General features: G+C 37.1%; 1 protein-coding gene across 3 annotated transcripts; it reads right to left on the reverse strand.

Moving 5' to 3' along the window:
- Positions 1 to 17,372: 17,372 nt before the first annotated feature.
- Positions 17,373 to 60,276, reverse strand: LRRC49 (leucine rich repeat containing 49; the record flags this gene model as incomplete). Of its 3 annotated transcripts, none has more annotated exons than XM_080351145.1 (17): positions 17,373 to 17,579; positions 19,621 to 19,774; positions 20,432 to 20,541; positions 24,374 to 24,559; positions 25,764 to 26,001; positions 28,041 to 28,192; positions 31,440 to 31,523; positions 39,161 to 39,308; positions 45,660 to 45,721; positions 47,829 to 47,972; positions 53,446 to 53,512; positions 55,056 to 55,259; positions 56,301 to 56,400; positions 57,984 to 58,106; positions 58,698 to 58,785; positions 59,372 to 59,434; positions 60,223 to 60,276. In XM_080351145.1, 17 exons carry the CDS (start codon positions 60,274 to 60,276, stop codon positions 17,373 to 17,375), a joined length of 2,184 nt encoding a protein of 727 aa, XP_080207271.1. The 3 variants fall into 3 exon arrangements, with proteins under 3 accessions (XP_080207271.1, XP_080207270.1, XP_080207272.1); XM_080351144.1 differs by having other exon boundaries at positions 57,909 to 58,106; XM_080351146.1 differs by lacking the exon at positions 57,984 to 58,106.
- Positions 60,277 to 62,445: the final 2,169 nt, after the last annotated feature.

Consider the following 62,445-nt stretch of genomic DNA (forward strand, 5'->3'; position numbering starts at 1 on the left):
GAAATACATGGAAAAGACATTACTATTAGAGTATTAAACACACCACAGTGTCTGTGCATATATACTTACGCTTTTAAAGAGAAAAGCTAAAAGAGTACTTTAAGAAGGAGAAAACATTTCTAACTTTTAAAAATCAATCAAATTCTATTTCTTACACGATTCCTCTACAATCCACTTTTCTTCTTTCACCCCTCCTTTATTTCATAAACAAACAAACAAAGCAAAAGACAAAGACAAAAACCCAAAGAACTTTCTGAAGGTTCCTGAGGCACAAAGTAAGCAAATAGAACATAATTTTTCTCCAAACCCCGCAAGGTATTTGGCTGAGCAAGCGAATCTTTGTTCTCTGTAAGTGACAGCAAACACATGAGCAATTTGTGAAGGGAGGGAGTAATAAAATAAATATGTTAACCTACTATAGTGAATTTCATGTCCTGTAAGGGAGAAAAATGCAACAGGGTTTACCTGCAACATTCTATTGCAGAGGAAAAGAAAACTCAGCAGACAAAAAGGAAATATTTTTAAATCCACAGAACTGGCTTCAGAATTTCAGGACTGCCTTTGTATTTTCTTTATTTGTTTATTTGTTCTCACTTCCAATATCCAGTCTTACAGCCTTTACAAGGACAAATTTAGTCTTTCACCTTTGGGACAGGGCTCTTATGAAGACTACAGGTTCTCATGTACACATGTAGCTACAGGTTTTAAAGTCACTGTGCTGCTACTTTACCTTTTCCAGATATCCAGGAACTGGTACAAATTACTCAGTTACTAGTTATCCAAATGGACACTAAATTAATCTCATTCCTTTTTTGAAGCTTCCTGGAAAACTGTACATACTTATTTAACACTTCTTGAAACTTTGCTCAGAACAAAGAATTTGGAATCAGCTGAAAATCAATAGCAAACTGAGGGAGACCCTGCAAAGCAAATAATCTCAAGATAAGAAGTGCAAGGTGCTGCCTCTTCTCTCAGTTGCCAGGCTCAGACAAGTGCTGACTGACAACTGCAGTGTTCAGGGGTACAGACTGAAGTTTTTTGCCTGCCAAGTTCCTGTCCTCATTAGCTGTTCCCTGGAAAATGTTGCTTCAAATCTGATGAACTTTAAAAAAAAAAAAAAAGAGATTGACAAATCACATTGAGGTAAAAAGAAGGAATTATAAACCAAAGAAAGAATTGTATAATGGTAGAAGTTTAAACACGAAAGTCTTCATATTGTCTGCAGGAAAACGGTCATGGCTTCAAAGCAGCATATTACAGTTGTTCTATTGTGTGGTCTCATGTCCCATGGCAAAACTAGCGTTCCTCTTTATTTCACCAGATGCTCTGGTTTTCCGAGTTTGTTCCACTGTCCTAAAAGGCTTTTCATCTGTCTGTTTAATAACGCTGTCTTGGGTTATTAAACTCTGCAACTGCATGGCTCCTAGTTCTAAACAAAACGTCTTTCTCAAGCCCTGTCAGTAAGTGTAAGGAAATGAACTGCACTCCAACACCACCAAAGAAGAGAATATGTTCTCACTCTCGTGGCTTCAAATTTGAAAAGGAGTAGAAGAGATCTATCCTACTGCCTCTACCTGGAAAGAGGGGAGAAAGCAACCCTGATCTCACTGAGGGGGAAGATCAGGTGCCACGACAGGCTGAGCTACAAGAACTTACTGCAGTATTTAAGTTAATGCTTCAAAAACTTTCACATAAATCCTTTATTGAAGTGCAACCAAAGGACAGACAGAGATGTGAAGTCAATATTTATGGCAATGCTTCACTTACTACATGGTTTTGTGGAAGACAACAGTAACAAAAAATAGGGCAAAGTTTATTATTTAAAATTGAATTCTACAGTAATTTTAGAAGTGTATTCAAGAACAATTTTATTAACATCTGAAGAATAAACTACTTAATGGAGTACATTTACCATCAGAACTCTCTCTTTCACAATATCCCTAGAGCTGTCAGAGACAGCTCCTTACAAAAAATATAAAACAGCATTTAATGAGTCTTTGGAAGGGTTATTTATTAACCTTAAATAATCAATGGAAGAAAACAGCTCCTGCAGCTCTGCATTAAGAGAATCGTGTGGCTAGTATTTCCACTTATCAATGAAACAAGTAAACTAGGACGTTCATAGTACATCTGTAGAAAAATGCCAAACACAGCCAGCTCTGGCTGCTTCATAAAATCACAAGATAAAGTTCTAGTGCTTCCACCTAATAAAATCTTGGTGAAGTCTGCTGAACCTTCAAGTGTCCTATCAAGATCTTTGGTATGAGATAAATTGTTCAGTATTACAACCCACTACTTTACTACAGATTCAGTTTGTCTTGGAATGTACATCACTGGGAAACACACAACTGCCCTTCCTGTGTTGGCAACTACTTCCTAACATCAAGATCGAGCGTATACAAACACATGCACGCAAACGCTTGCAGAAACATGCACGTGCAGACACACACAACGTGTGTATTAATCTATCAGCTCAGCTTCTGAAAAAAGGATGACAGAAGGAGTGTAAAGACAAGCTCTTGGTCACCTTGTCAACCTCTAGGCTAAAGTCTATTCTTTCCAGATTAAAAATTTTCACCTTTTTTTTTTTTTTTTTTAATGTAGATGGTTTATTGGCACAGAAGAAAAAATATTTAAAAGTGGGTTTGTGTTTGCATTTGTTTGTTTTAAATACCTGGTCTAAATGTCTACCATTATGAAATACAATCCTTCATTTGAATTTTTTGGGTATGGATTGTTTTATGGTTCCGACAACAGAGCTCTCTCATTCTTACAAAGACAAGTCTGAACACAGGACTGATCCAAAGGTGACTTCAGTGGGATTGCATTCATCAAACACATAGAGCTGCTGCAAGATTGCAGGTAGCCCCATCTTCCATGGTGGAAGCATAGCAGCTGGTGCAGTAGATAAGACAGACTAAATTATTTCTTTCAGATCTTTCAGCTTGTTCGGCTTCTGATGAATATTATAGGCTGAGAAAGGTGGGTGGAGTGGGACAAAACTGTATGCACAAAATGAAACACTTAATAAAACAGAGAATGAGATTCAGTGAAGTAGGTTTATGCACTTTAACATATTTGCTTCTAGAAAAAGAAAACATAAAAAAGCACACAAATATGAGAAGATAAGTAGTTTGCACAGGTTTGAAAATTAGCCACAGACCACCTCATGGGTAGGTACAGCGTTAGCATGGTAAGTAGCGTATACAGAATAGAACTTAAAAATAATAAATAATATTTTAAGCAATCATCTAAAGTTCCACATAATTCTGCAGAATACAAAATGAGCAATTTTAGAGAAATATGGAATTAAGTTACTTGCTGGACTTAATCCATGAGCATCTTCAGAACAGTTAGGATTCCCATCACTAGCAAAATACTATTATCCAAAACTCTACGGATGACTGTCAAAGAAACAACTTTTTTGTTTGTTTTTTAATGCTTATAACAGAATGATGTTTTTGTGTCTTAGTAACAAAACATCAACTCTGTACTAGGTGGCCACATTTTAAGAAAGTATCTAACCCCCATTCTACAGTTAAAATCTCCTGCTGACCTACAAACTCTGCTTCAGGTAAGCAGCTTTATGGAGAAAGCATCTGACATGTGCAGACAACACAGTATGGGCCTAATATGCCAAATGCCTTGTTTTTAAAAAGAAAAGCAAACAAACAAAACCCAATACCAACAGAAAATAACACTTTCAAGGTAGGAAAACTGCATATTGCAAAAAACTGATCAACTGCAGTGAGTCATCCAGTGAGTCATTAACTCAATGAAGTTAAAGAATCACCTGTAGCACTGACCCAAACAAGGTGATATGGATGTAATTTTTCCCTCATAAAGCAGCTTGTTTTCACTTTCCTCACCTCCCATATCCACAGATTGGTACATATAGTCCTGTTCGATCAGGTTCAAAACAGAGTTTATTAGAAGAAAAAGGATTTAAGACAGTGATAGGCACCAGGGTAAAAAAACTCAAACCAACAAACGCAGAAGTGTTCAGGACTTCAGGAAGGAGTGTCTCACTTCAGTTTGGGAAGTGTTTTAATGCTTTCCTGTTTGATAATAGTGAGAGCAGGAATGTAGATGAAGGGTGATAGAAATTCTACTTACGGGATAAACCACACCTCAGAGCTGCCAAAAATCTATCAGCCCTGCTCCTTGGTTCTCATCCTGTCAGACTTCTCCTTTTTAACTCCAATAACCAGAAGCAACTCCCAAATGGCACTAGTTTGGTCCATCAAAATGAGATGCCTCCCACCAGACATCATGCAGACCTGTGGCCTCTTGAATTTTCACCCTTTTTAAGGAATGAAATACTTAATATACGTGATTAGACACCATTGCTGAATATTTGAGCTAACACCCAATAGATGGCAAAGCAGTAGTTCACACCTCCCACTGTTGTTGTTACAAGCTCTGTGCAAACTTCTGTCTGCACCACCTGCATCCAGCTTCACATTTTTGAGGTTTTCTTCGCTACTGAAACAGCTAAAGCCTGACTTTCTTTAAAGAAAGAATATCAAAGCTACATCCGTGCGGAACATCATGGAAGCCTCAAAGATTTATTTATGTAGGAACATCCTGGCCCTTTTCAATTCCATATATATCAAGCAGGCACAGACAGAAAGGAGTTCTATGCAGTACTGTCTATGCTTAAATTCTTATGAAAAGAGTATTTTTAGTATTTGCACCTCCACTAATAATAAAAGCAGGAGCACTATCAGTGTTATATTTTTATGATGAAGCATCCAAGAAGGCCTGGATGTTGCTGCAGAGTCAGCCAAATTTCAGCAATGCAAAAACCAGCTGCATACTCCTGCAGTACAGCTGTAAGGACAAAGTCTTCTAGAATCAAGAGCAGCTGTAAGACACTTAAAGTAACTACATGTAATCCTAATTCCATTCCCTGTTGCATGCAGGTATATTAGAGGAATGAGGATTAATGTTGCTACATGTTAGAGATCCATTTTAGCTGCAGCTCCAGAAAAGAATAGCTAACAGAGCTCAAATCCAATGAAGCAGCATTTAAATACTTACTTAGTGTTGGAAACTTCCCAAATTCTCGAGACAAAACTCTTGTAACATATTGCAAGGACAACCCCATACTTCAGGACGAAAATATACATTTCTTACTAGCTTGGTTAAACAAGACTAAAGATTTTTGTCTTTGTATCAAGACTGTTGGCCAGACTACACTGAAATATGAGTAGATGTTGATGGGAATATAAAGGAATCAATCAAAAAAAAATGCCAAGAAAAAAAAAAAGGCCAAGAAAAAAAAAAAGGCCAGAAAAACGTTCAAACCTGTTTGATCTGTAGCCTAAAGCTCAGGTCCTGCCAGAAAAAATACTACCTCTTTTTTGTTGTTTTTTTAAATATATTTAGGAGGGGTATAATGGAGTAACAGCACCATTTTCTGTAAATGGTGTAAATGGTCTGTTTATGAGACATTCCAGGCCAACTTGAAGATCCTGTGGATGTTTGTCTCTCTCTGATTTTTCCAAGCCACAAAAACATGCAGGAGTCTTCTCAGACCAGAGGCCTTTGATTTGCAGAGGTTCCAAAAGCATCTCTTGCTTAAAGTCACCAACACAATAATCTCAGAGAGAACCCTGAAATAACAGACCATCCTCCCAAATCCCACATATGAGGAAGACACTGAGCATTGGACTGCTGGCAGGTTAGGAAATAATCTCTCGGACAACATTAAAAGATGAGTGGTCCTATTCTGCCCTTAGACACTAATTTGAGCCAGGTCAAACTATAAACTTCTCCCTAGCAAAGGGGAATAGGTGTCTGGGTTGGACCCTTCCCTGCAGCATATCTGGAAAGGGAACAGTAGAGTAAATTTACATGTGCATGAGCTTTGCCCATAGAATGTTTTCTGCGCGTGTCTGAATAGCACCAAGGAAAGATGTCTGTTGACAATCAGCTGCTGTCACCCTCACTTCTCATCCACTTAGAGTGCTTTTCAAATTAGGACTGGCGCCACTTTATCCTAGATGTCATCTTTTCTCTGCAGAAATTATCTGCCACCTTCCCAGCAAAGGCAGCAGATGGGAATGAACTGCTGCCCCAATAATCTAGCTTGAATTTGTCTTGAGTTTATCTGCTCTAACACAGAGTAGATCTATAAAAATGTTTTTCAAACCATTTATTAAGCCTTTACCAGCAGTGAGCAAATTAACTGCTCCCTCTAGAAAACAGGAAGATAGCTGGTGCCACAGACTGGCAGAAAGTCTGCATGCTTACTGGATTTCGTAAGAAAATGCTGCCTGGGAATGTCTCTGGAGGAACACCAGAAAAGAGACATCATGTAGTAAGGATTATCAACACTGCTCGTAGATATCTGTAAAGGGCCTACCCTTTCTAAATTAAGATAGGTATTCCTCTGATGCAGCTATTTTCTCATTTTATAAAGCGATCACTAGGAGTTCCTAGAGTAAATAAAGTAGTAGAAAATACTCAACAGTGCGTCAGGTCAGTGATTTAGCTCAAGACAGAGGCATCCTGTTTTAACACAGACTGCAGAAAGCCGCCTTCTGGAATGAACTGGGAGAGCAACCAAGGAGAACAGTTAAAGAATGTTATGAGAAAAAGATGAACGTTTACTGAGGTTGGTGTGCACGTATTTCTCACTGAAAACCACAAACCTGCCAAGCTGTACATGCCTGAAATGAAAAGCTGCGATCCTGGCTCCCAGCTCCCTCCTTGTGTCCAGCCCCATTTCACTCAACTGCAGTGCCACCGGTCGCCTCTGCTCCACAGCACCGGGCACTAGAGGCAGCTGGGTTGCTCCATTCCCCATGTTGTTGTAAAAAGCCTATTTCCCAACTTCAGATTGCCATTACAGTCCCTCCCAATCTCGTGCCCCGCACTCCTCCGCTTTTGTCACCCGTCCACTCTTCCTTCCCTTCTCAACAGTCTCAGAGAGGTGAAAATACAAAGACGTAAATTACAGATTTTCAGCTGGTTTACTTCTGATCTCCATTCCAGACACAAAAATAACCAGTTTCCTCACCTATGTCCAATCAGAAGTGAGCCTAAACTTCTCAATGCAGCTGGAAGAACCCATGGTCTTTCCAAGCTCCTCCTAAGAACAGAGTGATATAATTTGCTACTAATGCAAGCACTCATTTCTCAGATCTGAACATAGATGCAGATTTTCCTAGAATCCCAGTAATCTAAAACTAAACCAAAACCAACCAACCAACCCACAACAAAACCATTTATTGGCCCACAGTAAACAAGCTGCATGTAGCTGCTTGCTTTCACTGTGTACAGGCAATTGGTATTCCTCATTTCCAAAAGATCACCCTGGAGTTTACCCCTAGCTCAAATCCTCATGCCAGTATAATAATTCCCACCAAGAATTTGTCGTACCTTCAAGCTCTAATTCTCTCTGATGGGAAGACTGATGTCATCACACAATGCTAAAATGAAGGAAAGACAAACGGCATCTGTCATGATACTGCTTTAGTCCACGATCAAAACGAGATAAACAGTTAAACTCACCAACTTAATCTCTAGAACATTCTGTAAATCCTTCTGAAAAAAATATACTTTAGCATTCAGTAGCCTTGAGCACATCACAAAACCATCTTTTGAATGGTTCAGAAAATAAGCCTTTTAAAGCTTTGTCTAAAAGAGCTGACAAAATTCCAGCCAAAAGTTTGAAATTATTTTTAATTGAGCTGCTAAAGACAATTTCCAGGAATCTATTGGAAGTTTTGCAAGATTTTTAGCTGTATCACAAATTGCCATTAAAACACTGCAGGACCAAAAGCAAACAACCTGGCAAGCCTGTTCTCGATTTCCAAATGCTTCTGATTACGAATCACTGAATTGATTGCATTGTGAAACAAATGTGTATGAAAGAACCAACAGCAAAAGACAGATTCCTCTAAATCAGCGAGTATTTCAAAGAGATGTTAAATATTTAGCACATAAGATCAGACAAAAATAACTACTTTCAGTGCATTTTATTTATGACAAATTCCACCTGTTCTATAGGTAAAATGAACAATTAAGAAAACAAAACAAAAGAAAAAGAGTGGCATGATCTCTCCATAGAACATAAGGCAGACTAATTGAAAAAATAAAAGTAAAAAATCCAGGCAATACTTGCCCTCAGACTGTTAGAGGTGAAAGTGCTAGTTAATCAAGTCTGTTAGTGGCAGCCAAGTACTGGATTCTCTCATCTGCTGATTCAATTGAAATAAAAGCAATAAAAAAATTTTTTAAAAGCGCCAGGAAAGGAACAATCCCATAGAATCTCGCACTCCATGTGCTAGAACTATTCTGCTCCCCACTGACAGGTGCCCCTACCCAGCATTCTTCCCCGTGGCCTCTCCACACAACACAGTTATGCCCCTTCAGCTTTACACCCGGCACTAATGAAGCAACAGTCTCTCTGTAGCTGTTCCCCACTGCAGAGGTGGGGAAAAGCAAAAAGTTGCCTGTGCCTGCCTCCTGTCAGACCAAGCACTGAAGCTAAAAGCAATGCTGACAATAGTTTCCTTAAATAATAACAGAATACACTGGAGCTTGGAAACAGAGGGTGGGGAAAGTGAGAGCCTCCGAAGGGGAGTAGGGGTGGGGAAATATAGAAGGATTTGGCTTCCCACAACAGTTCTCACACCTCTAAAAATACACAAGGCTGCCTCACTCTCTGTAGCTGCCCAACACTTAACATACACTGCAGATGAGATATACAGCACCTGGCTACCTTAACACCTTTGGCAGCTCATCACCAGATATCTAATGCAACCAAGTGTTTTTATTTCACTTTTTCTGCTGTTAGAATGTAGGCCATCAGGGGCTGATCATCTCCAAGGTACTGCTTTTTATCCTATGGCCTCCTTTGAATACTATTTTGGATGAGTTTTACTTGACAAGTGTATTTTATAAGAAGGTGTCTCTGGAATACAGAATGAGAGCCAGTCAGCAGTGAGGCTGAACAGATGTCTTAACTTAAATATTCTTCAATATGAGAAGCTTTATAATTGACACTCATCTGTTACACTGAAAGACCTCAAACACATTCTTATATCACATACTGAGATATACATCACTAAAATGCTAGTTTGTCCCTGCAATGTGACAAAGCTTGCTGAAGTGAGGTGTCAATAGAAGATGTGAAAATAAATGAGTAATCTTAGATGGGCAACACGTTGGTCAAATTTGGAAACTGCCCTGAGCACGCCTAGATCTATTAAAAAAACTTCCTGACACAGCCTCTAATTAATCCCTGAAAGTAAGCCTACAGCCAGCACCATCAAGCAAGGGAACAAGTTCAGTCCCAACACAGAAGACCAAGCAGATAATCAACTTAACTTTCTCAGACCACCTGTGGCTCCTTTTTTTATTTTCTCTCCAAGCAGCAATGAGATCAAGATTCATGCAATTAAAAAACAAAAAAACCCAAACCATAAAAGCAAAGCTAAAGGGTCCTTAGCAACTCTGAAGTAATTTTTGAGCAGTGTAACTCACATTTTCTTTAAAGATACAGACCACTTACTTTTTCAATAAAACTGAAAATACTGCAAATGGTTCTCTGCAGAGTACATGAAGAATCTGTTCAACACCTTGAATACCCACACTACCTACAAATAACCCACTTTCTTTGTAGTTGCCCAGTACGTAATAATCACCGTATATGAGAGCAGCTGCCTTGCAACTAGCCAGCTCACCACTAGAGAAAAGGTCTCATCTAACTGAACAGAGATAAACTCATGTCAAAATAACACATATAGCATGTGTATTTCTAACTTACCACCAAGCGCACTGAACATACTTTGCAACACACTTTACTACTCGCATACGTATACTGCTGTAACGACCTCACTGAAGCAGTTAACTACCATCTAATAATGTCCACCCTAATTCAGCGTCTCCCCCACTATCCATGTGGCCGCGCTACTCTCCTTCTTTGGCAATACTCAAAAGAGCAAAGGAAAGAAGCTGACTGCCAAACCTCAAAGCCTTTTCAAATGAGACAAAAAGCACCTACTGTTCTAGATTGCACTGCAGGCTAGCATGACTTGGGGTATGGGTCGCTCATTTGGGCTATCTAGGACACTCGGATTTTACCCCAAATCCAAGCAGAGCACATGTTTGTTCAGAACAAAGCAGGCTGCTTCTGTGGGTTCTGACTGGCATGGTTTTAATTGCATTAGAAGGAGGCAGACAACAGGTGGGAAGGACAGAACTTGTCTGCACAAATTCAATCTCTTGCAGACGTCAACATCTGGATGACTGCCTAGACTACCCTAAAAGGGGAGAAAAAAAGAGAAAAGGCAATTCCACTGCACTGAAAAGATAGACATCTAAAACAAATCAGATGTTTCACATTGTAAAAGTGTCTATCTTCCTCTAGCCAGCACAGAACCTACAGGACTAACTGAAACATAGATGTCATCACTTCAGATATAAAAAGAAATTGGTTAAAGTAATTCTCACCTCCACATAGGCCATATGTGAAATCCCAGTCACTGAAATCACTGGGAATCTTGCAACAACTTCAGTAGCATCAGTTTTAGCTCACTAGTTACCTAGTTTAAATTTTGCTTTTTTGATTATGCATCCTAATAAAGAGCATAAATAAATGCAACTACCTCTTAGAATCTTTAGCAGCATGTTGATTTGCATTTAAATCTTATTACATCTGCAGAGGAGACATCTGATAACACTGAAATAATGCAACATAAATAAAGCTTTGTAAACAATCCTGTGGATCATGAGAACTGTTAATCATCTAGAAATTCAATATAGAAACAAAATAGAGTTTAGACTCAGTTCTACAGCAAAGTGTAGCCTACACTATGTTACACTGGGGACACAGGGCTGTGAAAGGGGTAGAGAACTACATCACTCACTTTTTAATTAGGAAAAGTAAAGCAAATCAAATCCCTAGCATCTACAATTTCATGAAACAAGCTCTCCATTTCCATTTTTAGTCACACCTTTGGTTTGCATGCTTGTGGTATCAGATGTCTACAAATGGCTAAAAATATTCTTATAAAGCAATCCTATTTTGCATTTCATCAAAGATAAAACAGTATGTTGGGGAGACATTCATTATTGTAGTAACTTAAATTCCTGATGTTAAGTACTGCTCATAGTTTACACTAATTAATGAAAATAGTCGATCAATAAGAATGTCTTTAAATGCTCATACCACTTTGAATAAACTAAATATTACTGGTTATATCAAGCTTTGGATAGGACAGTCATTCCAATTAAAGCTACACTAACAGGCTTTAAAATAAAAAAGGACCTGATCCAAAGACTTAAAGTAATTAATGTACTTAATTAACATGCTGCCTTTAACCTTGCATCTCTTGTTTAAGGCCAAAAATCAAACATATTTTTGGCTATAATGAGTCCTAGTCTTGGAAAGTCCTATTGTCTGTGCCAAGTTAGAAACTGAAAGCAAGCTGTAACTGTGCTCTTAGTTTCTTTCACCACTCTTCAGAATAATTTCTTTACTTTATTAGAAAACATAGGCCACTGAAGCCTAATGCAAATAGGCAGCAAATGCAATACATATCCATACAGAACACAAACCACTGCACATACCCACGGAATCATAAAATACCAAGTTGGAAGGGACCACAAGTATCATCTGGCCCAACCTGTCTTGGCAAAAGCAGAGTTTAGACAAGATGGCCCAGGCCCCTGTCCAGCTGAATCTTAAAAGCATCCGGTGTTGGGGAATCCACCACCTCCCCAGAGAGATTATTCCAATGGCTGATTATTCTCATTGTGAAAAATTTCCCTCTCGTGTTGAACTGGAGTTTCCTCAGGAGTAACTTGTTCCCATTGCCTCTTGTTTTTTTCCACGTGACTCCTTGTAAAAAGGGCGTCTCCATCATCTTTGTAGCGACCCTTTAAATATTGGCACGCAGTGATGACAATATCATTTCTAAGTGTAATATAGTAGCTAATCAATGAACTCAGCTTTTTTTTATTACTCTAAAGTCATGGCTTCTCTACATATTGTTATGATTTCTTTCATCAAGTGTGAATTACATTAATACCACCATTACTTGGACAAGTAAGAAAGATGTCTAGACTATGTGAGCATGTAACACAAACATAACATTCGCAGGCACAATTTCTTCACCACTGTAGTCTGAATTAACTTTACAATCTCTTGCTTAATGATATATTATAAATAGATGGAAACCATATGTCATTCCAGGCTATCTTCTCCCATGCTTAAGTGTTAAGTGCTCAATATTATACACTGAAAGGTCTTTCATTACCTTGATTCTTGAAAGGTATCATTCTCACTGCTTTGAAACCACTAGTGCTGTTTATGTTATCCATGTCTAGTATTCCAGAAAGAATGAGCTTGTTTATGATCTGCTCGATGTTCATGTTCCAGATTTGTTCGGTGTAAAATGAAATACCGCTAACAGCAGCATTCAGCCTCTGGGGTACCCATATTAGTCAAAAGTGAAAGTCTGAAACTAGAAAGCATCCCGATTATGGATGTAGCAATATACTAGATGCCAAGCACTATATAACAAGAGTGAAGATTGCACGTAAGACTTTCCTTAATATAGAAATGGCTGCCTAACTAGGAATATTGCAACAAAAGGTGAGATTAAGCATTGTCACCCTGTTAACCAATAGATTACAGCACCAAGAAATCTGATTCTGCTGTCTTGATTACATCATTTTATTCTGCACCAATGAACTGAAGTCTAGAGCAACGACGAAGCCACCAGTTTGTATTTTCCAAAATGGAGAAAAGAGGTACATGTAAAGGCCTCCCTAAATCAATGCATTCCCTAAGAAGGAATACACGCTTGTCCTGTACAAAAGCATTTCTTGGGAATGCTGGATACTTCTCGTGCTGGATTTGGTATAAACATTCTAACCTGTAGTTTTCTAGTTTGTTTGTTTTTACACTCAGCATAATTTCATCAGTCAAGTATGCTTCTGCTTGCAATACATCTATCTGTAACTGAAAAAAAACAACTAAGCAGAACACCAAAAACAAACAAACAGCAAAAACAACAACTCCCTCCATCGAAACACCAAAAAACTCCATCAAAATCCAAACTAAACAAACCAAACACACAAAAACCCAGCAACACCAAAACCAAACAACTCAGAACTTGAGAAGAATCAGTGTTTCTACCATTAAGAGTTCTTGATTCTTCACAAGGGCTTCCTGGTATTTGATACAATAAGCAGAAGCATCTGTCCACCCCAGCTGTACACAGGTACGGCACAAGAGGTCCAATACACAGCTTGTAAAGAAATGCTGTTTTCACCACAGTAAACAGAGACAAGAGTTCCTCCCAATGAGCTTATCTTTCTTCCCCTGAGAGCAGAAGCCTAGCAAAGCTAGCCAACAAAATTAGATACTTGGGTTGTATAAACAGTCCTTTAGACGCAATTTCTTTTAGCTCACGCTCAAGAAAATCCAGCTTTGGGGTGATGTGTGTAAGCAGATGCCAATTAGCCTTTTGTAAGATTGTTTAAATCTGTGTAGCCTACACTTTCTACTTTTTAGTATGCAAAAATCAAACAGTTTATATGCACTTTTGAGTAAAAGCAACTTTCCCACACCATAAAGCAAAGTGATAGCTAGTTTCTTCCTTTTCCTCTTCTTGTTCTACATGTGTAACAGAACACCAGGTCTTAAAAATCCCCCAAAGACTGATGCCTCCAACTTAAACTAAAGAGAACAATAATTTCACTGAAACTGGACTTCAAGATGCAGCAGAATTTGTGTTGTGGGAACAGAACCATATTCAAGTAGACTGCTTTCCCAATCAAAACAAATTGCTGTTATTGACATTTTGAATATGTACACTGGCCTCCCAATGTTTTTTAATAATATGAAATAACAAGTATTTGTCTCAGCGGCTTTAAATAAACTAGCTAACAAAAGCCAGTTAATCCTGATGTGTCACTACAATAAAAGTAGCAACTGAAAGCATCAGTGTTTGTCACTCTGACAGCCTACAGCTCTGACTTCAAAGAAAAAAAGTCGTCACTTGTCCTGAATTTGCAGGATGTGGACATAGATTGTGGACTCACTACTCTCTGCACAATAGCTTCACTTAAGGTGCATATGGCCAGCATTTTAATAGGTGAACCTTTTCATTATTATTATTTTAAATAGTTTACATCATAAAAGCATGACCATTTAAAGTAGTGGAACAAGATATTTCACCTTTATCATTGATCTACAGAAACCGGAAAGCAAAGTTTTCAACTATTTCCAGATTCAGATCTAACACTTGGTCCCAGGCAGTGGAGCAGTTTTACTTACTTTACAATGCTCAGTTAAGACTTCTTCCCAGTACCCTTTTTTTTCCTTTAAAACTGACAGGGATCGGCTTTTGGTTTGCATCAAGTGAATCACTTCTCCCTTTGTTCCACTGTGGCGGCATATCCGCAGCTCTACTACTTTTTCAGATCCTATATCAAAAGGAATGTAAGAAATACAGCTCTTCATCAGTCTCCTTACTGAAGATCAAATTTCAGTTGCATAATAAACAGCGATTCTGTATGACATAATGGGGCCTTCATGCATGATATGGCTAAACTGAAAAAAAAACCCCACATCATTATCTGCACTTGCCTAGATATAAGGGAAATTTGTCTCAGAAAATGCTGCTTATACCACTTTCAAATTTTTTTAGGTACTCAGAAACTCCTTAGTGAGCAACTACAGTAGTACATCCCACAAGTCCGTATAAATTGCCAAACAACTTTGATAAGCACATAAACAACACCTAGCATGCTAACAATTTTAAGATCACCCAGCTGCTTAAAATTCTCTGTATTCTTAGGTCTAACATCACTTTAGCCCACCATTCACTAGTTTCCTAATAACTAATAAAAATGTAAGGTTTTTTTGTTCCTACTGGTTCTATTTGAAAAACACATATGCAGCCCAACATTAATTTTTCCTTCATTTATAATAGCTGTCTAGCTACCCTCGCTTCAGGCATTTAGCAATTCTGTTATGAAACAGCTGCTATTAGTGAGAAAAGTTCAAACTGGCAGCATTCACAGACTGCTGGGAATACAGAGCATTTTAAGGAGATATTTCTACAACTCACAGTCAAAACCCCCTGATTCATTTCACTTATTTTTTTCAAGACCCTACCTTAAAGCCTCCAATCAGAATAATGCTTCTAAAGCCTCAGTATCAGAAAGTCTGGCTTTTCTCTGGATTTTCCCGTGGAGAACTTCCTGTTCCTCTAGACCAATTCACCCTTCTTAAAACAGTTTTTCCAGCCTTTTATTGCTGCTGAATCTGATTCAAAAGGGGCCCATCTGCTCCAGCTACATCACCAGGAGAGTTCTGCACTTTCACACAGCTGCTGAGGTTTGTCCCCATGCAGAAGCTGGAATCGCTCCACCTACCCCCTTCGCACACAAATGATGTAAAGGAACTGATGGATCCAAAAAAACTTCTACATGATCATTTCTAAGCCGATTATTTCTATAATGTAAACTCTCCTTTTCTCACATTTTGCAGGGTTTTCATTTGTTCCCTTAATAAATGCACCATAAAGCTTGAGGGTGCAATTTTCCAACGGCAAGAAAAAACAATCCTATCAAATACACCAATCTTACTATAAATTCCATGCAGCAGTTCAAAAAGCCTGGAGGGGTGACTCTTTCTATTAAATTCTATCAACTGCTAGAGCAGTTTCTTCAGGACTATTAACATTTCCTCAGAATTTAAGTGACTTAAACATCCATTAAATTCCATAAAGATTGAAAGTCAACTACCAGCAAGTATGCTTTAGAAGATCACATAACATAAACCCAACTGAAATTACATTTCAGAGTATGCATGCCACTGTCACACTTTGAAAGTGGAATCTCTCTGACAACTCAGATGCACTAGCTTGACCTGAAAGCAAGTAGACTGTATATTCCAATACACCTACAACCACGGACTCCTGCTGCTCATTCAAGGCTATTTTCAGGGCACAGAAACTTACAAAACCGTATTTGCATCTCTGCTCTGCCAGACAGTCTTGTCCAGGTAAAATTTAAAAATAAACTTAGTTTTGAGCCATAGAAATCCCTGCAGGAAGTTCCCTCTGGTTCTGAACATTTGTTTTTTATAAATGAGCTTAAGTTAAGTAAGCTCAATTTGAGAAAAAGAATGCACAAAGCTTCTGGATTGTTTTAGTTAAGATACAATAGAACTATAAAATTAAGTTTAAATGGCACAACTTTCTACCTGCATAAGAACACTAGCCATGGGAATCAGCTGGACTTGCTAACAGTTCCTAAATTCAGTTTCTGGGCAGAAGCTGGCAAGGTGTTTGCAGTGGAAGTTATTGTACTATGGAACAGGTTTTTTTCCACCCATGCACAGCTGATTTTGAGGGCAAGTTGTGTCTCATCTCTTCATGCAGCATTAAGAAGCCTTTTCTTTGCACACAGTACTTCTTTACAGTATCTGTGAAGGGCAAAAGTGAAGAATTTATTTTTATTGATAACAAATATGAAATTTTCACGCAGTCACAGAAATTAATTACAATTTAACAGTAGCCATCAGTTTCCTTACCAAATGTAATGCATGCATTTTAGCTCATTTGACCTTGCCAAACCTCAAAAATTAATCATTTAGTAATCAAGAAACAAAAGAAATTATATTATTAACATATTTTAACAGACCAAGAGTACGGTCTAAGTGATTATACCTCAAATTCATATTTTACCTATAATAATCCACACAAACTATTACAAATAAAATTAATGAAAAACAGTTGAAAACAAGTTTGGGCAATTTGTTCAGTTGAGAATTAGGCTCATTAATTGTTGATACACTGAGAACTGTGATACCATTTATGTGAAAACGTGTTCTATAATCTCACAAGTTATACAACAATAATAATAAGTCTTCGTCAAGTCCAGGGTGTAAAAATAATTTATTATCTTTTGCTCATTAAAAAAAATGGCTACTATTCTCGGCATTTTTTTGAACAGCAAACAGTCAAAAGGTGAAAATTGAAAAGTATCCAATAAAAAATAAGGCAGGCAGAGTGTAAATTTGTTCTTTAAAAATCAGTGCTCTAGCGCTACAGAAGCAAAGGGTAGCAGAAAAAAATTAACAATAACTTAGTAGAACATGACAATCACCAAGTTACTTCTACGCTATCTCATCGCTTTAGCCAACAAAGCATTGTTAAAGCCAACTGCGAGTAAACTTTTATTTCAAAACTATCAAGAGTTAATTAAGATTTATAGGCATCCCTTTGGGAGGTGTGAAGTATGCCAGAGGGATGGTAATTTTACATTCTATTGTTTTAAGTTTGTAAAACATCATAGAATACTTAACCCAAAAGCTTGCAAGACAACAAGCCTTGACTCTACTGTTTTTGATCAGTGATCCGCTGTAAGCAGAGTTTCATGTAGGAATTTTTATTGCGTATTTCTATCACTGCATCTCTGACAAGCTCAATGAACATTTGAGGCCAGAGCTTCTGCAACGACTCATTTTTCATATTGATGTCAGCTGCTTCTTTCACTAAGTTCTCGACGTATGTCTGGCAAAATGTTTTTCTTTCCTTGATTTCCTGCATGGGAGAACCATTACACATTGTATAAGACAAAGGAAGAAAAGATGAATCAAGAGCAAACCCAAAAAAACACCACAAAAATTTAATGAATTAAATAACAGTGATCAACAGTAAGAGAGGCCATTGCACACTTTTTCCTGTTGGTTTTAAGTCACGTGGCACAGGGTCTAAGTCCAGCTATTATGAGTGTGGCCACAAAATCTTATTATTATTATATTCATAATATTCCTATTACATTCGACATGCAGTCACTTTTAGTAGTCATCTAAATAGCTTTTAACAGCATTATGATTTTTGTTGCCTTCTGGCACAGCAGTGAAAATTTATAGAAATTATTAAGCACCAGATTACTTTTCTTCCTTCTCTCCCTCCCCTCCCCAGCTTTTCAGGATTAACAGTAAAACAGTTTGACAGTATATGTTTATCTACCTGCCCCAATTAGAACTAAGCACACTGTCACAGAAAAATATGCCAGTACGCATCCTTTCCACAGGCTCCCTGATGGACTCTGGCAGCAGCATGGTCCCTAACATGTACTACATTAGACACTGAAGTAACCTGAACCTTTAAAAAAAATCGTAATAATAAAATATTGCACTTCATGCAACTACTGGCTCCACCTTTTAGTCACTCAAATGGTATTAATCCCTGTTTCTGCAGAGGTCCTATAAAACGCCATAATAGCCTTTGAACAAAAAGTTCTATTGGTGCTAAATACCTGACTAGCTTGATTTATGGCACTATTAAAAATGTTAGGTCGTGCTTCAGGCCATCAAAACAGAAGCTTCCTTAAGTAAGTGATAAAGCAGAGAAAATACTTTCCAGCTGTTTGATCTAAAAAACCAAATTATTAATCAATGACTCAGTGTCATCTGCAGCAATAAACTTATTCAATCACATTTATTAGGTTAGTTTACTGCTGATGGGGAACCTGAATAGTGTTTTTTGCCTCCTACGCTTCTCTTGTGACATTCTGTAATATCTGCTGGCACATACATAATGATACAACAAAGGGCAAGGTGTAAATGGCTGCACTGGGAAGAGAAAAATGCATATATTTAATGGAATGTACAAATACCAAGCTTATTTTGTAATAGCACTTGTTCCGTGGTAAAGGACAAGAGGAGTGCCTCACTGTCTTACTCTATGCCTTTCAGAGTTTTAAGAGCTACTCTATCGCAGCTTTTGAAATGAAAATGTTTTCTTAATTTAATCTCTCCACACATGCAGTCACTGTCTCTTTTTTATGCTATGGATCTGAGACAGCAAAACCACAACGCAGTAACTGAAATCAGTATTTAATGAACTTGATTTAATTTCTTGCCATAGAGAATTCATGTATTTCCACATAATCAAAAAGCAAATGACAGGACAAATGTGGGAAGCAGGGTGCATACAGCTAGAACTCATGATGATTGCTCAGAATGGGGATTGAGGCTGAAAGCAGCATGTTCTCCCTGGGAACAATTTCCCTCTGCCCAAGCAAAAGAGTTAGCAGATCAGAAAGGCAAAGTAAAACAAGCGTGACTGATGCACTTGTCTGAAACAAGCCAGCTTGCAATTTTATTAATAATTAAACCTAATACATTTCCTAACTATTTATTTTCTTGTAGCTCATTTAAAAGGTCAGAAGCAGCTCTTTCTTACCACAGCCTGTACTATCTTAAATCTTGTCCAAAGGTGTTCTTCACCAATTCACTTTGGGATATACTTTCTGACTTTCTAATTCCATTAGAAAAATCCTAACATACGCAATATACATTTTTCTTTGCAAAGAACTGTGCTCACTTTTTACATTTTACTAATGCAGGTGCATTTCATTACGAACATAAGGCTTGTACGTCAGAATGTACTTCTGAGACTGTGGCACTGTTCAGGAACCACTTCACTGAAGAAAGAAACTGACCATTATCCAGCATTCTGGCAAAGATCAGGTAGATAAAATTTTCGATCATACGTGTAAATATGGCGAGTGGTAACATTTTAAAACCACCATTCTCAATAGCACAACTGAAACTTCATAGAAAGACACACTTACCTCAAGCTTTTCCATGTGAAAGTCCTTTGTCGTGTAATTCAACATCGCTCGAGTTGTGCTTTCACTTCCATTTCTTCCGTTATCACTACTTTCCTCACTCCCAGTCCCAGATTTCTTTCCCTTTCCCTCCAGCAGACAATGGAATTGCTTCGCCCTATGAAAAGATATTTAGAGTTTTAATTATTGGAAAACTTTTAACGTGCAGGTGTTTGTGGTGATTGTGAGGTTTTTTCTTGAGCTTTCAACTTCATTGCATCCTCACGCTACTCAAAATAAAGGACTACATATATTCCTCCATTAATTTGCTTCTATACAAGTGACTTCTTGACATATATGACATAGTGTCTCCTAAAAAGGAAGTCTTGCAGCTGAAGCGTTTATTAATTATGTATCTATAGAAGACTAAAACCAGTATTTTGAGCACCTTTTTTCTTACAGCACCAACTCTTACATCTGTTAACTGTCATAATCACCCACTATAAAATACCCACTAAAAGCAGTCAGTCTTCATTGTGAAAGTCCATAAACCTTCAACAATAAGAGTACAACTGGAGAACTAAACAAGCAGCACATTTGTGGGCACGTGCCTTTTACTCTTACAGAGCAGACTTCATACAACTTCTGTGAAAACGTCTGGCTACACAAATCAGGAGATGCTATTATTTCTGCAATACGCAGAGAACCTACCTTCTGTAAGATGTTGTTTGTGACATTTCTATCTTCCTACCTAGAAAGAATTTATCATTACTGCATGTAAAAGAATTACACAATATGTTCTGGACAAATTCCAGTTCAGTTCATTGTATGTTACCTAGATTCTCCGAATAATGTAAGCATGCGATAATGCGGCAGCTCAGAAGATGCTACATATGCCAGAATGCCAAAGAGCCTTTCTGCCATTACAATGTCATTTTCCGTAACCTGTGAGGGAAGAGGCAGAAAGGGGAGGAAAAAGAAAAAAAGCTGAGCTTCAGAACTGGCACATTCATATTTCATTACATATGTACATTGAGTATTAAAAGAAATTTGTTATACAGAACACTGCATGCAGATCTGTTCCAGGCATATCTTCAAAACGTAGATTTGCTTTTACTGGCAATTTAAACGTACTTAAAAAGAAACCAAATGAGGTACTTGTGCTTGTTTTATTCCCTGTAATTCTGGAACCTTTAATGTATACACATGCTACCCTGTGCTTCATTACAGTCTTCATGAAATGTAGAGTTTTATAACTATTTCTTACACTGAATATCTGAAGGCCAGACATATTAATTCTGCTCCATACAGCCTGCACTTACAGAAGGTCTACTGGAAAATTTCTGATCAATTTATGCTGGAGGAATGAAAAGATTCTGGGCACCCAATGTTGAAAAGATAAGTTACAGTCTCTCTTATTTTGGCAGCATCATAGAGAAGGCTTTATATAAGACTAAAAAAAACACCTCCAAAATAACTGTTCCTCCATTACACTTCGTGAACATCAAATTACAGATGTCTATTTAAGCTAATTTTCAGGATTAATTTTACAGATTTCAGTTTTGTATAAAGAAGGTGGAAGGGTTTTATTTTTTTGGTGGTTTCTCTTGTTTTTTGTTTGTCTTGGCTCCTAACCTCTGGAGACCACGGCCTGTTCCTCCTGCCCTGATGGCCAGACTGCAAACTGACTCCAACTGCCAAAAGTTTGCTGGCACAGTTTCTAGACTCCTGGCTTTCCAGTGAGTGCAGAAGAAATCTTTATGATCATTTAAATCTGACCTGGATAACACAGGGTAATGAAACTCTCTCAGTGACTTCTTAACTTCTGGATCAGGTTTAATTTCTGTTCATCTTACATTTTTGGAAAGCAATCCATTATTAAATAAAACTTAATATTCACAATATTTACTAAGTACTTCCAGACAAATTCTGTGTTCTGTATTATTAAAATGTGTGAGTATAATGGAAATTTTATCCAAATTAATATGATGTTACCATATCTTTGTTTATTGTTTATAGACTATACAATCTACCCTTACCTAAAGTACAATGCAAAGGCATAACACTGGGAGAAATTCACCAGAGAAAATATAGGTCAGTAAGTTAGAAAGGTAAAGTCAATTTCATTTTCACAGTGTTTAGATTTTCACTTAAAATTAAATAAGCGTTACTTTGTAGCCTTGCTAAACAGTCTGTTAACAGAAACAAAGTCTCAAACAAAGAGTGCAGAAGGCAGCTAGGGCAACAAAGACCATTGCAGGCAGAAATGTCTGCTGGAGAAATAAGCGATTTTAATGTATTTATTTATGTTAAGAGAAGCATAAGGACCAGGTCAACAGAGACAGCAACGCTGAATACACTCTCTAGTTCACAGAAACTCATGTTCTCTCTCTTATTCCAGTACATTGTTTGCTCCATTAATCACAAAAAGGCTATAACGGTAATATCACATAAACCTAAGTCTATTATTCCTGCTTCTCGCCAAGTGCAGCGAACAGGCCCCCATTTGGTTAATGTGATGCATCTGTTACATCGCACACCACACCGCTCGGTGTAAAGCATTTTGTAACGTTCAGTAACTTCAGACCTTGACAACTCCTCATGAATCTGAGATTACTATCACTGGGAAAAAACTTCAAATAGTGTATCTCAATGAAGAGAATTTGCTTCTTCACAGTTAGTAAATGTAACAGTTTGACCAAGGAACAAAGTCATTGTTAGAGGGAGACTAATACTCAGTTTCTAGCCTGGAATATAAATGGAATGGAACGGGGAGGCTGGGGAGAAAATAAAAGCTTCCTGATACAATTTTTTTTTTCAAGTCTTAAAAGTCCTAGGGTAGTGTGATTTATTTAGTTCATTCAGTTAGTATATATCGCTTTTACTTCCCAACTGTATGCACCTCAGAGCCGGCAACACAACAGTCTTCACAAACACCACACACAAATAATTATCAGAATAGCAGAATATGCATGTTTCCCTTTCTGTCATCTGAGACTATTATTTAGGGCTGATCTAAGGCCTGAGAGCACATTTCTTTACACTGAAACAGGATTTTCTATTACTGATTTTCAAAGGTAATATATATCTACAAAGCTGGACGCCATGACTTCTGCTGTAGACTAATGAAAAACAGCGATCAGAGTTCTTCTCTTTCTTCTGCTTGGCTATGACACTCTTCAAATGATTAATGACACTAGGAAAAAAATTCTGTGTGCACATCTTCATATAGCATGGTCTGGCTGAAAGTTGTTGAGGATAAAAACGTTCTTCAGTCATATGTATTCAAGATTTGATATATGCCCTACACAAAAAGCATGCTGTGCTACATGTAAATCCATTTACTAAATTCATCCCCAAGCACTATTAAATTCAAAGATTTTCTTCAAAGTCTGAATTTGCTGACCTGAAGATCATAACAAGAACACTCAACCTTCATTTATTTCCCCACCTCCTTATTTTTGTTTTTAAAAATCAACTGTGACGGGCATTTTTGTGAGGTACTAAATTCAAAGTTATTTGAAAGTTCTTGTGGTATTCCTGACTATCCCTTTTTTTAATTTTCCAGATACTGTTCTGTTGGAGTGAGTCATATCTGCCTTCATCCTTCATCTGTTCTCATCCTCTTCCTGGCAGTTAATTCAGGTGAGCTCTAACCCACTCCTGCTCTTCCGTGCAACTAACACGTGTTTTACAGAACTAAACCCAAGTAAACCACAACATTCATGCTATGGCTGTATCAGATAACAAGTAAAATATGTAACCCAAAACATATGTGATGATGACAACCAAATTAAAATACCAGACCTAAACACTAAGCTATGTATTATTTTTGCTCTAACTTAACTTCTATTACACCACTTACTTAGTGTTGAAAATTGAATGCACATTCAAATACCATGTTGCATTGTAACTACTCTCACTCCCTTTATGATCAAAGCCCAAGTATAGAATAACCATTTCATATGCTTGAGTAAATGTAAAGGGTAATACTAAGTACAAAGAACAGCAATACTATTGTCCTAACTTTCTATTTATTTAAACATAAAACACACACCCAACAGAAAACCACACACTAACGATCTTGTACAAAGCAAGGAGGAAAGCAAACAAAAAACCCACAAACACAAAAACCCCCCAAAAACAAATCATCACACCACAGAAAAAAAAGTCTATTTGACAGACTCTTCGCTGCGACAGGCTTCAAGAACAAAATGCAATTTTAGCTACATTTTGTAGCACTGGAAAATACAAACAATCACATACTGCAAATTACTAAGTAGTCTATCAAATGCACATTTTTTTCACAAGTATTCAATGTCAGCACTATGATTATTTTGAACATAGTAAAGAAGAGCCTCCTAAAACCAAGTAAAATCATGCAGGTGTTGTTGTTGTTGTTAGTATTGTTTCATGATTTCTTTTTTTTTTTTTTTTTAAACATATGCAGAAATAATAATAAAAAGTCTTCCCTCCAGGTAAATCCCAACCACTCAGGTATAGATTTGGATTGTCATTTGCAATTGCAAACCTATGAGACGACACATTTTTATGGTAACTAAGAATTTTATCAACTTGGCTAATTCACAGTGCAGTTGGACTTCAATGCACAGCACAAGAAATCCTATGGTGAAGTCTACTTAATTTCCACCCCCCCAGTACTGAGATGATACTGACAGTGTTCTGCTCGTTTTATTAGCAATTAATCCACTTTTTTAAAAACAACGCTAATTTATCTTGTAAGACCAATAGCAAGAAGGACACAACACTGTCCTACCTTTACTCCATTTATCTTCTGTAGATTAAAATGGTTCAGTCTGAACAGAACGTAGTATTTCCACAAAGCGAAGCTGACAACCGGATTTCCCTGAGGATCAACTGTCAGCTGTTCAAGGCGATGCATCTGGGCTAATGCATTGAATTGCTGCAGTGTCACAAGATCCGTCTCCTTAAACTTCAGGTGCTTAGAAAACAAGTCAAACCACAAAAAATCAAATAAGGAAACAAAGAGTGAACCAAATGATGCCGATTTTGTGCAACTCAAACCTTTCTCAAACTCAGTCTTCAGGTCTGATGAAGCAACTGAGCTCACTTCATTGGAGGTCTTAGCAGCAAAACACATCAATGTATCAACCAATATATTACATATATTTAGAAATGTCAACATTACGAGCCCCTAAGTAATTTATAAACCCTTTAGAAAGAGCACTAATATTTTCACTATTATAACAAGCAGTGATACTCCTTGAGCAATGTTTATTTTAATTCTGCAAGTAAAGCAACTGCAACATCCACACATAAAAATAAATACAGTGAATGTTTTTAAATATTCTGCTTTTTTGGCTATAGCGGGCTGGCATCAAGTCACACCCTGCTGTTTCTTTGAATCATGCCCTAGGACAGTGCTCCTATGAACAGGGTATATTTGGCTGCACAGTAGCATGGAGGGAAGGGGTAGGAGGAAAAATTGATGGTAAAGATCAGCATTTTGTTGAGATTCTGCTGTTCCCCGCAATGAAACAACTGTTTCATTGAGACAGAGAAATTTGCCTTGAGTTCCCCACCCATTCGTCTATCTCAATTAAAACATTAAGTTCTGTTAAAATCTTAAAAAGAAGTAGGGAGCTCAAGAGGCAGATCATCTGAGTAACAAGTTGCTTTATCTATCACTGTTTTACTATTTACTTCAGAATAACTGATCTAAATGTCCAAGAATTAAAAAAAAAAAAAAAAAAGTATTAAAGTAATGTTTCATTTATGTTGTTGAATTTTATCCCTCTCTTTTTTACCCGCTATCAGCTATTTTATCTTTGGACTCACAACACAAATGAAGCTCTCCTGATAGCATGTATCCATCGAGTACTATACTGTATTTCCATATCATTTATGCAAACAAAAAATAATCAGCTAGGTCAAAGGAATTAAGAGAAATAATAACCAGTCTGAAAAAAGCTCACCATCCTGTGTGAGAATCTAGATTAAAGTCTTGATTTTTAAGAAGTAGCAACTTAAAGTTAGAATTGTAGGATAATACCAAGCACATATGTAATTCAAAAGTGTACCTATTTATAAGAAAGCGCTCAAGGGTGACTATGCCAAATTAAGGTTCTATTAGAGAATACACATTCCATAGCTGTTCACAGAGCTGAAATTTGAGGCATTCTTACCACAGAATTAGGAAATTTTATCTTCAGTTTTGCTAACACTTGAACAATTTCATCAAATTCTATGAACATAAAGGAGACTGTGACGATGATTCCAGCTGTCTGAGCACTCCAGTTCCGATCCAGGCACTCCAGTGCCCCAGCACCATACAGGCAAAGGGTGTCGCCTTCCACTTCCACTAAATGAGACTCAAGAACAGACAAGCCTTGTACTGCACTGCTCAATATTGTATCAAGTGACCTGTGGAGGAAACAAAAATGCAGTCAGATAAAAGAGATTATTTTGAGACAGGAACATCACTATTTAATGACAGTCATGTCATTTACTAAAACCAAACTGTCAAATATGATGGCATTTCTCAGTATTCATTCATTTGCATACCCAATCTAGTCAAAAACATGAAGGGCTGGAAAATCCTCTTTTTGTCAAGTAACATTGCAAATGTTCTACTTCTTCAGCAGAAATGCTCTGGGTGTATTTGAGTTGGACGGGGTGGGGGGTAATCTCCTTAAAAGCTTTAGCTCAGAACGTTAACATACTTTGTTGCTTCAGATATTTAAAACCAACTTCAAACAACACATTAATCAAGCAACATCACCTTCACGTTCTGTTTGCATATGAAACGTAAAAGTTACAACATGAGTAACTGCTTTAAGAACAGACCAGGATAACCAATCCAGGATAAAGCTAGTCACAATACTGAACAGTTGGGTGGATTTTTTGTTTTGTGTGTGGGATTGTTGGTTTGGTTTTGTTTTTTTCTTTTCTTTTTTTCTGGAAAGAGTATCACTCTTTCCTCAAATCCATATGTCATATTATCTCATCAGGACTCATTATTCTGCTTAGAGTTGAGAACAATGTATGGCTTATTATCCTCACTTAATCCTTAATTAATAGGGATGAATAAGTATTTATTTAAAAGAATGTCAGCTTTCCAATTCACTAGAGCAATTTTAAAATTAAGCAATACGTCCATGTATTCTCAACTCTCATCTCTTTGTGTCTTAATTCCTGGCTGATAACTCAGATGACTGGACTTGAAGTGCACAGACAATTCAAGATGAGCACAAATCACAGGTTGAGGCAGTTGCATAACAGTTGTTACTATTTTATTCTTTACTACCTTCCTAGTATTTTTAACATATCTTGCTTTTTTGACTACTAGTGGTTAGTTGACTGACGTTTTCTTGACAAAAATCAACCAAAACTCTAAGATTGTAGTCTTTACTGGAAATGTTGAGAGCCCATCACTTCACATGTGAAGCTGTAGCTACTATCTATGCTGAATTTCACCTGCCATTTTAGTGCTTAGTCACTCATCTTGAAAATATCTTCTGAAATTCTTCACTATTACAAAACACAGTAGAAATTTAAAAGTGCTAAGAAAAAATAAAGTTTCAAAAGATGCAGCACTCTACTGGAGATAAAAACCTGGTCTGGCCAATATTGGACTGAACTCAGATGGGTTCTGTTTGCAAGAGGCAAAGATGTCCTGCCCATACCTGACATCTCCAGTGCTGCTCAGGCACAGCAGGAACCTGGGCTTGCTATTGAATTCAGGCAGACTATTTTTTCAGGCTTTTGCCAGGTTGAAAGTGTGCTAGTTTGGTTTTAGCCAATCCAATGCACACATTGTTCACGGAGTTCTACATTTGGTTTGTAAATTATATACAATGCCAGATGGCCACTCTTTAGATGCAAATAAGCAAGCTGCAAAGTGTATCACAAAAATAATATATTTTAAACCAACAATACAAAAATTATCTTAGCAAAAATTAACCTAGGAATAAAACTAAGTCAAAGAACAGCTATTGTTAAAATAGCCTGAGTATGAAAGAAGTCCAATAAGAGATGCTGCTGTTCAAACTAAGAACAGAAATCCAACACTCGGTTTATGAAACCTGTTGATAAACAATATATCCTCGTTTTGTTCATTTCAAGTGAAGGCAGCAATCTAAGCTGTTAAAAAAGTGAACAGCCTTAAGAAGGTTCAAGAATTCATATTTAACATTTCTTGCAAACATGAAGCCATCCTTTATTTAGCAAAATCACAGAATAGCTTAGCTTGCACTTCTTTAGTCAGTTAGTTGCTGTTACATTACTTGTTAATATACATTACACGTTACTAATGGCCAACAGCTTTAATCGCAAAGTAAAGCTCCTGTCAGGATTGATTTGGATATACTACTTTTGACAGTGAAATATAGTGAGATCTCAGAGGTGAGAAGTAGCAACCTGGAATATAAGACATGAACAAGAAGGATTTCCCAATAACATACCTGCTTTCTTCAGGAAATACATATGCAGCACTGCCATTGATTTGACAGGGCTCATTATCTTTATCTTGGTTTAATGAAGCCACAAGAGCGATTTGATTCTGCTGTATCTCCCACTGACGAGCAATATTACAAATCGTTAACCGTTTCTTTTCCTGAAACAATATAAAAAAATCATAATTAAGTTATGACAGTGCTGTATCAACACACTTGTTTGTTCTGAAAGAAATATGCTGCTTAATCAAAATGTTTTAAGTTGAAGAAAGGATAGTACTGGTTGGTAGTTGTGAACTAAAAATCCACGCATCATTCTAGTGCTATTTTGCATAGCTGCCAGCAATCAATGATTTCACAAAATTTGCCATAACACAAACAAGAAAAATAACAAAAACCCAACAACTATGTGAAAGAATGAAGTTAAATTGTCAGTTTTGGATAAGTACAGAAGTCTCATTTTGACAGTCTGGAGCTGCTTGTAATTCTCCTCCCACAAAACAGGGCAGACTGCTTGTACTTTCCCCCTTGCTGCCAGAGTGACCCCAGCACTTCAGCTAAGAAAATTATGCAACTGCTCTAAGTCTCAGCAGTAACCGCAACATACTCTGTGCGAGGGAAAAATGTTGTTTTCTGAGACAGGGAAAAATAAATTTTATAAAAACAGAGTATGAAATTACTTCTGTAGTAGATGCAAAGACTACAACAAATCTAAGTTCAAATATTTTGTAGTAGTTTTTTAAAGTAGTTTTTATGTTCTAAACGGGTCTAATCAATAAACCAATATTTCAGAAGTCTAATGAGTACTTGTTCGTGTATAGTAATGCAAATCCTGCCAATTACCTACGATTCTATATATAGATTATTATTCTAGTGTGTGATATAGGGATACATGCTCTAATACATCCAGTTTAGCACACTCTGAAAGGTTAAATAACAAGGTGCTTTTAAAGAGTTCAGCTGCCAGCTCATGAGCTCTTATCAAATGAAAACTGCACAACATAAATAATATCAAAGGGTAACTTCATTGTTAGCTTCACTTCATTTGGTTTCCGTGAGCCAGCTGTAATTGTCTGGGAGTCAGCCATCCCACCGGTGCACTGCTCCGTGTCACAGAGAGCAGGGCAAGCTGAAATCATCACCATTTTCTTCCAATCACATTAAAGAAAATTCTGTATGTTCTGGAGGTTGAGGGTCTCCTCATCACCTCTACTGCTCTGTCAGCTCTCGGCTGTGGGCTGCTGGTTCCTGCTGAGCTTAGAAAACTTCCAAGAATTCATTTTACAAAAACCAAATTTTAGAAGTGTGAAGAATCTGCTAGCAATAACTATTGATTGTTCCAGTAAATACTGAGCTCAGCCTCTGCTGGAAAAGAATTATATTCTCTGTACGTTTCAAAGCACATTTCAAACTTTCCCCAAGGAGGGGGTTATAAACAATAAAAAAAATAGCCTGGAAAAAGAGAGATGGAGAAACTCTGCCATTAGGGCAGGCAAGTATCAGCAAGCAAAGAAGTCATGACATTGCCAAAATGAACTTTTTTGATGCAATGAATACAGGAAAACAGCAATTGTTTGCTACTGAATGAGCACTCAATTTCATTTACACTGCAGTGTACTTTAAGAAACTTTGGAGGAAAGTGACAAAAAAAAATTGCAGAATATGATTCACTAAATATTTTCTTCTGATTTAACCATGAAGATCCTATAGTTCACATCTTTTTTCACTGGGCGTTTTATCTATGAGCAGATTCAATACTTCCAATTCAAATGTTGAACAGGTAAAAGAAATCAGAATCATAACATACAAGAGTATATTTACAAAGATACACAAAATCACCAAATTGTGCAAAAGATGTTGGTGCTTGCTTCTTACACCACTTAACTATTTGAAGATAAGAAAGATACCTCAATTAAAACACAAAATCTACAATTTAATGCTGAAATCTGAGAAACAACAGCATTATACATTAAAAAGATATATTTTTTTTTCTTCCAATGGAAGTTTCCACTAGCAAAATGCACTGAGAAATCTAGGCTGTCAAGCCAATACCTGTGCTGCAAGGAAACATTACATAAATGGTTAAGAACATGAACTACAAATAAACACTTCCAATACCTACTTTTTTCAAGTCCAGAGGCACAGCTTTTCAACAGCATAAAATAACACTATGTGTCAATATTATTTACTTATTGCCTATTTCTTTCTGTGGCTAAGAACTGGCATCAAAACTTCAAACCTGAAGACATTTTAAATGCATCAGTTTCTTACAGGAGAAAAAACCAAACACAACCAAAAAAGCCCACACCCAAATGGCAAAAAACAAACACAGACACTATTTTTTAAAAAATACTGAATGTAAGACTTTTATATATATATATATATATATATATAAAATTAAAAAAAAAATAAAAATATGTACAGATACAAATACACAGGAAATCAAACCATATTTTTAGGTACTAAACATGGAATTTTTTTTGTCCATTTATATATTTAGGTTCTTGAGGTTTTTTCTATGTACTTAAAATGTCTTTTAATACACTGGTAACATACTGTGGTGGATTCTTTTTCAGAGTTACGCACATTTGCTACACTTCTACAGCTTCCTGCAAGTTTTTTCAGTCTTAATGAAACATGTTTTCACCTAGGCAACTTAACAACATGGATACACTAAAGCTTGTTTGTCTGTCTGTGAAACTGTAAAAGCTTTCTGTATAACCATTACTGGATGACAAAAAGAAAAGGATGAAAATGCAGAAAACAAAAATGATGGAATGCAGATACTCTTAGATCCTTGAACTTTGGTCTCCTATTAGCAACATAGGTTATTTGGGCCCCAGGCCTGTAAGATTATTCCTGAGTGCTCCTCAGTCTGCCCTGTCAGAGCTGCTCCATCTTATGCATGTGAGCATTCACCAGGCCCGGTGGGCTGGCAGATCAGTGTTCTGAAAAACACACCAGCTGGAGTCTGGCTGCTGCTCTGATGACTGCTTAACTCCTTCTGCAAAAAGGAACAACAGGAAAGAATGAAGGAAAAACTACTTCGGAACACCCTGCGTGGCAGCAGTTAGAGCACTCATCATTTTTTCATCTGAAACAGCAGAGACCAAGTTCAAGGTATCTGAAAAGTCTGGATTTACTTTATCTGTGCATTTGTGACAGTGAAGTTTGCCATCCTTTTACTATGTCATGACCATGTATTCAACTGGGTTTTTTTGCTGAAGTATAACTTGCATGGTTGACTGAAGAGAGTTTCAGTTGTGGAGTGCGCTACTTAAGCTGTAAAAATAGACTTTAAAGAGACAGAGGCATATTGGGATTGGTAAGAACTACAGAAAAATATTAGGGTATAGGTTATTGCTGTAAAGTGGCTTACAGTAGGCTTAGGAGAGTCATAGAAAATACCTTAAGCAAGGCCTGTCTATGGCTTTCACGCTTCCTTTCTTCCTCCCTCCTTGCTGCAACAGATGCCATACGTCTTTCTTCTTCCTGGATGAAAAAAGAAAAACAGCCTCAAAAAAGGATGAAATAATCCGGTTCTAAAAAGATTTAGATGCAAATACTCAAGATAAAGCCATTTAAAAATGGCATTTGTAAAGCTCTTTGAAAAAAGTATAAAGCATATGGGCAGTATGACACCAACAAATTTTTAAATATTAGCAGTGCATTGTATCTTCGCAGTAGTTTTTGCAATTAGTAGGACTTGTTGTAAAAAAAGACACAGAGTGAATGAGCCGAATTCTATTTATTCTTGAATCATAATCCAAGATTTTTTTTATCATTGTACGCTGCTTCCAGGGGCTTACTTGTCTCAATCAGCAACAGAACTTCAGAAGAAAATACTATTTTCTTCTGTTATCTATAGTACATTATCATTATTTCTGATCAATATTATTCAATAAGAAGTTTCAAGAAGAAAGCCACTGATTCCTAAATAATGAAAGTGATGTAAACCAAGATGCTTATTTTTCCTGGTACAGCAATTTAATACTGCAATACACCCATATTAGGTTGAATGCTCCCTGTTTATACAAGTCTAAACACTCTCACAGCAAAGTATTTTTAGAATATGTATTTTCCAAGTAACAAAAGAAATGTTCACTATGAAGTAAAAAGTGTAGAGTCTTTCCAACACAAATATTTGGGAAGCGTACTTATTTTGATTTACTTCACATGCCATTTGGGTGTTTCTATTAAAGTATCTTCCCAGAACATACAGAAAGTGTTTTGATTTCCCTCAAAATAGCCCCTGTCCCAACCTTTCCGCTTTCCAAAAAGTTATGTGTTAAAAAAATTAACAAACAAAAATGAACACAAAAATGATGATGTTTTCACATCGTCAACCATGAAGACATATGGATATGTCAAAACTTCTACATAAACACAACATGCTATGTTTAGAGCACTGTAAGAGCCCCTAGCCACATGGCTGAATGCTTCCTGGAAGATAAAATAAAACAGGAACTTCACACTTAGCATCGTAAGAAACACTCGTAAGACAGAACTTCCAAAGCATAAGAAGTTGGGTTCACACAACAGACTTACTCTCACTTGTGTACAGCCCCCTGAAACCCACTGACATACCATGGCTTTTGACATCAGTCTGCAAGGTGATTAAACAACAAACTTTCAAATTGTTCCTCCATGACTTTAACCTACTATACATACATTAAACAAGAGGAATACCTTAATGCAGACTAAGGCATGAGGCTTTGGATACAGTAAACTTCTCTAGCCCAACTATATGCAAGAATTTCCCTGGAACACTAATTGGAAAGCCTAACTATTTTTTGGTCCTTTTTAAATTTGTTTTTGTTTTGTTCTGAAAGCAACTTCTGGCCTTTTGAGGGTGAAGTTTTGTTGGCTGCTTCTCCTGCAAGTGGGCTTTTCAGTTCTTTCTGAACAGGGTATTAACCAAGTGGCTGGTGTAACAGAATTATGGAAAGATCCAGGTTAGAGGAGACCTCAAGAGGTCACTAGTCGATGTTAAAAGGACAATTAACAATAAATAAATAACTAAAACCACATACAGATATAGGCCTTCAAGATCCCAGTACAACAAAATACCACACAATGTACCTGAATAGGAGAGTTCAGAGTGAGACTATGAAAATCGTGAAGTAAACCCATTGCAGGTTTATGTCACAAATACAAATGTGTAATTAATAATGCAAAATAGAAATGTGCTGTTCCTCAACATATGACAGAAAATGTTAAGCGCTAAAACCATGACCCTTGTGACAGCCATTTATCCAAATTACATGTTATAGTATAATACATTTGCATTTACTTAAAAAAACCCTGAAGTCTTAAAATATAAAATATAAGTGCTAGCAAACTACATTGGTGACATCTTTCCATAGAAAGAGGATTAGAGTTGTTCTGGATTTTTCTAATTTTCTAATTAAAATTCTTTATTTGAACTGGAACTTATGCTTTTTAACTTGGCTTCTTAAATAAACAAGCTTTTTACAACTTCAGTGTCTTATTCTTCTCTAATGATTTCTCAACGCATTGAACGTGTAAAGTAACTTAAAGTATGTTTAGAAGTATCACATTAAGGGTTTTTTGATCCATAGAAGTTTGGTTATTTAAAATTGGTCTGTAGAAAGAAGAGAAATGTAAACTAGTTTTCCCACCAAGGGAGAAGCAGCAGAAACCATCCATTCTATTTGGCAGAAAACAGCTGGCCAGTCATCATAGACTCCACTCAAAACTAACCAAGGTATTGTTGTATTTCACACTGGAGAAGTGAGAATAACAAAATGACACTAATCTATACGAAATTAGCCCTCATTAACTTTCCTCTGTTCAACACAACTTCCCCTCCCACCCGCCCCAAGCTTTAACGCAAACATAGTAAAGTTCCCTAATTCAGTTTTCACTCAGCTTCCAGAAATCTCTCTTCTTATTCTTTCTATCCCCAAGCCTTCCTCTAATGCAGTCCAAATGACACTGTCATCTATCCATGAGGGCCTACTGCCCTCATTTGAGTCAGTTCAGTATACAAGGAATAAACTAATGCAAACTACATTCTAACAAGAGTCTTCTATTAAACTGAATAAGACCTTTTTCTTGATCAAGAGTTCACCCTATTTACAGACATTTAAAATATACTGTTTCTTTTACAAAATAAATTGGTTCAGCCTAAAAAGAAAATATATCCTATTTCTACACAGTATTCATAAAGGCAGAATGATACAGAAAACATCTGAATAAAGATCAAGGGCCAAATCTGCTTTTTACAGAAAGCGAATCCACATATGTTTCTTGACTAATCTTACACAACACATACAATCAATCTTGAAAACATTACCCGCCCAGCCCCCTCCCAACCTACAAAGTTATAAAACAAACCCATCAATAACCTTGTCATAATTCATTTTTACTATCACCCTTTCTTCTCTTTTAGCTACAGCTCTTTTTAATTTTTTTCTCTCTCATTTTTCCTTTGTTTCCCCTCATTATTCTATTGTCTGTAAGTGTTTAATCTTTAAACCAAACCTTGCTGGACAAGGTGGGATGCTTTTCCAGAAGGCCAAAGTGTCAGAGCAAAACAAAAGTACTTGGATATCCTCTTTGTATATTGAAGTTTCCTCCATTTATTAGTTCTCCATTCCCAAATAAAAACTAAATGGCTAAGAGGCCATCTTCACAAATAAGAAAAAACAAAAAAAATAAAGTGAGGGGTACACTTCCTAAAGAAGCAGAAGTCTCATTTTCTGCAATGAGCTTTGAGGTTGCCGGGTACATTCTCAGCGTGAACAGGACACAACAGCGGCCCAGGGAAGCCCCCGGCACCCCCAGGCCCCGCCGGTGTGTCGGGCGGGCCGAGCGCTCCCTCTGCCGAGCAGCCGCGGACCCGCAGCGGGAGCGCCGAGAGGCCAAACCCGCCGGGCGGCACCGGCCTCCGCACCGGGAACAGCCGGCGAGGCCCGAGCGCTCCCGGACACCCAGAGCAACGCGTGTGTTTCCTCACTGCTGCTTCTCTGTTACTCCAACAAGGTCTTTTTCAACAAATGATACCATCGAGGTGACAGGAGGAAAAGATGCTAAGTTAGCACACAACAAATGCAGTATTTCATTCCCGTTATTCAAATAATTTTACTATAGATTAGAAACAGCTCTAGTACACCTGATATAAATTAGTCTAGCTAATGAAGAAAACGGAGAACATGAAGAATCACCTGGAATATACATTTAAGCTTTCAAGGTATGGTGACTCTACAAAGCACACTTTAAATACACAATTCTGCTCACACTTGCAGAAGGCAGACTGCTTTTTGTTGTATATACCACAGAGGCTGATCTTACACAAGAATGAAGCAGGAATGTAAGGGTGCTTCTAGTAGAAATACAGCAAAGGAAATAACAATCACAAAGTTTTTGATTAATTAAGTCATATTTGACAACGAGGTATATACTGATATTTTACTTTGGTATTAATTTAGTATATTGTTGCAAGACCTGATTTCAGAGGATTACAATCCACATTAATGACTCTTGAGGTTCCTGAGGTATCTTATTTTCAAGCAGAAGAAAAAAAAATATGGATCCTTCCCTAAAAAAACCAGAACACTTTGTGGTGGTGATGGAATCAATAACAACTTTTATTAGCAGTAGAAACTACTCCCTCATCAGCAGAAAAACATCTAAGCAAAGAATCTCAAATCCAAACACAGCTATCTTACTTTGAGCATCCAAAATCTATAAAACCTCAATGAAAAAAAGCAAAGTTTTACTGTTAAAAATATGCAGCTGGTCTTTCATTTTGGGAACCATAGCACGTTTTTTAAAAAAAGATATATACATACTAGCTATTATATATTCACACACATATAAATATACACTTGGGAAAAATCTGTTGAGAAAGTGTATTTAAAGTGATGGATAGCAAGTGTTCCTAGTTAAATAATTTCTCAGTAAGGATATGCACACATTTCATTCATATTTGAGTATTTTATTACATGTCTGCAGACAATATCTGCTTACTGTTACTACAGACCGGAGGGAAAAAAGCTAAACTGCCAGCACCACTGGATAGGTCCACTTTTCCAAGTTCGAACTACAAAATGCCTTCAAAAAGCTTCAATGCCCAGAGAAACAACCACTATGGTATGTTAACCGAACAATGTGATTTGAAGGTAACACACATCAAATGCACAGAAGGCTATTTAGCGAGCCATAAATCGAGCCCCATTAGCCAACCTTCACTGTGAGGTAAAGGTGTAACTGTTGCAGAGAGTTACTGATGGTTAACACAGGTGACATGCAGGAGTCTGAATAACCACTACAATTCAGTCTGCTCCCCACTCTTTAAGCCTCCAGATTGATCTATCAAAGTTTCAGAAAGCCAAAGATTTCCATTGAGTTGATGTTTCAGATACATAATACAAAGAGGATGGGTTTTTCAGCCAAAAATAATCTTCTAGTGGGGACAGTAAGTGTGTACAGCCTTACAGTGAAACACCTTACAGTTGAGCAACCTCCACTGATTTCACCACCTCAGTTATTTAAGAGCTTAAACCACATTGACGAACAGCTCAGGAATGAGGTGGCCTAAGAAAAGACCAACCTTCTCACAAGTCAGAGTTTAAAAGTTGCCATAATACAATGCAATCCCTTGAACAAAGACAAATCTGTCCCAACCTAGGAAATACTAGAACAATTACAATGCAAAAAAGTTCTATTCCAAGTGCTGAATATTGGATTTGCTATATGTTCTGAATATTTCCCCTAAAACAGAAGCAGCTACCACCGGCCTTTTGCTACAAGGTTCCCTTTCGCCACAGGATCCTATAGAAAAGGCCTGGCACCAGAGAGAGTAAATCTTCTTGAAAACCAATATGAATAAACATTCAAAGTCTTTTATGAACTATTAAAAACATCCTTCAGATTTTCTTCCTTCTTGAAATAATTTTCTTGTCGCAGTGAAGCCAGCAAGCAAAAGTTTAAAAGCAGAAGTAACTATTGTGTAAAACTCAGTTCTCAAGCAGAAGAGCTTCTGAACAGGTTAGTGAAGATTCTTAGTCAGAAAAACCAACATCCCAGTCCAACTCCCAGTTCTTTCCAAACCATAGTAACGCTTAAGTTCAAAATGGACTGGATGCTCTTCAGACTAATAAAGGTCCTACAAATGTAAATAGAGTTTAGGTATACTAATTAAGTGGGAAAAAAAGCACATACCCAATACTGTGCTTTCATTCCCCTACCAAGTTCCATTTACCCTTGCAGCTGATGTACATTGTATTACTGGGCAGAACAGCTGGATTTGGCATTGCCAACTCTCTAATTTTATATCACAAATCTCATGGTACTTGTTATTTTTCTTAAAATCCCAGTTTCTTAAGCCATATAATTATCTGGGCAACACAGTTTTTATGGTAGAAAACATATAGCACTCTCTACATGGAGAAAACATTACAAAAATTCAAGGCTTGAAAACCAGAAGGAAAATAAAAAGGCAGCAAACCACATTCTTTTTACAAGTAGATTTATGAGCAGCACAACTGATGAAGCCTGGTTTTCTATGGCTTTTTGTCTCGTGGTTGATTCTCTGATGTTTAACAAGGTGCAAACCCAGATTAAGTCTTTCCCACAACTATGCATTTCCAACAGCTTTTTCCCCTGTACGGATCCCAGAGAGTCTAAAAAGGAGTTTGAGCTCTTTCTACAGTTTTCTCATTCACTGAGAGTCCTACCAGGATCTGTCTCAAGGAGAGGAAGAGGGAGGCAGAGACAGTTTCTTTATGTGACTTGAGTTCCCGAAATACTGACAAAACAGCCTTTTTAAAGCAAAGCAATAGAACCATAGAATCATTTCATTTGGAAGAGACCCTCAGGATCAAGTCCAACCATAACCTAACTCAACTCTAGCACTAAACCATGTCCCTAAGAACCTTGTCTAAATGCCTTTTAAACCCCTCCAGGGATGCTAACTCCACCACTGCCCTGGGCAGCCTGTTCTAATGCCTGACAACCCTTCACAAGTGTTCAATGGAGTCAGTATAAATTCACACAAAAAATCCCAACAACCCAGTGAATATCTGCAAAACCCCAAGTATTTAATATTTTTGATGCTGGGAGTAAAACTCCCATGTCCCAAAGCACTTTATTTTTAAAATTAATGTTTTCCACATGACACGTCATATTTTGCATCATAACTGGCTCTATTTTATACTCATGGTGGATGGGCTACAGGACAACAGGGTAGATAGTAAAACAACAGGTGCAATTCATAAAGCAGCACAGCCTTTGTACAAAGTAAATGAACATTTAAAATAACGTATATGTATCAGCACCTGGTCAAAAACAATAACAATGCAACACTATTGTTGGTAAAGCAAATTATATTTGTTATCTTGCTGTTGGATGGATTTTTCTTGCAAAGGAAGTCATGCTTACACATCACTTTTGAATAGAAGCAGAAGAATTAGCATTAAGAGAAAACAGTTGACTTAATGGTAAGGCCCCCAGTGTTTGCCCTTCAACCTCTGCCTTCTCTGTAAAAGGCCTTATGCTGTATTTTCAGGAGTTGTCTGCAAGTCCTCTCTTCCTTATCAAGGTTACTTGAACTTGAGCAGCAGAACCAGAAATTAATGGGGAGAGCAGCTTAGCTAAGGAAGGGAGAAATACAGACACAGCAGCTGTGTGATCACCAGGTTGCCTTAGGGAGACAGACTAAAGAAACCAACAGCACTTAAATGAAAGAAGATACCAATAACACCAATTTTAGGGTAAAAAAACCCTATTCCTTTTTAAGAAGTATGCTGTTTGTTTTCAGCTATATGGCAAACCAGTAACGACTGTGTTTAGAAAGTCCTAATCAAAAGCTTCATAGATTCTCTCATGTCACATGCCAATTGATCACACAGTATTTACTAATGAAGAATTTAAGCATTTAAAAATAAACATATCAACTGAAGTAAAAAAGCATAATCTTATGTAAGACTGGAAAAAAGAAAAAAGGTTAATGTTTTAAATATTGTAATGTCTATATCCCATTCTATTCCATACTAGATTACGAAAAAATTGTATTTTAAATATACATATATACACAGAAAACCCTACATTTTACTTCTGAATTTAAGGATCTAGTAAGTTTGATGAAAACAGAAATTTCTTACTGTGATTCTCTTCATATCTAGCTGTCGGAGCTGCATCATATGGTGGAGAACAGTGTGTTTGTACCATGTCTCCTGAGCTATTGGATTGCCATCAAGGGTGATATCTGACAGAGATGAGGAATCAGCAAGGCACAGAATATCCTCAAAACTGTAACCAAAAAAGTTTAAAGTTTTAACATCACAGAATAGCAAAAATTTTGAGAAGGAGAAGTTTATTTCGTAAGGATAGAACATTAATGTTTCACTGTACTGAAAAAGCCCCACCCATCAACATTGTGTAAGATAAGTTAAATGTAAAGTATTTAAAAATACCAAGAGCAGCTGCTGTTTAACTTTTTAATCTCTTCACATACAGATGAAAAGAGATAGAGAATAAGGAGAACTTGTTAACTACAGGAGTATAGTTTCACCTGAAAAAACCTAGAATAGGATACATGTTAAGTCATATTAAAAAAAAAACAAAACAAAACAAAACCAAGGTGTATTTGCCATAAAAGCCACAGAAAATACAAGAAAAAAGCCAACCACAAATACCACAGAATGACCCTGGGTGTTTGCAACATCATTAAATATTGGAAAAAAAAACAACTACAAAGGCATCATATCTTCAAAACAGATCTGTCTATTTTTCCAAGTTCAGTTTACAACCACCCACTTGGCTTTTTAGACAACATCTGATTTTGGTTTCTTGATAAAAATAACTGGCTTGTGTAAAATATATTTAGATATGTACAGCCTATACCATGTTCCTTTCACTGAAGATGGAAGGTGAAAAGCAAGAAGTTGACTCAGATAAACAGTACGTTTAAAACAGCAGAGAACTATTTAACTAAATTTCAAAAAAGCAGAACAGCTATAGAAATAAACATGACTCCCCAACACCTTTTAAGAAATTGATTATCGTGTATAAACGTAGAACTGTGCTCCCATCCTTCAGCACTTTGGCCTTCAAAAGTTGAGTCTTATGAAGTGGAAGTAGAAAGCATGAAATAATCTGACTTGGTATTTTTGAGAATGGAGTTTAAAAAAACCCTGAAACTTACAAAACAATCAATGATGATCACACTAAAATATAAGCAGAGGATCACTTCATTAGATCAACAACTACTTAATGACATTCTGAAATAGAAGACCATTTCTGAAGTGGAAAATATCTTTTTAATATCTGACAATCTTACTGATATTAAGTCTTTATAGTTCTCACTCTTGGTGGCAGCAAAAGTCTTCCTCCACTAATACTTGGAAGGACACCAAGCCTTAAGTATGCCCTGAATTTAAGGATCAGAAGTCAAATGCAGTACAGATGTTCATAGTAAAGACTGTCATTCAATAAAGTGGCAACTGCCTTTATCATTGGTATCACTCAACTTTCAAAAAAGCATATAATAACCTGCTGAGGACTAACATGCAGCTTCAGATCTACCAGAACGTCAGATTATAAAGCGACATATCCCTGAAATGTTCTAGGCATTAGCTAAACCAATTTCCGCAACAACAACAAAAAGAAATAAAATATAAAAATAATATTGCCGACTAGCAATCCGTTTCAGCCTGGCGAAGAAAGGCCTGGACACCAACATGAGCTAGCAGGAGCAAAGAAATTACCTAATAAAAATCTCAAAAAAACCCCAACGCAATTAGTACAGCATGTGAGTAACTTCTACATGATACACCAAAGGGATGCAGCACAAAAGTGACAGAGTGAAGTGGAAGGTTCTAGTACCTCTCTGCTTAGTACATTAAAGCAATGTCATAAGTGATGGAAAATGAACAATGTACAGATTCCAAGGCAGTGAAGGGGCTTCGCACATCTGAAGAATTGGGTGGTTTGTACATGTGGTTAAGACAACAAGTTAGATTATCATTTTCTGCTTCTTTTTGAGATCCAGTTTCCATAAAACAGCTTGTGTAACCACACTTTTGGAAGACTGGGCTGACATATTACTTAAAACACACCCTCAATATGTCCTGAACAGAAAAGATAGCCTTCCCAAATGACACAGAAGTTAGTAAAACAAACTCATAAATATGTTAGAATAAGAAAAGATAACTGAATTTCCATAGAGCTAGAATAGATTTTGCTTGACAAATAGGAAAGTTTTTTGGTCTTCAAAATTAGTTTCAGATAATGTAAAAGCATTAATTTACTGAAAACACTTCCCACTACGCATTTAACTAAGAAGTACTTCTGCCATTACATATGACTTACAGATTTTTAATAAAACAAACCTCTTCAAGAAATGACAGAAGTTGAAAGTTTGCTAGTGTTTTCAAGACCTTCTACTGATACATACTGCTGTGCTTTGAACTTCTCAGTCCTTCAGCATACCAAAACATTCATTCTGGAGCTCAAACAGACGTGCTTGCTCCATACCACTTTTAGCTGCACTATATAGCAGCTCAATTATGGAGTAAAACATTAGTGCAAAATAGCTATATGTTCACATCTCTGTATACACATATGAAAAACAGAGCTTTAGAAATTCAATGTAGAAAAGTTAATATACTATACTTGTCACACTGGCATCTCAATCCTAAGCCAAGCAAAGCTTTCATGTAATACGCTTACCCAACAGGCTGCATACTTTACAGCCAAGCTCTGTCTGCTTCCCAGCACGCAGACTGCTGCAGCCCCAAGTGGGGAGCAGCCTGTGCAAACCAGAGGCCACGTCTCAATGCTGACTCTGGCCTCTGTTCACCACAAAGGAGTCTTTAACCTGCTCGTGAAATACAAAGCAGCTGTGGATGACGCTGTGTCAGACTGCCTCAGTCAGTCTTCTTGAGGGGAACGTCTGCTGCTCTTTCCAAGCAACCTCCTTCTGCAGGAGTCCCACCAAACTACAGCACCCACCTCTCCTTCCCTGTCCTGCTTTCTTCCTAGATTAATTTACCTTTGCTTAAATGGGAGCTTCAGCAACACCGAAACAATTTGTGATATTGGGCTAAATTACCAAAAAGTGTTTTCTGGAAATCTTATCAGAATAGGTAAGTTTTACATCTTGTGTGCATTCTCAGAGTCCCTGCATCCAATGTTTGCCAGAGGGGATGCAAACCCATTTCTCCCACCTCATACAAGAACATGACAATTACTAAATAGCAGAGTATTCTGGAGTGGTGTAAGCTGATCCTCCACCAGTGATACACATTCACATCCACACATTCAGCAGGCAAGAACAGGTCACAGGAAGACAGTTGTTCTTTCTCTATAATTTGCATCAATGAAGTTTTAAAAGTATGTTCCATAAAGGGAAAAAGCTCTGGAGAAGAGAAGGAAGGCAACGTACTTGCTGCAGTCTGGCAGAACACCCAAGAAGGAAATGTATGTTCAAAAAAACATTCAAAGAATAAAACTTGGGTTTTCCCAGGTTTCTAACCACTGAACTACTGATGAAAACAGATGTTACCACAGTCAGCCTTTCATTCCACTTGCGCTGCTTTTGTTCAACTATTTGAAAACACATTCATAAATTTTCATTCTGCTGAGAAAAAAATATTATTGTTTCTATTACGGTAAGAACATTCCTTCTCTCAGGTTTCCAATTCAGTAACCAAATGAAGAACAAACAATGTCCTTGAGCTGGTATCCAACTTTTTTTCACATGGTTAGACAACATGCCTTACTAAAGGCAAAAGCCACCGTAGTGCTGACCTGGACAGCAGCCTAACAGTGAAAAAATGTATTTTGTTTCCAAGATTAAAAAACGGTCTTCCCTGGTTTCACATTTTGAAACATGAGCAATAACCTTCTTCTCGAATCTCAGTGGCATATCTTCCACTCGAATCCACTGTAATCTCTTTCTAGTACCACATGACAAACTCAAAACAGGTTTTCTTCCCCTTCTTTATGACTAGTTCTAGAGATATTGATTGCCTTCAGCCATCAGGTATGAACATCTTAGTTTGTAAGTGCTAAATTTTTGAGGGCTGAAGGCGGAAGTCGGACTTCTTTCATTTTAGATCAGCACCAATTTTTACAGCGTTCAGTTTGAGCTTATATTAATTTTGCCAATCCATCCCTTTTACTAAAGCTCTGCAGAGAAGCAGCAGCATTCTGAGGCCTCCTCTGAAGCATGAGGGAAACAGAACGTCAGTGATTAAACCCATGATAGATTCTCATGCCTTAAATAGTGACCATTTGTAAAAGGCATTTCCAAATCTTTTACTGAAATATTAATTCATACATGTCAGTATTTACCAATTTAAGACTCAAGTATTTTTGCCGACATACAAAAATAGGAAGCAGCAAAAACTTCCATGAGAGTACTGCTTCAAAAATGCTACTTTTTTTTTAATGATCACTAACAAAATATTTTAATGAACCTGTAACATGAGTATATCCAGGTTTTGACACTATACTTTGTTGTTTGTTTCCACTTGCAGGTTTTCTCTATGCAACTACAGATAAATTAATTAGAATATCTGTGTATCAATTTGATTGTCTAAAAGAAAAGTTAGTTGTAGAGAAACAGCTGCTTCTAGGAAGAATAATTTTAAAAATTACCATATGGCACACAGTAAAACCAGGTAAGCAACTCACAAAACCACACAAAATCATGTAAAAGGCTTGTATGAGTGTTCAGAGGTAGCACAGCAATTCACTAGTATTATGGTTGCATGTAACTTTTTCAGTCAGCTCAAAAATTATCAAGCCAAGTATCAGAACAGAGATGGTCAATAGTATACTTTGAGATTTAATCACTTTCCTGTTAGACATATCTACTACATAAATCTAAATCAGGAATTAATATTTTTTTAGCCTTCAGAACAGCTATATGCAACAGCAGGTTATTATTTCAAAAACCCAAGCTAAATAGGATCATAGAAATATATAGAGAGATATATATATTTTTTTTAAATGTCTGGTAAATAAAGAGTTAAACTGATCCATCCACCTCCCTACCCACAGAAGTATACAAATTTTACAGAAGAGCCATGTCTTTCATTTGACAGTAAGATTTTAATTTTATACCTATTCCAACTACAAATTAAAAACAAATTATATATTCACACAAGTGTTCTAAGTAAGTATTTCTAGCTTACATGAAAACTAAGACTAGATCTAGCAATAGTTCAACTGAAGCCAAATGAATAAACAACAATCACGATAAAGTAGCAAGAAGCAAGCTACTGATTACATAGTTGGAGAAACGCACTTTAAAACCTCCTAGAAGAACAGAAACATTTTTCCTTCTTTGATCACTGTAAAAATAACATGAATTTGCATAAAACAATGTGAGAGAGGAGTCAGAAGGCTACAGAAAACACATCAAGTATATAAAAAAGAGAGATAAATTCCACTGACTGCAGTGATGCTCCCTGACAGCAAGGGAGCCAGCTACTGCAGTCCCCTCGGTGTTCTTGCCAAGCTAAGAAATTGTTTAGAACAACAGAAACAAAAAACATGGTTCAATTCTGAAAATTATTCAAGAGAGGCAGAATGCTAACCTCATCTCTAGGAGATTAGTTACAGGAAGAGCATATTAAAGATTCCTGCAGTTCATCTCTGATTTTTTTAAATGCTTAATACCCGTGAGCTCTACTGCATTGTTACTGTAAGAACCTAACGAACACAGACAAGTAGGTTGGAGCTGTCTGCAAAAACCATAATGCAGGTCAGCTTAAAATATTCAAGTACCTATTACAATAAAAGCTCATACTAAGTATAACATTTTATAGAGAAAGAAGATGCCACAAGAACTGTACAGTACTTCAGTAATTAGAACATGAAGCATCTTTCCCTATCCCACATTAAATTATTTGATTCTAAGCAGAGAAGGCTGGTTGTGATTAAAGGATAAAATAAAAAGACATACCAAACTGAAGATAATGCACTTTTTTTCTCTTTAATATAGGCACTAGTATAAATGCAGACTCCAAAAAATGCATGAGTATGAAAAAGCACAGAACATAAACATTTCTATTTATAACAAAAAGCACTTAGTTACTTGAAACTATAAAAGCCCTGCTTTGAAAGTTGAGCTGTTCTACTTCTGCCATCTGGTTTTAAAGGGAAACAACCCTAAATATACCTTTCAGACATTATTAATATACAGACAAATAAAATACAAGAATGAAATAATCTAATAATTGTAAGCAGAAGCTGACTCAGCAGTTTGTGTAACTCCATAAATACAGTGATTTTATGTTAAATATAATATGTACCTTGTGTAATGTTGCTTTAACAGACATGTAGTTTAATAGTAAAAATAATGTTTACAAAACTATTTTAAAAATTTGATTATTGTAAAAAGAAATGATAACTTAAAAATTAAAAATATAAGTTTCTGGGTAGAATATTCATAGTACAACTACATTTAAATGCAAAGGTCTTCAAGATTTTTTTCTATTTAAAGAAAATGCTTAATGGTTTGATTATGCTAATATGTCAAAACAAAATCTGCTTTCATAGTGTTTGAATTAGAATTTTCATTTTAACGAAATACAGCTCCAATAGGATACTTCAAATTACTGATAGGAATCAAACTGCTATTTCCCTTACCTAGATATATTGTTGAAGCTGAGGAAGAGGTGCTGGAGACAGGGTAAAGTATCCACATCTTTCTAGAAGGAAAGATAGAGGCATAAATTCAGTAGCTGAAAGTAGCTTTTGAACCTCTCTACTTTGCCTGATGAAATACTTCCATTTCTATATGCTATAACCTTGCTGCAACATTGATTTCTGTTGAACATGCAGCTCTGTTTCTCCCTAGTGCAGACCGCAAGGGAGTGTTTCAGTGCAGATATCTACTCTGCAGAACAAGCTGCATCACTTGCAAAGCAAATGCTGCTAAAGAAAAGAGGATAAGGCTGCTGCCTGTTTCTGAACAGGCTTTTGGGAAATAAGCCAAGGTGCTGTCTCAGCATTTACACTGTAGGATAAACACACTGTTAAATTAAGAAAAAAAAAGTTCATTTTATGATCTTGCTGAAATAAGGTTTTTGAAGTGCAATACATCAGGGCAATTAGCACTACCAAACAGCAGTGACTCTTCTGCCAGAGGACGCTCTGAAGGACTCTCTCACCTTTACAATTAAAATTTATAAGAAGGAATGAGTTTCCAGAATGAGTAATTGTGCATTTAGTATATGCCACTGAAAACCTTGGCAGAAAATCTTCAAATAGCAAATAGCTCAAAAATTAGCAAAATTAAATACATCAAGTAAGATCCTATTGTGGCAGATTCTGAACAGCAATACAAAAGTACTGCAGCCTGTATTTTTTCAGGCGTTTATCCTTAAAAAAGTTAAAACAAGTTTAAGTAAAGAAATACATGTACATTGTTGCACACAGAGAAAAGGACACCACCTCTCATCAAAATAAGAAAAATGCTTTATTCTAGGAAAGAGATATATCTTTACTTTAGTTATCAGACAGTATGACATGTCCACATGATTTAAGAGTTCTTCTCTAGAGGAAGGAGAGTTAGTATCATACTCTTTAAAGTCACCATCCACTTAGAAACAAAACAAAAAAACCCCCCCACACACATACAAACTACCATTCTATTAGAATTTAACCACAGTTAAAAAATAAAAAAAGAAGTACATCATCTTCTGAAACATTGTCTCTGGCCAGGAATACTAAAACATACAACTGAGATACAGGACAGAGTCCAAGCCTGTAACTCACTAATTTAAATTCCCTGCTGGCTCTTCACTTGTGGCAACAGGAAGCAAGGAAAAAGTACGAGCTACACCTGAGAGGAGCACAAAGGCAGCAGAATTCTAGGTAAGATAACTGATGTAGGGGAAAAGTACAGTAACAGAATCAGCAATGAGCAGAAATGCCTTATTTTTGAAGCGTAAAAACAATTCATATATGGCAAGTAGCAGAAATTCAAGAAAGGAAAGGCTCAGCAGCAATAGGAGATCAAGAACTAAAGGAATTATGAAGGCCCGAAAATATAGCTATTTAAGTAGACTTTCTGCATTATTTTTAAAAGCATTTGTTCTAATGATGTACTTGCCACACCTGAACTACAACTCATACATCGCAAAGTAAAAAGCTTTGATTTTTAGAACATAAAGGCTTAAAATGCTAGGTTAAAGTGCCCATTGGAAAATTCTATTTTTAAGATCAATATCTATTTTCTCTGCCCAGGGGGGTTGTGGAGTCTCCTACTCTGGAGACATTCAAGACCTGCCTGGACACATTCCTGTGTAGCCTCATCTAAGTGTTCCTACTTTGCCAGGGGGATTGGACTGGATGATCTTTTGAGGTCCCTTCTAATCCCTAACATTCTGTAAATATTCATAAGGAGATGAAATTTAAGATGGGTCTGACTGCTTAGTTGAACTACAGAAATTAAGCTAGGGTTTGTTTCCAGCAAACAAAGTTGTATTGAAGAAAAGTCTCTAAATTTTTATGCTTGAACCACAAAGCTGCTTCAGAATCATTTTCCTCCCAGAGATCTGTCAAGATTTGAATCACTACCAGAGATCACATTTACACACAATAACACCAAAAATAAATTGCTTTTTATTTCACCTTTATGTTGTAAGAATAAGTACGGTGGCAGAACAAGATAAGCAACTCAGAACAGGAAAACTCAAAATTTCACAAATCTGAAGTGCTGATACGGTTTTAAAAAGTTACAGTAATAGTGCATTTCGTTAAAAGCAGAGAAAAAAAAAAAAAAAGGAGAAAAAGACAAGTTTTGTTCCTTACTATAGCAGAGACTTGATTATGACGAAGGTTGAGCTCTGTGAGCGAATCCAGTCCATTAAGGTTTTCTACAATGGTTAGGAGGTTTCTGGCAAGGTTTAACACTCTCAGTTCACTCAAATGACTGATGTTTTCTATTTTAGTAATCTGTGAAAGAGGTATAGTTATAAACATGCATACTGTGTTTTATACAGATATATGATAGATACATGTAGCAGATGCTTTTTTTTTTTAAGTATACATGCACAATCAACTTAATACAACTGTGTGCTTCCTGTGCTTTTTTCTAAACCATAATAATCATGTCAGAAATTGCTGAAAACAAGCTACAGTCTGCTGGAGATTAGGCACTAGTATTCACTAATATCTTTCTAGTAATGCTGCAGTAAAATCAGGCAATACTTCCTTCTGTATCAGAAATCAGGTTATTTCAGCCACGCTGTTCTGTAGCTGCAAACCCAAAGACACCATAAACCCCAGGTGACACTGATGATATCATGGTATGCCAAAATGGGGAAATTCCGTGTGTAGTTGATCCTTAATTTGCCTTGTAAAGGTATTCAAACACACATCCAAACATTCTGGTACCTACACTACAAGAATATGCAGCATTGTTATCTCCCTACCATCACAGAACTCTGCACCAATTTCCCTTCATGCCTCTTAAAAAGCCAGTAGCAGCATTCACAGCTCTATCCACATAAGCTCCACAGACCAGACTTCCCAGCAAGTGATGAGGACAGGAACTTGCTGTGAGTCAGGAGCAGGGAGCAGCCACAGCCCTCTGGAGAAGAAAGCTATTATTCTGAAATGGGAACTTGCAAGGAAGTTTTACAAGCAGGTGATTGCTGGAATCAGAAAGACGTGCTCAAAAGTTAGAAAAGAAAGCAGCAGCATCCTTGGTTTTGATACACAGTGCATTTTCTTGACAGTCTCCGGCAGTTCTCCAGCAACTCATGGCTTCCTGTGATTAGAAAATGGAGGGATCAAATAAAGTGACTAAACTACAGTAAACGGGCAGCTGCCCAAGGTTTCTTTTTATACGTAATATCCTATTTTAAAGATCCAGGAGATCTAACCAAAAATAAAATATGTATCTATATAAAAGGATAGTAATAGCTACAGCCCCTTAATATTAATTTGACTTCTAGAAATGCAACTGTGTTTTACAAAGGCATTACTCATTGCTCTGGTGACACAATCTGGGTTTTCTGCTCTTTGTATTTCTCAGAGTGATCCACTCAAGGATCTCTATCCAGATAGTTATTTCTCATAGTGGTCTGTGATCTGTCCTCCAGCATCTATCCAGACATTTACAGAGAACTTGCACACAGCAATGTATCATGGCAAAGATGAAGGATTATCACTGCTCAGGAAGATATCCTTATCATACTCTAGTGAAGCCCATGCTACATGGCAGAAAGAAAGCAGCAGGTTATCCTGCAGAAAAGACTTCAGCCTTCCACAAAATGTGGCAGGGCATGCAAGGATGCAGTGCACAAAGCTATTAGCAAGTATAACGAATGCCCTTTCAGTTAGAATGATCAGCTGTTGGACCACAGTAGGCTCCTTTCAGCATCCTGGATTCAAGCACACGATTCCTCCTCCAAGCTGCCAACAACAGCTGGATGCAGACAAGCAAGATAGCGACTGGTGTCACACACCTGTCCAGTGATAAGGAAATTTCTGATGCTTTAGACCAGCATAAATCTGCTGTGCCAATTTCCAGAAAGTGTCTAGCAGCTCCTGGAATGGGAGAAGGGGTAAGGCAGCTGTAATTTAACAGTTTGAGAACACATAATGTTGTTGTTAATTTTCATATATATATATACACACACATATATGTATGTATCTCTAAGTCTGACACATGACTTGAATATGCTGCTATAAGAAGCACTTCAGCAATGTTTCCATTAAAAAGTGTACAAAAGTAGATAGGAAACCCAAAATTAAATAACATCTTAAACCAACTTTTGATTCAACTGCTAATTAAACTATTACACATCCACTTATGTGTATTATATACAGAAAATAAAAATTATCAGGATACAAAGATATTACAGCAAAAGGAACAAAAATTACCACCATTAAGAACAATATATTTAGACAGAAAGACTTGTAAAAGCAAAGCCAAGAACAGATGGTCAGCATGAAGAGCTCAGACCTCTGCAGATGTCTGCTTAGCTATAACTACGGCATGCCACAATGCAGAACGTTAATGCTGGCATTTTACTGCTATTGCAAAGATAATGATTTCATCGGTGATGTATAAAGATAAAACTTGGCAAAGTGATAAAGAGTAAGAATTGCCTTGTTGGATTTTCTCAGTTTCAATTATGCATTAGAGTTAGAATGAGTTAGAATGAAATTCAAGTTCGACTTGACTCAGTTTTAACGCATTAGTTCACTGGAAGATAAAGTAAAATCCATTTTTACCCTACCTAAAATAAAAAGGTTTTAAAAAGACTTATATGGAACATACAACATTTACACTATTCACCTTGACAGCAATGATCAAGCCAACAATCAGCTCTCTCTCCATAGACTACTCAAGAGTGCTTGGAAGTGCACTACTGAGAAATTAAATGTTGAGTTCAAAATTAAATGTAAGTTGTAGTGTGTTAAATATATCATGCCCACAACCATGTGCAGGGTCTCTGAATGATGTAGCACTGTACGTCCGTATTAGCAGGTTAATAACCACAGAAACAGAGACTCCACACAAAAATTTAATTAAATTATATTCAGATGGTGTATTTTCTTACAAATTTTTACTGTGCAGTGTTAAAATCAAGAGCCTTACTAAATCATGTAGGAAAACACACCAAGAGCAGTAATATGACAATTGAATTCACATTTTGTTCTTTTTGTAAAGTGCAGACATTGAGTGTGATATTTCATTCGGCATTACATTGAATTTTTTTTTACCTTCTTTTTGATATTTATTATGCAAAAGGATTTTCTTTAAGTAGCAATGCATTAAAAAGCTTCATTTGAATAAGAAAGAAAATCACACAAGGTTTATCACTAAGCATGGTAGAACACTACACCTCAATGTTCTAAAGCTTAACTAGTTCCCAGTACGTTTCTCACTTTGGCAGGAGAAGTCTCAAAGTTCAGACCAAACCATATTATCAAAAAAACCCATCGTCCAAATAAATCAAAATATTTTCCCAAAAGTGAGCAAAATTGAAGTTTTCCTCCTTCTGTTTTTCCTCACCTCCAGCCTCTTGGAAAGATTCCAGTCTTAGAGGTTTCACAATCTGCATTCCATCTACGGGATTGATTTACACCCCAAGAGAGAGGGAGGGACGGACTGCGGCTGAAACAGGAATCTAGCTTTCCTCTTCACTGCTGCTACTCCATGAACATTAACAAAAATAATTTATAGCCATGCTCTAGCACCATTCTTGAAAAATAAGATTAACAATATTGATATTCTGGCCATATCCTATTTGAGTATTTATATTCTGCATCTATTGAGAGCCACTGCTGAGATTTCTTACCTTTCACAGAACCACCATGTATGAGTTAACATTTTTTGGTCAGTCTAACGCATTTCACAGAGGTAACATGTAAGAGATACTGTGCATTATTAACAATAGCTTTGAACAGCAAAAAAAAGAATTATTGCAAGCACCTTAGAATATTCTTGTAGTAAATTAGACTACTGAAGTAAGAATGAAAACTATTCTGTCAGTTATTATGTAACTGATACTACACATCACATATTTTGGTATTTTATTGTAAATATGTCCTATAGCATATACTAACCCTGAAGTGTAAACATGATAGTTAAAAGAACAATACTTTTTTCTTGTCAGATATGTAAGCACCTTCAATGTCCTCAGTAAGAACTGTGGAATATCACATTCACTGAAGAGACAACCTGGTAAAATGACTTGCTAAAAGGCATCAGGAGGACTTACTGGATTTTGCTGTAACCTGCTACATTGAATTTTATGAATTTGGTGACATTAGAGAAGCCAAACCATGAAAACAAGGACTCTGTTCTCTGTCATAAATCTGTCAGCAGTAATAATACTACTATAGCAATTGTATTCCATAGTATATTGTAGTAATAATATTATGGTTGCTATGCAACACCAGTTAAATGGCAGCATTTTACTTAATGACACTTCTCATCTACTGGAGCCTAACAAACATGTTAAACCACCTTCTGGAATTGTCCTTCTGACCACAGAGGAAAGCAGCTGATATCAGAATCATTGAATGCAAGTTAACTCCTATCTCAAGTAAACCATATGCAAGCAGCAATATTCAGCTAATTCTCTGCTGTGATGAAGACTGCTCATCAGATATTCTCACCTTAATAGAACTGTCTTTACTACAAAACAAATGATGTGTCCTCATCTTCTATTAACTAAGAAATGTCAACTTCAAAAGGCAAAAACTCTGGTGCAAACTCCACAGAAATGCTCTGATGACCAACAGATTCAATGCATAATTTAATCCAATGTGTGGAATTCAGGAACACCAAAACCACAGGAATACTCCTATCCTAACCCCAAATACAGAGTGCCATTCAAGGAGTACTGTAGTAGAATGTTGATTCAGTGCACTACAGCTCAATGAACTGCCACATTCATCCAATAAAGATGTTTTTCATAGCTTTACAGGTGACATTTTTGCAATAAAGAATCACCACTTTCCTAGTATCCTCAAAATAATTGTCCTTATCTACTATCATGTTCTTCTATTTCCCCTACCACTAAATAGGAAAAGATAGTGAATTTAATCAATAGTAACCTTTTTTATTTTTTTTTTTTTCAAGGGCATTCCCATTCTCCACTGTCAAGCAATTGTATAATAAAGAACACACACACACACAGAAATCAGTAAGATGTCAAAACTGTCAGAACAGAAGTCCAGAAAATCCACACACTGGTCTTACATAGTCACAGTAACTGTATGTTCTAAACAGCTCAGTTATGGAACATTTTGTATCGCATGTGTTTTAAGTTTATTTTACTAAGGAATACTATACCCAGCTTGCCCTTAATACTCCATGCTGCTCCTGACACATCCATTAAACAAGAATCTCCCTCTTCTACGCACTAGAAACGACTGCTTAGTCTCAAACTGGGGAAACTGAATAGACATTAAGTGACCCAAGTCCATTCAGAAGTATGAATGAATCAAGAGCTTGGACCCATTCTGCTTTTTCCTGTACAAATTTAACTCTTCTGCAGCTATGTACGGGATATTGTTTTGTAAGACCATCAGTAGTAGAAACAACGCAACAGTCAACAGGACCTTAAATTCTTCTATGTCTTCCAAGACTGTGTTAGCTTATGTACATCACAACTACTTATGCTAGATTACTATTCTGTAGGTGTGAATGCTACTATACTCAATTGACTCAGCATTTTAATCACTGTAACTTTCCAAAAGTACAATGCTGAAAGTAAAACAGACTTGATACCAAGATCCAAAATAATATCATACCACCTTTTATTAATTTACTGATTTCTGTGACCTTGAAAGTTGCAAAATTTGCTACCAGTTGCCTTTCAAAAAGCAACAGTTTGGTAAAAGACACAAGAAATGCATTCTGTCTACACAAGAAACATTAAAAAATCAAGTTATTGCACTGTACCTGATTTCCATGAAGATCTAAAACATCAAGATTTTTTAGGTTCTCCAGATTTGAGATCTTCTTTATTCTGAAAAATTTCAATTATGACATAGATCATTTTTCATATTAGACAAAAACTTTAATTTTCTGGCTAATAAAATGTTTAGTCATTTCTCCCTATCTACCAAGAGTAACAGAAGAACAAATTTCTGAACCATGTAAAAAAAAAAATGCATGAGCATGCCTTAGACTATCACATTCCTTTCTGATTGTCAATAATACAATAGCAACAGTACATATGTAGCTCTTCTAGGAAGAAGAAAAGGGAAGGAATACTCGCACCACTAGAAAACAAAGTCAACAACCCAGCTGTCCAGCAGCTAACTCAAAATGAGACAGACTATAGTGACACACGCATTTGATAGTTTCTTAGAAGAATAAATCTTTTTTTCTTTTTCCCACTTTGTCTTTCAGTGAACTAATGCATTAAAAAAAACCCTGAAAGCCACTGTCCCTTTCTAGACAATAAAGGTCTCTAGATCTGGCAGTATTTCTTCTCCCCCTGTACAACTTCAGTCTTAAAGCTTTTCTATCCTGTCCTATTTTCGCAGATTCCAAATCTAGGTTACAATATAGTTGGCATAATTACCTACTGGTTGGTGATATTAAACATCACTTTTATCATTAATTTGCTTTGAGAACAATGAAAGATCACATAGATCAAGCTCAAAACAGGTTGCTAGCAACTATGTCTGACTTGTAACCATTCATGTCTAGTTCTAACTACTCCCAAACCATACTTCTACATAAATAAACTATACAGCACTCAATATAGTTACGATTTGGAAAATAATTCCTTAAAGCACCTTAAAATTATAATTCCTATGCCCCAATATTTTGCTATAAACAAAATAAACTTCTACAGGTGAGATTTTTGATATAAAAGCTGTAAGCTCTAGTAACATACTGCACTATTGAAAGTTGTCAGTTTCGAAAACAGGCTGAACTAAGAGATAAATTCCTTGTAATCTGAAGTTTGTTTACCAGTTGTTCCTTTACCAAATATAAAGAAAATAAGGAACCTGAACACCACCCTTAGGTGTGTGAGCAACTCCACAGATACTCCTATTGAATTATTAGAATTAAAGGCTACAGGACTTGGAACTGTATTTTTAGAAAGTAATACAACTAGCAAGTTGCACCTCCCAACAGAACAGAATAAGTAAGCAATAAAATCCATGATTCATCTGTCTGATTTTTTACCAGCTAAATACATCAGGCAGAAACACTTTTTATAGGTTATAAAGAATCAATGAATACTTTACATGATGCAAAAAGACAAAAAATTAAAAACATATATTCAACAGCCCATCAGAACAGAGATAACATGTAACATACTTCAGAACTGCTGCCAAAAATCTACATAAGAAAGGAAGTTGCTGAAGAATACGATGAGGAAAAACTGTGGCACTTCCTCAGTGGCATCCCTTACACTTAACTAGTGCTAGAAATGAGCTCACTGGCCTCATAGCCAACATAACAATCTGAAAACTCTGTAACAGACCCAATGATAGCTTGCAGTTGTTACACCATGAAGAAGAAGAAGGGTGCTTTAAGTTAATTATTTTTACCTGTTCTTTCCCAACAGAAGGACTCTTAGGGATCTCAGAGTTGAAAGCCCACTTATTTCCTCTATCAGATTATCATATAAATCTAAGAAAACAAGATGCTGCAGATTAGAAATATTTTGGATCCGGGTTATAAAGTTATGCTGGAAATTCAAAAGCCGAAGATTATCTTCCCCATCAATAATTGGGCACACTGTCAGTTTTTGTCTGGAAAGAAAACAAAAATACATGTCTGTAACAGACTGGTAATCCACACAACCTAGGAAAGTATGTGATCTTGATTAAGGTAATTAGGTTTGCTACTTAAACTCTGTAAATAAGGCAGTAATGCCTTACTACAAAAAAAAAAAAAAAAGGGCTGAAAACATAGCAGAAATGCTTCCAAAATTCTCTTCATCAGAGATCTGCTTGTTACATGAAAACTATATGGAAGTTTTGTACTGCGACTATATTAGACAGCAGACACAGCCTGCCAATTTTCTCATCAAATACCACATAACCAGCCTGTTTGGACCAGAATTCAAAGTGTTCTGTGTCTATGCAACTTATTTGGTTTATAGAACTTTACATTTGAAACATAAATACATTAAATAACAGGTGCTAATGTGAAAAGTAAAAGATACAGAAAATTATGCTGAAAATGGTTATTCTTATTTTAGGATTATTCCAGAAGGAGTCCTACTGACCTGACAAAGCTTTCTGGACTACACAAACCTTACCCCTGAAAAAACAAACACCAAACAACCAACCAGCAACACAAAACCACAACAAACAAAAAACCACAAACCAACCACAAAAACCACAAACAATTAAGTGTATTTCAAATAATTTTTTGTGTGTCCTGGTTAAGAAAAAAAAAAAAAAACCAAACCAACCCACAACCAAAAAAACCCCAAAAACCAAAACACTCCACAGTTAATGCATCAGATTAGAACTAATGAAGACATAGCCTCTGACTCTATAGATTACTTGCATGACCTTGCTTTTGACTCTTAAGCTGGCTCCTTAACTTACAAGGAAAAGCTCTAACTGCCTCCGATGGCTGCTGTATGGATACATTCATCACAAGGACACTCATACAGAATTTCTCTATGGGACACAGTTTTCTCAAAAACAAACACATAAAACCCAACAAAACCACCCCCCACTCACACCATTGACCACAGGCATTACTGGGTTACTCATCACTTAAGATCATCAGGCACAAGAGCAGCAAGCTATGGTGTGTGTGCTCCATCACCTTCTCACCTTTCCAGGCTAAGTCTATCAGAGTTCAGTATTTTTTCTTCAGCAGTACGTTGCAATACAGGAAATGCTATCGATGAACTGCTCCCAAAATTTGTGTTATCTATCAGAAAATCATACAGAGAACATATGAACTACTTCTTTGTAAAATAATTTCATTAACTACAGATAATAAAAGCAGAATTTCCTTTCTTATTAAAAGTAAAGTTACACAGTACACCAAAGTGCTTTTTGCCTTCATTCAGTACTTCTCATTATCAGTTTTCTTTCCTGCCATTTTTTGTTTATAGCTACATCCATCAAAGCATATCTATTTGTCTCATTTGTCTGAGTTTTTTTGATCAACAATTTGTTGTAACCAGATACTTCATAGATGCTTTTGTTTTGATTACAATTACCATTGATGTTTTGAAGTAAGGTTACATAATTGTTTCACAATTTCAGTATCTGAACTTAAAGATACTACCTAACTCAGCATTAATTCAATGACACAGATCAAGTAGATGTTGACTGAACTAGACACTAAAGCACAACAACACTGAAACCATCCGATTGAGCCAAAAATAAATGCAAAGTCTTTTAAAGGTAAGTGAATGTAATACCTAGTAATCACTGGTATTATATTTCACTCTATTATCAAGAAGCAGGAGGCAATCCTTTAAAACATATTTACAAAGCTATCTTCTGCCAGTATAAGGCAGAAGAGGCAGGATCACTAAAAACACCTGCAAATTAAATCAACAAATGTGTTCTGTGAGCTTTGGCTGATTTGGAAAATGACCCACTGAAAAATATTGGTCAAAACCAGATCATTGTGCATCTGCCAGAAGAATATAGGCTCAACTTCTACATATTCACCCCCTTTCTTGTTTCTTTCCTTCCTTCAAATAAATCAAATACCTTAACAGGAAGAACATTCAATCTTCAATCAACAAATATAATTTCTTTACTACTATAAATAGCGAATTCATTGCTGTCTCAAGTACGCCATTGGAAGAGATACTTATATAAGTTAAACAGTCTGTTGTTCAATTTAGAACCTTTGCAGTGCTCCTCTCTAACATTTTATCACCAGTTCATCTAACAAAACAGTATTAATAACCAACATTGTTTACAGATCCTTCATAGTGAAAAAAACCCCAAAACTGTGAAAGAGGAAAAAAAAAAAATACAAGACCTAAAATAATCAATTAACATTGTTGCAAAAGTATTAAATTAGTTGTGTCTCATGTTTTTAAGCCAATAAACATGAGACCAGAGACTTTGCAGTCTGAAACATGATGACAGCACAGGGACCTTTTTCATCTAATCCCATTCTCTTAAAGACATGTGAAAGATCCCTATTAGTGCCCTTTTGCTAAAGAAAGGTTTATAAAAAGCCTATATTTAAATGTCTGTATCCTATTTTGGAAATATTTCTACTGGTTTCCTGACAAGGTTCTATTGACGTCTCAGTACTCAAAGGGAACTGCAGGTAACACTTGCTATTCAGTCATGCATTCTCACAGCCAGAAGCAGTGCATCATAAAGGTGATAACTTTTCAATAAGATACATAATTAAAGAAAAAAAAAAATCCCAAAACTACTAACAAGAGAAGCTTTCACTGTTACCTGAAACATGTAAACTAATACTGTGGCTGCTTTGTTGGGATCTAGATTTTGTAGGTGTGTGAATAGAAGACTCGCCAAATCCTGATAAAGAACCTGTATTCTGCTTCAACTCCAAACCAGAAAGTTCTGTCAGGCTGGATGGTACTGGAAGATATATCTGCTTATTATGCACCAAAGGACTTAATACTCTTTGGTCTCCTGTGTGGGGACAAAACCAAACCACACACTTAAATTTACTCCATAATAAGTAGCATAATATCCCTAAAAAAATCAACCCATTCTGGTCTTTATTCTTTTGCCAAAATGAAAAAAGAATCGCCATATTAATTAAAGTGATCTGCTGCCCAAACCAATCACTGTTTTTACATGATAGACAAGCAGCAGCAGTGTGCCAAGAAGCTCTTCCAGGCTTCACTACAGTCAGCAGTGATACCACCAAATATCTTGCTTTTCAAAGTCAAAAGCACAAAAGGAAAAACACCTCTTCCTAAGAGGGCTCCAAATTAGAAACTAAAATTGTCTCAATACACTAAAATGTTAAAACATGCAATTAAAATGTTACAGTAGAGAATTGTGCGACTTCTGAGGGAATGCATAGTACAGCATTCGACAGACTGGGGCTTTGTAGGTAGAAGAAAGGATGCTCTTCCATGGACAGAATGAAGGTCAAAAAGTTATAAAAAAAGCTGTCCCTCTTACATATTATAACCATAATACAGTCTTTCTTTACTGTTCAGTTAATAAAAAGAGATACAAAAGACGAGCAAACCAAACCCTATTGAATATCACCTTGCCTTCCTGAATAGTTTTTTTCCAGATCATGCTGCAGAAGTCTATTGTGGAAAGATGACTGTTCTTTATTTATTCTGAATTCGAACTGTAACACAACATTTAAGACAAATGTTAAAGTTTTCAAATGCAAATAATGCCTTCACACAGACAAGCAACACCTTAGTAACAACTACGGCTCTCAGGAAACTCTGCAAATGCTTTAAAAAAATAAAGTAATTGCCTCAATAAAAAAAAAGTATTCATTCTATTAAGATACTAAGGCAGAAAAGTTTCAGTGTTGGGAACTAAAGATAAAATATGGATGTTACCAACATTCATATGCAGCTGACTAAAGGAACAAAAAACCAAACCACACACCCTATAAGGAGTATTGCAAATACAGGAGGAAAAGACATACAGATGGAAGCACAAGAAATCATATATTCATGGTGTGTATATATATGTATATATAGACACATATATATGTCAAGTTCACAGCAGTCTATAGTACATCCCCACGTTTTTACTTTATGTATTTTTAATACAATGAACTAAATTGCCAAAAGACTATAATGTAGAACATATAAGTCAACGTATTACTACTGAAAAAGCAATTCCTATCTGAAAGCATACAAACTTGGCTGTACCATACAATAGCACTGATATACTATTAAAGAAAAGGTAATAATTACTGGTTTGCTCTTCTCTGTTATTGCTGATGTCTGGATAACCAACTGAAGACCACAATTATTAACCTGCAAGTTGGAAAAAAAAAAAAAAAGAAATGGAATATTACATTTTTTAAAAATGCGTATCAACACAAAAAGTTGAACGTAACTTTTTTTTAACAATAAAGGTATTTTCAACTGCAAAATCTGCAAATAAAGGAACTATTTTGCAGAACTACTATGAAGAGTACATCACAGCACTACGTAACACTAAATAACTTGTAGCTTAAAACCACAGTTTTTAGATTTAAAGAGACAATGAAATGTGACTTTCATGAGGATGTCATCCTCATAATGAAGAAAACAAGTGTGTGCATTTAAATGTGTAATTTTTTTTTAAAGGCAAAATGTGCTCATCTTTTAACTGGACTTTCATGACAAACTGTAGCACCCACCTACTAAATAATCACAACGTTTACCGGAAACATTGAGGCAAACGGCTCATATAGGCACTTCCCAGCAAATGACGGGAGGCACAAAACCACCGTGAGGTAAGGTTCCTCACGGCAGTTCGGCACCGGGAGGACAGAGCTCCCCCACCCGCGCTCCCCTCGCTGCCTGCAGGTGCGGGGCGGCCCCGGGGCTCCGCCAGCTGCGAAGCACCGGCCCGCGCCGGGGCCGCTCCTAGCCGCCACCCCGCGGCCCCCAGAAGGGCGGCGGGGCCGCGGCCTCAGAGGCGCCACCACCCCGCTCCGGGCCCGCCCGTCTGAGGAGCGGCGGGGCGGCGCCCACCGCCGGTCCTGTGTCCGCGTACCACACACCGATGGGTGAGGAGAAGAGGCGGCTGCCACCCCGCCCCTCACGACAGTACATACCGGGCCGGGCGCGGCCCGAGGGCCCCTGCCGGGCCGGCACTTTCCGGGCAGCATGTCCACCTGCCCCTCAGCGCCGCGCAACGCCTCGCACCTCCGCGCCGGCCGCCGCCCCTGTCGGAAATCGCTCCGCCGTTACCAGGGCAACCGCTGCTTCCGGCCCGCTCCCGGCGAGCCGCGCTCGCGCGCCGCCTGGCGGCAAGCGCTGAGGTGATGTCGCCCGTGCCGCTGTCCCTCGGTACCTGCTGCGGGAGCGACGCTTCACACCCGCTGCCCGGAGAGGCGGCCTCAGGTAGGGGGCTGCCGGATAGGGCTCGGGGAGGCGCGGGAGGGGGCCTCACAAGGGTGTGGCTGTCCCCCCTTGCGGGGGGTGTCAGGGCTGCGGGCACCTCAGCCCGGTGTCGGGGCTGCGGGCACCTCACACCTGCAGCCGCAGGCAGCTCCGGGAGCCCAGAGGCCCCACAGATGGGCCATGGGTGCTTCTAAACACACACAGCGAGAACTCGGTGGCTGGAAAAGCAGCGTGTGTGTGTGGAAGGGCTGGGAATTGCCTCACAGTGTTTTCTGCGTCCATATCCCGGGTTTAGCTTTGGGTATTGTCATTCTACTTAACATTTCTTGAAAGGCTGACAGAAAAATAACATAATTATGGCTTACTTTGTGAGAAATTTAAATATGAGGGTGGGTTTTTATCATATAGATAATACTGTGTCAACAATGAATGTGCCATAAGAAATCTGTGAAAGTTTTGCACAGTTGTGGTTCATGGGTTTATAATCCTGAGTGTCAGAAGCTCAGCGGAGATACGGGTCCCCCTCTAAGGGACTTGTCTATGTTACTCATTTAGTTTTCAGTTCTCCCATGGTTACAAATACTGCTTAATCTCTGCTAGTAGTTAAAAATTATAGAAAATTGCTTTATTAAAAAATAAACAAAGCAAAGCATTAGTCTGGTAATTTCAATGGAGATCTAATCAACAGTGTGTTTGAAATGACATCAGTTTTCATCTACATGAATCCTCTCAACATTATTCATGTGTTTGTAGCAGACTAGATGATAATGATAGTAGGACTCTTCAAAGAAATGAGCTAAACAAGGCTAAAGGCCAATTCTGTGCAGTAACCATGGGTAAAGCAGAAAAACACATCTAATGTTCTTCTCTGTGAAACCAAGTTCCTTTAACCTGGACAGGAGTCATCAGCTAAACTGAAATGTCTCTGTCAAACATCATTTAGATCAGCTGTATCACAAAACAGTTTTTTGCTCAGACTGGTCCTGACCTTCTTCCAACTCAGGGAGACAAACAACTCTCACAAGCTTAAATACAAAACCAGACCCGTAATCCCTGTACATACACTCTCCTGGAATGTGTTTTGTGTTTGCATTTCTGCTCCCACTGGAGCCAATAGCAAAGTGCTGCCCTACGCAAGGCTTATTACAAAATGCTGTTCCATTAGCAGGCAACTAACGATTTGATTACTAATGCACATAAGCATATTTCATAAACAAAATATTTCATTGCTTAAGGCACGTTAAAAAATAAGCCAAACCCACTGAGCCGGAGTGGCAGTTCCGTTATGTGTTCATGCCAGCAAACCTGACTCATAAGGACTGTTTGTCACAGTGATGAGAACTGGCTCCCGAGTGCAGTCTCACTTTTTGCCAATACAAATTTTTAAGAAAACATTGAAGCAAGACAGTGGAGTACAAATCAGATGAATTGTGCAGACAAAACCAAGGATGCCACAAATGAGGCAGTGACTTAAAGAACCAACCTGCATTTAGAGTTTGTGTTCAGATAGTATTGAAAGATAGATCTTCCTTGACTGAATGATGAATTTTTATATGGTAAATAGAAATGGTTTAGGTTCTAATCCTGAAAAAATGAATGTCAATTTCACTTTAGTAGCTGACACAGTCCACTGAAACATAGTGCATTAGTCTTTAAGTTCTAAATAAATCAATGCATAAGTGTTTCAGAAAAGGGGCCTCTATATTTTAATAAGTTCTTACAGGGGAATGTTTTTTATTCTGTTTAAGTACTATGCAGAATTAGAGAGTGCTCTACAAAAATAACATATATCCAATCATGTCCTTGTTCACTCGGTTTTCTTATTTCCAAATCCCACCCTCACCATTTAAAAACCACACTTACCCCATCATAACCTTTTTGAATTTCTTAAAACGCAACGCCTCAGGGCTGTATGAGGAGAAGAGAAGCTGGGA

The sequence above is a fragment of the Nesoenas mayeri genome (assembly GCF_963082525.1).
Source record: "Nesoenas mayeri genome assembly, chromosome: 11".
NCBI lineage: Eukaryota > Metazoa > Chordata > Aves > Columbiformes > Columbidae > Nesoenas > Nesoenas mayeri.